General features: G+C 40.8%; 3 protein-coding genes across 4 annotated transcripts; 1 reads left to right on the top strand and 2 right to left on the bottom strand.

Moving 5' to 3' along the window:
* The first annotated feature begins 22714 nt into the window (after positions 1 to 22714).
* LOC131892031 (uncharacterized) lies at positions 22715 to 27594 on the top strand. Its single transcript, XM_059241757.1, has 5 exons — positions 22715 to 22901; positions 24236 to 24280; positions 24351 to 24428; positions 25249 to 25344; positions 27365 to 27594. Exons 1-5 carry the CDS (start codon positions 22835 to 22837, stop codon positions 27451 to 27453), a joined length of 375 nt encoding a protein of 124 aa, XP_059097740.1. The 5' UTR covers positions 22715 to 22834; the 3' UTR covers positions 27454 to 27594.
* Positions 27595 to 32338: 4744 nt separating this feature from the next.
* Positions 32339 to 44855, bottom strand: LOC131891634 (uncharacterized). Of its 2 annotated transcripts, none has more exons than XR_009374440.1 (4): positions 44630 to 44855; positions 43257 to 43456; positions 40666 to 43027; positions 32339 to 33058 (listed from the first exon to the last, which is right to left on the bottom strand). XR_009374440.1 is itself a non-coding variant. In XM_059241264.1 (4 exons), exons 1-4 carry the CDS (start codon positions 44779 to 44781, stop codon positions 32367 to 32369), a joined length of 1212 nt encoding a protein of 403 aa, XP_059097247.1. In that variant the 5' UTR covers positions 44782 to 44850; the 3' UTR covers positions 32339 to 32366. The 2 variants fall into 2 exon arrangements, 1 of the variants encoding a protein (XP_059097247.1); XM_059241264.1 differs by having other exon boundaries at positions 40666 to 40833; positions 44630 to 44850.
* A 6758-nt stretch (positions 44856 to 51613) lies between these two features.
* LOC131891851 (uncharacterized) lies at positions 51614 to 53017 on the bottom strand. The gene is made up of 2 exons (XM_059241525.1): positions 52643 to 53017; positions 51614 to 52432 (listed from the first exon to the last, which is right to left on the bottom strand). The coding sequence occupies exons 1-2, from the start codon at positions 52869 to 52871 to the stop codon at positions 51747 to 51749; spliced, it is 915 nt and encodes a 304-aa protein (XP_059097508.1). The 5' UTR covers positions 52872 to 53017; the 3' UTR covers positions 51614 to 51746.
* Between the last annotated feature and the right edge of the window lie 14442 nt (positions 53018 to 67459).

Here is a 67459-nt window from a genome sequence, read left to right as displayed (position 1 = left end):
TGCCTACTGTTAGGAACCATAAATCGCTTCACCGATCCGGCTCGAAGGACCAAATGTTTTTGGCATTTTACCGTGATGAATATCCTGTCAAAAAACTCAATGATTTCACCAATAATGGACTGTATTCTCTTAATCCTCAGAAAACACGTTGTACATTTTTATCAGTTGCCGGATGTTGTCGCTTTTCAAAAGTAGCAACAGCAACATTCAGCTTACATCATTCAGGTTCATGTTTTCGTCTTCTTCAAACCTCATTTATGTTTGTACCATGACGTGAATTGCGAAGTGGACATTTTGAGTGTCTTTTTCGTTTTTTTGGCCGTTTCCACAGTTTTCAGAAATAAGTTGTCACCTTTGATTCAACAAGTGGCTCTCTGAATGTGGTGATTAGGGTTCTTTGTTTGACGTTTGTGTGAATGAGTTATGAAAGAAATAGAGAACAGATTCCATAGAGTGAAAACTCTCTAAAGAAACACAGTATCAGCCTTTTCTATTGTCTTGTTCAAATTTACTCAAGAAGATGACTTTTTTGAAAGGCTCAAGGAAAGAACACAGATGACTCGCGATCCAACCACTCAAGTTCACAGATTAAATATTCACCCCAACATTAGCGTCTTCCTCTCAAGTCAAACACCGGTATCGAGCTAAAATTGATCCCTGAGTGGAATCCCATGGCCACTTTTGTCCAGGTGAGATCAACCCAGCGGACTTGGGAAGCCATGCCAGTCCAGTGCTTAATGAAACTTATGCCTAGTGATCTATGGTGGCATGGACCTCCATTTCTTCTCAAGACAACAGGGCATGGCCACATGTCTACAAACACTAACTCCCTGAAAACACAATCGAAAACATTGCGAACTTGACATGTTGAAACACATGTGACTTACCACATGGTTTTTTTTCAAGTAGAGACTTCCATTCTAGACACTTTCGAAGAGTGGAGAGGTTTTGGATTCAAGGATCCAGACAAGAGGGCATAGAATAGTGCACATGTGTAATACTTGCCATTGCCAAAAGATGGATACCATCACACAAGCAGATGGGTCTACTCCCTTGGAATGTGTGGATGGATAATCCTCTATCGTTTTAGGCAAATAGCCACACATCTTTTTGGACCACTTTTCCCCAAAAGAAGGAGAGGAAAAGCTTATGGTTGCCTGCTCACAAAGGAAAAACGAGAATGAATGGGATAAAGGAGGAAATTCGATGCAAAAAAGCGGAAACGTAAATTGTATCAAACATGTCAAATATGTGGGAGGCATAACCATTGGAATAACAATCAGTGCCCTGCTAGAAGACCAAGAATGCAGCAGATGCAACAAAAAAGGTCATTTGGGCCGGTATGCGTTATCCTAACATCAAGATGAGTAGCACTCGAATTTCATCCATGAAGAACCGAGTGACATCGGGGAAGTAACTTCCCAACACCATGCTGTGTTGTACGATCCGTCCTCTACTGAGAAGCGCAAATGGCTAAGCCAGAATCGAGGCCCTACCCGGACACCGGAGCTGAATTTTGTGGGGCAGGCATACATTTACTCACTTGATTAGGGGAGAGCGATCAAAATTCATTCAAAACCAGCTGAAAGCAGAAGTGTTCGATGGTCAAATGGTGCAATCGATTAAAAAAATTCCAATCCGTGTCATAATGGAGGAAAGTGCAGAGATTGAGCTCATGGTATTCATTTTTCCTGGAGTTAAAAACTTCATTCTCTCTTGATTCGCCACAAAGGCATTGGGTCTTCTGTCAATGTTATGTTATGGACGCACGGAGAACAGACGACATGCTCTGGTTGAAGCTCTATTGCAAACTGTTTATTGAACGGTAGTTGGAGCATGGATACAAAAGATCGTATATACACAGAGAGCATATATGAGGAACGAGAGAGCATAATGCATAAGCATGGCATAAGCCGTGATAACCTAAATAAGGAATAACACATACTCCTACACCTTTGGCTTCCCAACTCCGCCCAATCCGCCCTCAAATCCGCCGATGCCACCTACACCAATTTCCAGGGTCCTCTTGCTCTTCTACACGGCTTCCCGGGTTTCCTACTCCCATATGATGACGATCTCTGTCCTTCAAAACAGTTCCCACTTCTTAGCACCACAACAATGGCGAAGTCCCAGCACTTATTAATGGCAGGTGGTTCTTCCTTGGAGAGGTTAAAAAACCGACCTCTCTCCTCAAGCACCAAATCGAGGCTTCTGTCCTCGATGAAGGGTGATGCGAGACTCTGCTCTCCTCAAGCGCGAAAATGTGACTGTTCTTGTTGAAGACTTTCCCCATACTACGTTGGTTTCCGCCTCTTCCTCATGGAGGCTAAAACGGATTGTCCCAGGGCCCTTTGTGGACGGCGACGGTTTCTTCTGTCAAACTGTTGCACACAAAACATTGGGCCGGAACTACGTCCCAACGGGGCATTCAGGAAGGATTGGTCATCATTTGCCGTCAGGGGCCGACATTTTGGTAACAGCGATCCTTGGAATGAGATTGCTTATCTCGATTCTCTTCCCCTTCTCAAAATGATCACGAGAATATCGTTTTTTGATGACCGATGATTTCCTGTTTCTCCTCCCTTCCAACTTGTAGCCTACATTCCTCACCCATGGTTGTAGCTGGGCAGACCAGCCCCTCGGGTACTGGCGCTTTTCCTTGGTGATAGGAACGATGTAGAGATTGATACACACTGAATGAGAAAGCTCTTTGATACAACCCGGTTCCAGTGACATTGTACATCTATTGATCATGGGCTGGAGGAGCTGGTTATGATGGATCACGACGTCGCTACGAGCATTAGGGTGGCATTTGGTCGACATCTGACCAACAAACGGACTACACGATGGGCAATCCAACAACTTGTGATTTTCCCAAGATAATAACATACATTATCTAAACATTTGATAAAACCCGTTCCGGAGCAATCATTCATCCTGTACATCATTTATCCATATCATATTAGGATGATGTACTCGATTGTGGACGGAACATGCGCCTATCCAGACACGTCCCTATTTTACCCCATTGAACATGCGCCTTTCCGGATACGGCCTTAAACAGGCGCATCCATGTTCCAACATGCCGCGTTTCACAAAGCCGCCATCTCAACCAGCCTCATCCTATCACGGCCCTGTCCGCCGCGTCTGAAGTAGAGGTGCGCATCAAATCCAACAGTATCTACCAATCCCATCTGCGCTCAGACTGTCCAACTGGATGGAAATGAATATCAAAATAGTCGTTTAACTTCAACAAAAGCAGTCTTATCACATGCAAACAACGTCAACTATTAGGCACTTGGTACTGCAATGTGTTTGTTTCATTTGAAAATCACTTGCAATGAATCATATTTGTGACTTAATCATAAATAGAGACATATCCAGGTCGGATCCAATTACGTTATGTTATTCAGAAACTTTGTTTTGGCTTTCAAACCTCATTTTTCAGGCAAAAAACAAGTTTGAACAAAATGGCCAACCCAATTCGAAGCAGGAAAGCCTCAAGTTTTCTTTCAATCCAAACCGAATCCTATAAGCCGGATCCAATGGACAGCTCTAGCCCTCTTAACCTTTTCATACCTACAGTGCGGAAGCAGGTTGTGTGATTCAAGTTTTGAAATTCCATAGATTATAGCATTCATGTTGCGGAACTATATTTTGAAGCGGGAAAATATTGTTCAAAGCAAATGCGTTTCTTATTTCTTCATTTTTCACTTCAAGCTTCTGATCATGAACCAATGGGAAAAAGAGTTTTCTTTGCTGGAAGAGGCCTAGGCGTGGCAAATCAGTCAATAATTTGACCAAAACTTTTGTATTCGCCTAAGCCAAAAGAAATAAAAGATGGCACTTCATTGTGCTCAAAACCACAAAGGAAAGAGGCAAGACCAAGTCAAAACTCCCCAAGAGCCCATGCTGTCAAAACCAAGTGCATATGTTTAGCTGTGTTATTATTTTTAAGCCTTTCCCTTACATTCTTGAATTGATCTAATCAACTGAAAGATGTAGATTCACATTCAGCCCAAGGTGCTTCTATTGTCTTTGTGACCGATCGTCAAACAGCCGGCCAAGAGAGATGCTCTGATTATCAGGTGGACCATGGTTTTGGCTCGCGTTGGGCTTGACCACTCTCACCCCTTGGAACGACGAAACATTCATATCTCAAAAAAGATTCAAAAGAAAGAGATTCACAACGCCGTTGAAGGATTGCACGGAACAGGAGTGTCGAAATTACAGTACGACCATGATGCTAATCATAACAATGATATTGGAAACTACTTGGCCAAACCCACCAAAGACGGCGGTTTCTGTTTTCACAATCCAAACCACCCCAACAATTGACGAAAGTCCCCAAATCTACAACTAATTCCCAACCAATATTCATGCAGATCGTATTAAAGTTCCGCAACCTGAATTCTTTAAGCTACGGAACTTCAAGATTTGCAGTTAATCAACCTGCTGCCCGACTGTAGGTACGGAAAAGGCATGGACGACGTTCAGTGGACATATTTGACGCCGCCAAATGTACCCCAATAGTATAACGGAAATTTTAGAAACCATTGAACTCAACCTCCCGACCAGAAATTGAAAAAAATAATGGTCACGCTCTCCAAGCCAAGCAAATTCTCTCGCCATAGGCATTGGAAATTATAGGGAGGAATATGGCCAGTTTTAAGCTGTAGCTGGAGGAATTCCTGTCTACCAGGATTTTTTTGAAGTTTGACTTGTTCGAATAAAAATTACAAGTGACAAGAATTCGTGAAAAGTTCTAAAATATTTTTGATGTGAGTGGTTGCCAGAAACATCCAAGCACTCCTTGAAAGTGAATCAGATGTGTTTTATTAACTACAGAGCGAAAAATGGACCAACTACTACACAATCCGGGAATTCCAATGTCAATCATCTTGAATTATAAACAAGAATTTACGTGAAAATTGGACTATATTGACTGGAAATGATCACCAGTAACCTCTTAAACAGGATGGCGGATGAAAGCCGATCCAATGTAAGGCCTAACTCATCGTATTAGCCCCGTTTCCTAATGAGATCAAAGCCTACCAGGGTATACTGCGACAATTTGATAGACCTCTAGTTAAATTGCGACCTCCATGGAAAAGGTTAACAATCTAGCCCGGGCACGTCGGGATGAGGCAGGACAGAGGCGTGCCTTGACCGATGTTGTTTGGTTGGGATGGTTGGGATGTCCACAATTGTAAGAGGCTGAATAAAGGCCTATGGGGCACGCCAGGTGAATGAAATTCAAGGAAAAATGTGCTCCGGCCCCTTGATTTTGGGCATTTTTGGGTGGGAGAACTAAGACAAACATCACAGTCAACTCGCACCATCCGCCCATTGAATTTTCAATGATCAAGTGATTTTGAGTGAGCTGTGTTACAAAACCCAACAAAATGAACATGTTTGGTATAATTCGGTGAACGCACTATTAAATTGCCTCAATACCATAATACTAATTGCTTAGACATGCAGGAAAAAATGGAAAATATGTTTACTCCATGGAATAACGTACGTTGTTCATGAACGCGTTCACTTGACAAGCCCTATTCAGTCAATTCTTGCAGTTCGTTCGCCGTATATATTTTTAGAAGCTTGTGATTTAACTTATTGACATGACCAAAAGCGCAATAAAGGTTCTCATTAGCAATTCGGACATTCAGGCAGATTTTGCAACTGATTCGGTTAAGCAAACAAATGTTTGTTTGCTGGTACCCGGTTAGTGTATCGTGGGTGTAATTTGAACATTTTGATAAACCCTAAAGAATATGCCTAAGGAATCAGCAAGTCACATGAAGAGAAAAATGGGACGTATTGTTGCGTTGTCGATTGCCGAAAGAGTCAGCGAGTGGATGGTTCTCGTGGGATCAAATTTCACTCTTTTCGCACAGATGAAAAGCGTTACTATCAGTGGGTTTGAGCCGTCAGACTTGAAAACGTCCATGGTTCGCTATGGTCACCAAGTTATGGTATACTTTTGTTCTAGTGTATAAAAAGCGTTAGTTGCCATCTCGGATGCGAAACAGCTGAAAAAGAAGCTGCCGTAGACGTTGCGCAATTTGTAGTTTCTTTGTGCATGATTAGCCTTATTTTATACCCATCTATGGTTTGGGAATCTGAAGCAAGATTGATAAAACATACAGAATTTCTCTATTGTCTACTTCCGTTTCAGTGAACTTCTTTTAACCAATGACATTGCAACATTAAGTCTTTGGGATGTAGGAGGCTCCTGAGTTGTCAATAGCGGCATCTTTGAAGATCATTTTAGGGTTTTGAAATAGCTTTCTTGCTTTGATTTCTTTTGAAGGCATATTGAAACTATGGTTTACTTGAAACTTTAATTTAATAGTTTATTGTTGGAAGGGTAAAAAAGAAGTGATAAAAATTTGGTAGAGTCAATGACCATGAGAATTTATTAAAATGCGCAGGATATTTCACATTAAAGCATGACTAGAACTGCACCACTGGGCAACATCTAACAATAATATAACGTTTTATGAAGAAAATTAGTAAGCAAGATGATCAGATTTTATTTTTGTTTTGTTTCTGTTTTCAAGATTGAATTGACAAGACTAAAAAATATTTTTCAATAGTACAATAAACAAGCTTATTTGGTTGAAGTGTGTTATCATATTTGAAAGTTTGGAATGGAACCAATTGATGTAAAACACTGTAAGAATGAGAATCCAGCCTAATTTGATCAATGAAGTCCAATCTCTTCTTTCTTGGGCTCCTTCATTGTTCAATTTGCTGCCCTCAAATGTTCATAGGGAGTATGTAGGTGTTGTTCCACTAGCAGGATTTAAGTCAGACTTGGACAAGTTTTTGATAAAATTTCCTGATCAACCAATATTCACTGTTTAGCCAGCTCTGCCAACGCTAATTCGTTGGTCAATCAAATAATGTATCAAAATAAAAGTTAAGTAAGTTCAATTGTGTGGCATGGAAGTCTGCAAAAAAATAAATAAATTGGGACTTTGAGGTAACAACAATATAAGGGAATTGGCGTTTTTAGCGTAGGTGATATATGCTGGCTGCACTGTACCAAATTTTTATTGACCATTACTTGTCAACCAATGCTAGTCCCAATTGTTCTTAAACTTACGATGCATGTTCCTCTTACTGATGATTTATTGATTTTATATAGAAAAATCAGCAATTGACCATTTAAGCTGAGGTCTTCATGTATTTGGTCCTTCTTGGTTATTTCATATGGTTCTCTTCATGAAGTCATATATTTTTAACGTATTGCATAATTAGGGACAAAATAAGACTGATCACGCACAAAGAAGCTTAAAATCGTGCAAGCTCTAGGGCAGCTTCTTTTTCAGCTGTTTCGCATCCGAGATGGCAACTAACGTCTACATTCGTTGAGGGGTCCAAAAATATTTTGTTTCAGTGTCCCGGATCTGCTCATCTCACTTTGTTGGAGGTGTGAAAAGCGATGATCCTGAGAGTCCAGCCTACTATCCGACGATATTTCCAGCCAAACATGTCAAACCCAAGACCATGTCAGATCTTAAAAGGTTTGAGAGAAGACGGTCAAGGGAAAATGCGAAGTTGATAGACGAAAGTGCTCAGACTAGTGAAAAGGCTCCCCAGATCGCCGATGAGGATCGATCTCTTTCCCTTGATACGAATAGAATCCAATATAACCATGTCTTCCCTGACATTGTCCATCTAGTTGTGTGGATGTGTCCACTTCAACGGAAGAATCAAACGCTCCTTGTGAATTTCGTTGGAGTTGTGATACAGAAATTACTGGCAACGTTATGTCATTCTTTACTATGGCATCTATTCCACCTGAAATTTGCCCCCAAAATCACAACATCGACCGTGGCAATCTAGATCCAAACGAATCCAAGCCGGCACTCTTTCCGATTCTGCGCTTGAGCGAGCAACAATTTCAATCTTTTTGCGGAATATCGATCTCAGCTTTCCAATATCTTTTGTGCAAAGGGGGAGACGACTTAAAAGACGCCAGATTGCTCTCAAGGGAACAGAAGCTTGCCCTTTTCTTCGTCAAACTGAAACTAAACTGTTCATTTCTTGTACTTGGGGGTATGTTCCGTCCACAATCGAGTACATCATCCTAATATGATATGGATAAATGATGTACAGGATGAATGATTGCTCCCGGAACGGGTTTTATCAAAATGTTTAGATAATGTATGTTATTATCTTGGGAAAATCACAAAGTTGTTGGATTGCCCATCGTGTAGTCCGTTTGTTGGTCAGATGTCGACCAAATGCCACCCTAATGCTCGTAGCGACGTCGTGATCCATCATAACCAGCTCCTCCAGCCCATGATCATAGATGTACAATGTCACTGGAACCGGTTGTATCAAAGAGCTTTCTCATTCAGTGTGTATCAATCTCTACATCGTTCCTATCACCAAGGAAAAGCGCCAGTACCCGAGGGGCTGGTCTGCCCAGCTACAACCATGGGTGAGGAATGTAGGCTACAAGTTGGAAGGGAGGAGAAACAGGAAATCATCGGTCATCAAAAAACGATATTCTCGTGATCATTTTGAGAAGGGGGAAGAGAATCGGAATAAGCAATCTCATTCCCAAGGATCGCTGTTACCAAAATGTCGGCCCCCTGACGGCAAATGATGACCAATCCTTCCTGAATGCCCCGTTGGGACGTAGTTCCGGCCCAATGTTTTGTGTGCAACAGTTTGACAGAAGAAACCGTCGCCGTCCACAAAGGGCCCTGGGACAATCCGTTTAGCCTCCATGAGGAAGAGGCGTAAACCAACGTAGTATGGGGAAAGTCTTCAACAAGAACAGTCACATTTTCGCGCTTGAGGAGAGCAGAGTCTCGCATCACCCTTCATCGAGGACAGAAGCCTCGATTTGGTGCTTGAGGAGAGAGGTCGGTTTTTTAACCTCTCCAAGGAAGAACCACCTGCCATTAATAAGTGCTGGGACTTCGCCATTGTTGTGGTGCTAAGAAGTGGGAACTGTTTTGAAGGACAGAGATCGTCATCATATGGGAGTAGGAAACCCGGGANTAAGCCCTTGTACTAGGTGCTCTTCATCTTTGAGAGCTATCAAGGTATTTTTACCTAGTGCTTGGGTCAGGAGTTCCATGTTTCCGTTCACCACGGGAATTCATTAAGTCAGGACCTTTCATCCCTGGCTGGTGGAAACAGGGGTATGTTTAATGTGTCACAACAATTTGCGAGCTCAACCTTTCGTCAAGTATTAGAGGTCATGTCAATCATTTGTAAGCAATTGATAATTTGGTACGACAAACCGACTATTCAGGCCCGAATGCCAGATCAATTCAGAGCCCTATTCCCTGAGATGCGTGTCCTCATCGATGCGTCTGAAATAGATTGCAATCGCTTGGATACCAACAAGAAAGGAGTACAAACGCATTCAAATTAAAAAAGACATGAACATTTCATTACTTCAAAAGACGAGTTTAACCCATTTGCTTCTCAATTCCAGGTTGCAGAATCGGGATCAGAAATGGCTGGTAGAATTTCTTTACAAAAAATGTTTTGCAACTTGGAGACAAGAACCTAAAGAAATTCGTCATCCCTGTTTACCTCAATAAGCTTATGATCCATTTCTGAAAAAACGAAAAGGTCGCACAATTCGGTATTACTAACAAACATTTGGATTTGTATTTGATAGTAATACACATGAGTCTTTGACAGAGACTCTTCTTTGCTATAATCAACAAATATTGGGCCATTTTTGCAAGAGATGGGACATTAAATTTCTAAAACTTTTACTATGCCATTTTGAACGACTAACCCTTGAGGAGAAGCGCAAATCCAAGGATATAAAGGATGGACAATAACCCCAACCTCTTGAACACGTTGTTGGGTTACTTCCTCATATTGCCTTTTTGCTTTCACTTCGTTTTCACGGCCGTATTGGAAGTTTGCATTATCAGATGGTGTTTGAAAGAAGTACTTTCGGACCGTTTCCGGCTTGCGATCGCAAGCAATTTGTTTGGAACGAGAAGCTGAAATTCTGAATTTTCTCGACTGGTGCCAAAGTTTTTGGGTGAATTGGCCTATGGTCAACTTGCACAATGCGATGGCGGAAACTGGATCACATTCCACATTCTTCTGATAAAATGACTGATGACTTGAGGACAAGAAGTTCAAGTTGATGTCGGCTATATTAGGGATTGTCATCGGGTGGAAAAATTGAGCTTTAACCTCTGATGCCAGCTCACCATCTTGAACAACTACTTCTGGGGGCCTTGCTTCCGCAGTAAAACATTTAAACACGGACGAGCTTGCCAAGCCAAAAAAATTGTAACTCATTAGCCATGATCTGAAATTGATGCGCCGTGTCGTTGCCTTGCATCAGGACTTTCGATTTTGCCGTATTCGTTGATCTCAGTAACTGTTCAATGCTTTCGCCCTTTGGAAACTTCTTTTGCAAAAGTTTGCTGTAGGCGTGCCACAGTTGCCTTTGATCAGTTTGAGTGTCGGATCGCTCTTGATTGACAAATTGGAACAAGGCTGCACCATGCTTGCACTGAGCCACGCAGCCTGCCTGACCCGAACATCTGGAACCAATGATTCTGTGTGCTCTTGGCTCCAGCTCAAACTCAAGATTGTAAGGAGTTTCTCGAATACTGGTGGTACGAAAGCACTTACTACGTATATAAACCTGGCTTTCATGGCGGTTTTCTGTCACATTGAAGAGATTATCAATGATACTCTTCCCATTCTCCAACATGATGTAATCCCCTGTATCTCTTCAAATCCTCCACCTACGAGGGTGATCGGTTGATTCCAGGGAGACGCCATGCAAACCACGAAACGATGATTTTCGAAAATGCTTTGATAACGGTTGGTTCTTGTGGTAATTATTGATAACTCCTTCCTGACTTGACGTTCTCTCACTTTGCGGTACCAGCAAACAAACATTTGTTTACGTCAAAAGCATCTGCCTAAACGTCCGAATAACGCCATCACGCATTTCTTAGTTGGTGTTCCGTGCACAATCGAGTACATCATCCCGTTATGATGTGGATAAATAATGTACAGCATGAACGATAGTTCACGGAACGATGTTTATCAAAATGTCAGTAAGAAGTGTATATGGACGTGATGTGAAAACCACGGAAATCGTTGAACTGCCCATCGTGTAGTTCGTTTGGCGGTCAGATGTGGACCAAATGACAGCCCAATGCTCGCAGCGACGTCGTAATCCATCCTAAGTCTCGGAAAGCTGTGAGGTTTAAAGACACTCTCGAGGAATCGATTCTCAGAAATTGATCGGATGTAAGCGCGAAAATCCTCGGTCACCAAAAACGATATTCCCATGATTATTTTGAGAGGGGGAAGAGAATCTGAACAAGCAATCTCATCCTCAAGAATCGATGTTACTAAAATGTTGGCTCCCCCTGACGACATAAGACGACCGAATCCTTCCTGTATGTCCCGCTGGGACGTAGTTCCAGCCCAATGTCAACCCTTTGCCGTTCAGACCCAGTGGTGGTCAGATGTGGCCCACTTGCCACACCTTACAGAAGAGGCAGAGGTAATCCATTGTCATCAATCCGAGAAACCCCTTGATGGCCAATGTGATTGGCCTGACGAAAGGAGGTCAACCCTGGACATTAGTATGTGGAAATCCCTGTTGCGGTCAGATGCCGTTCAGGTGCAACGGTTTACAGAAGAAGCCGTCACCGTCCACCAGGGGCCCTGAGATAACCCGTTTAGTCTCCATGAGGAAGAGGCGGAAGTCAACCTGGTACGGGAAATTTGGCACCCATGGGGCTCGATTTACCATGGGTTTCGGATCGAACATTTCAGGCCAACTATCCAAGTCTGTATAAACTGGCCAATCCAATCCAAAGCCACGGGAGTCAAACTATTTCGCCATTCCTAATCCAAAACGTCGGATCTGAAGCACAACTCTACTTCAGATGAGGCGAACAGGGGCGTGTCGGGATGAGGCGGGTTGAGATGGAGACTTGTCAAATCGTGGCATGTTGGAACGTCAATGCGCCTGTATATGACCGTATCCGGATAAGCACAGGTCCGGATGAGGCGGGACAGAGGCGTGCCTTGACCGTTGTTTGTTGGGATGTACATGATTGTAACAAGCTGAAAAAAGGCCTTTTCTGTAAATTCTTGGAATCGGGCCGAAGCCTTGGATGGGATGACGGTGGGATCTCTCTATGAGGGTTGTACCCTCATCACACTATATTGGACAGAAATTTGTCTTCGAATTAGGCACGCCCCTTCATAGAATATGACGACCTCACTTTGACATTACCTGATCTGAACGAATAGTTTTCTAATCAAACTGACTTGACAACTGGTTCAATGCATTCACCAGAGACTTGGCTGGAAACCAATTGATAAATGGTGATGATTCTTGACCCCGAAGGGAACTGGGAGCGTTTTAAGTTGCAATTTCACAATTTATAGTTCTTCTGTTGACACAACTTTCCAATCAATGACGTCATGTGCTTGTGTTGATGATGTCATTTGAGTTGGTGATGGAGCTTATGTCATTATTGGGGCTTGTGTTGGTGAAGAAGGTATTTGTGTTGGAGTAAATACTTCTGCTTGCATCAGTGTTGTTGTTGTTGTTGTTGTTGACAAAATAGTAGAGATTGGCATTTGCATTCCTGTTCACGTTGCTGGAGGTTTGGATTTGGGTGTTGACTTCTTCGGTCATAATCACGGTTCCAGCAGGAACAACTTGAGTTCCATGCTCGTCAGAAATCACATCATTGACATTGATATCAGAACAATCCTCCATTCGAACACCTGGATTACGTACTATTAAGTTAGCATGCTTTCTGTATGATTGCCGGATGGTGGCTGTTGACTAGATGTTTATTGCTTATTTGTGGAGGAGTTTATAAACAGGGAAATCTGAGCTATGGCGATGAAGTGGTGGGAGCATGAGAAAGGAATAAATGTAAATGATGACGGATGAATAGAATATAACACTTTCCAATCTGTAGTATTCGAACCCTTGCGATTGCAGTCTTTTCACCTTTGTGTTTAACTGCGATTCCTTCAACCTTTCTCGCCTCAACTCCTTCTTCACTTGCATTAGCTGGCTCATCAGATGGCTGTGGTCTGTTGGGCTGAGGACATCGCATTGGGTAAAGGTAGACCTCGATTTAGGTTCCACAATATTCACCTGAGAACACAAAACTTTGACTATTTCTTTTACCTGAGTTTTGTCATATCGCATAACTCGGGACGAGTTTTTGATTGGAGCAAGGCTGTCTGATTGATCACTAGCATCACGTCGAGGTTCCTGATCACTTGGCCATAGAGCAAGTGTTGGCACCGCATCTATTTTCAAGCGTTTCCTTAAAGGGAGGCCAAGAAGCTTGTTCTTTAGGTCGCGTTGGTAGCTCTCTAAATCGAAGTGATGCTCACAAACCATGGCTGTCTTTGCGCTGCCGATTCCAATCAGTTGTGAAGCGGTGATATCGCACATTGTTGGGATTAGAGAAAGCGGCTACAGCGCATACCTTGGGTTAACCACTGAATTTGGTCACATTGAGATTAGTCCAGATTTTAGGCGCTTGAGCCCGATATAATATGGTCTAGAGGTATATTTGAGCAAGCTCCTCAGCATGTCACTTGCTTGGGGAAGGATGGCACAAGCCTGACGGTTTTCGTTCTTCCCAATCACGAAAAGGGGTTTAAATTTGAAGTCGAAAGTCATAGCTCTCTATTGACATATGGAAACAATGTTGCAAGGCTGCATGATACCAAAACCCGCGTCAGAAAGATCGGGCCGATGTTTTTGGCTTTTTTTGTTTTGGTTAGGTGCAAAACGATTGAGATCTGGAGTACTTTGACGCATGGAGAGGTCAAATGGTCACAAAATTGAAAATTGGTTCACGTCTGGATTGTTTAAGTAGCCACGTTTGTTTTTGTTTTTGTTGTGGTCGGCCCCTTCCGTGTTCCCGCATTTGACGTCACCCAGCTGGCAGCTCAAGACTTCCAATTGCGCACCTGTTGGTTCAACCCCAGCACATTTCCTCATGAGTAGAGATCGGATTTGAAAGTGATTTGTACATTGAGCAGAAATCAAAGAGGGTTACAATGAGTAATAGGTTTGCGTCAGTGTGGATGGCTTGAACTCTAGTCTGAACTATCCAAAGAAGAAAACCAGTTACGAAAACCCTTTTGAATTGCTGCTCTACGAGCAAATCACTTTCAAGTCCGATGTCTACTCATGAGCTATGTTTGGCGTTGGTTCAATTCTCCCATAGAATTAGCCATGAAACTTGGACGAAAAATCAATGAACATTTGCAACTCTTTAGGGGTTTGAATTGACTTACAAGCTATCTTACGAGTTTAAGAAAATGTACCAATTGTTGCAAAGCTCGGTTTTGACAATTTAGTTAGTGCCACCAGGCTTGTGTTTTGGATACCAAATGTTGTAAAACGTCATCAATATGTGATAAAATAGTTTTTCGTTTACATTGCATATTTGATGTTTTCAAGCATGTTTCATGCAAATCTATGGTTTTGAGTTAGGGCTGCCTTTAATCTTATTTTTTCAGATTTTAAGATACATATTTTGGATCGTAAATGGAAAGGAAAGTGCTTAGTTTGGGTTTAAAAGCATATTTTGGTGAAATAACATATTTAAGTACATATTTTGATGAGTTTTTATGCAAATTCATTGGCATAAAACAGATTTTTTTAATGCTTATCTTGGTTGCCTCAGTTATCATGATATAATCTTGACACAACTTCCCTGGTATTCATTGCCTCTTTCAAATAAAAAAAGATTCATCCTAGACAACCATGCTCAAAGCCATGTCAAAACATATTTACGCCCTTCAATTATTTGTCATGTCATGTTGTTATGAGTATTATATTCTAATGAGTTAAATAATTACATACTTTTCCACACAAAAAGCATTTGATCACTTTTAAAAAAGACTGTTTGCATTCTTCTACTTGAAATTGACGTTGGGAATAAGGAGGATGGGATGGATAAAATTAGAAGATGCTTTTGAAAATATGAAGATATACATCCTGAAAGCATGTTGTTCGAATTTACTACAAAATCCCTCTGAAAAGTAATATATTTGCAATGGATGTCACGTTACCTTGCCAAGGCTTCTTCAAAACTGTTCTCCATGGTGATGGTATCAACCAACCTCTGTCATATGTTTTGAAAATTGGTAAACCATACATTGGGTTTGTATGTAGAAAAATATTCATTCCCAAACACAGACACTCTTAAGTGGCGTGACCAAATTGATTTCATTAATGGCTGTTATCAAGGGCGTGGCTTTGGCCGCGGACGAATGTATTAGCAGAAGTAGTCCGTTGGCTAGGAAAGTTGCTTTACCGCATTCTAGATACTAAAGCTTCAGTCTTTTCCCAACACAAGGCCAAGAGGACGACGCACCATTCAACTGAATTCAGACCATCAGTCATGAGTTGTGAGGTTTCGGAATGTTTTTGTTAGGTTTTCTATCGGAAAATTATTCTTATATATGTGCCGAACCTCTTAATTTGCTCGAGAAGTGCATATTTTTGCTTGAATTTGATTTCTTACAATGTATCTCAACAATACGGAACATGCAATGTTTCATTTGAGTACTGGTGTTCGTTAAGAACGGCCCAATTCTGCTCAAAGACGCCTTTATCCAAGATAGGGATTAAAGTGTTTGCACAAAACAGGGTTGGACAAGCGTTCATCAGAGGGGTGAGAACCGTTGTCTCCAACTTACATTGCCGGGAAAAACATCATTATCGCTAACTTGGATCGCTTGACATACAAGAGGGGATCAATGGACAAGAAATCACCGGTCAAACTGGAAATTCAACGCCATCCTCAACACACTGGGAAGTAACAGTGCTGCATCCAACAATGCAACAAAGAGGTATCAAGCCATGGCAAGTAAAGCGATGAGGAGAACCCAACCATTGCAATGCAAGGAAAAGCGACACCAAGGAAGCCCACTTTGTGAACCCCAAGACAGGGGATTGGAGAGTCATACATCACGCTTCAAGGAGGACGGAAGTCTTAATTTGGAGCTCGAGGAGAGAAGTCAGAGTTTGAACCTTTCCAAGGAGGAACCACCTCCCATTGCTAAATGGTGGGATTTAGCCATTGCTGTGGTGCCAAGAAGTGGGAACTGTTTTGAAGGACAGATATCGTCATCGTATGGGAGTAGGAAACCCAGGAAGCCGTGCAGAAGAGCAAGAGGACCTGGGAAGTGCCGAGTCTGAGTACAACACTTCGTCACTCTGTTAGTGGACCTTCAATCCCGTCGAGTGGACGTCATCCGAGGATCTCCATTGAACCATCTCAACACGAATCGAACAGCAATATAAAGCCATTGTTTCATGTGTGAATATGCCCTTTTCCATTGGCCCAACAATTCCTGCACTTTTCCTACCGGAGCAAGACAGCGGATAGGCGGTGTGTTTGTGATGAATAAAGTAGATTGAACTGTACAGTTTGCCTTGAAGAGTAGCCTAGATTTTCCAGACGACCGAGATCGTGTTGGCATCGTAGGGAGTAAAGGTAGCAAGTAATTTGTATTCAACTGTATCTGAAGTTCATCACTCTTATAGCAGAAATCAGTAGTTAGACTCTAGAGTAGAGGTCGACTTTGATAGACGCATTTAGACTAGGATAGTGACCACATTTTGCAGAATAGTTAAGTTAGCCTTGATGATAGGCCCAGATATGCCAGACAACCGAGATTGATCTGGGACCGTGGGGAGTAAAGGTAGCTAGCGATTTGTATCCTTAGTCAATTAATGATTGTTTGAGGCCCTGATAAAGGAAGCTCGAACTATTGATTGTATGCCCTGATTAGGGTTATAACCGGAGGCCTTAAGATAGGTCCAAGAAATTGAGGCCTATGTATTTGGTGTTCTCTATCTCAGCTAGTTATCACTGTTTTTTCACCTAGTGCTTGGGTCAAAATTATCTACGTAAATCCCGTCCAGGGTGGGAATCAATGTTTGGACGGAACACAAGTTGACATGTTTTTTAACACGCTGCTACTTTTAGCTCTGGTTGATGGACTAGATATTGGTTTAATTTATTGGTGAAGTAGCAGGAGGATACGGGCCCTTATTTGCAACGTCACACGGCCCCAAGAAACGGGAAGAGGCACGGTAGATTGCGAAATAACCTGCTATTGCCTTGGCTTTAACGCATTTTCTCTTCCGGACATTATGTGACTCCGGATAATAATTATAAGTAAGATTTTGATAGAATTGGTCAAAAACACACTCAACAGCATTGCAATGCAATAAAAAGGAATTGGCCCAATCGGCCCTCTATTTGGTAGAGGCCGAATGCCAAAGTGCCCTCTGAAGTGCCGAACGTAAAACATATTTCGGGCAATGTAAGGGGTCTATTGGTTCTCAACAGAACGAATGGAGCATCTGAGTCTTGCATACACGTCAAATGCTATGGAGAAATTAACTCTGCATACACTCTCCTCTTATTGCTGATGTTCGAGGGCACAATTTCAGAGAGGAGAGTAGCTGCCATGGTGGCAGAGTGGCTTCTCCGGAAACCGAATTGGAGCTCCGGAAGGAGATCCCTATCCTTAGACAATCTGGAGAAGCGGACAGCTAAGAGGGCGGACATCATCTTCAAGAAGGGGTTTTCCAGGGCGATGGTTTGATGGTTGTCTGGATTGTCCTTGGGCCCCTTGTCATAGATGAAATTAATGCCTGCCCCCATCCGCTCTAAAGGAAAGAAGGAAGAATGGAGGACGAGGCGGAATAAATGTTGGAGGAGAGGCTGAGCATGAGTCCGGAGCAGGGAATGTTGGAAAGGAGAAACTGTTGAAGGGCTCCTTTCACCCTTTTGAAGGCCAGGTCCATCTCGGATTCCCTGAAGGGCTGCAAAAAGGGATGGTATTGCTCTGGGCAGCCCTCGACCTCCCCACTTCTGTTTCCGATGTTGATGAAAGCAGTTCTAGACAGTGGTGGAATTTACTCACGGGAATCTCTGAGTTGGTGGTGGGCTTTTTGGCATGTTTGTACAAGCCCGCCATCCGGGACGCCGCCGTTGAAGAGAGCAGGTTCTCCTCTTCCAAAATTTGGAGGGATGACTCAACACTCCTCAGAGACTTATTATATGCAATTCTTGGTTTAGTATACATTGCACTATAAAATGGTTGATGGTGGGGCCTTGGTGTGTGAGGGCTTCGGGCATATGGAATACGTACAGGTTGAATATAATTCGTAATAGTGGACCCACTTACGGAAAGCCAATTGAATTGAAGTAACCGGGGGCTAAGTCCTCGTCAGAACAATTAAAGCATCTGAGCCTGAATAGATACCAGCCAGCAGGACATAGATTGAACACCCCACAACTCCCATCAAGACACATTGATTTGTTACCAATGTTATGGTATGCAATTGATTTGCTTTATGAGCCCATTGCTATTGCTGAGGACGGATTTGTTCTTTGTTATTATCGTCTTTTGCGGACTTTGTTTCTTTGTCTTGAAGATGGTCTCAGAACGCACATTAAGCCTCTTCGGTTATTGCAATTGACCCTAAAATCTTACGTTCGCAAAATAATTTTTTTTTGAAGGATCAAACCGACGATGGCATGTACAATCGAGCCCAACTGCAGCCCTTTCTTTTGTTGACTTTCCATCAGAAAAGGGGGATTTGAATTTGATGTTCAGATTCTTTGGTAAACCAACCCCTGTAAAAAGTGCAGGAGTTAAGAATTGGACAAATCATAATCTTTCTTTTGATAGCACCAAACATTATATTGCTTGAAGTAGTTAGTAAAACCTGTGAAAATCAAACCAAACCACAAGATAAAATTGTTGAAAACTTCAGGACGCCGCTCACAAGTAAATGAAGAAAATCCCAACAAAGAAAAACAAGTAATGAACGAATTTTCATATACAAAATGGCAAAGCTCCGGATTGGCCGCCCTTGTCAGATTGGTACGGACATCAGCCACTCGTCATCGGGTTGAAACCCATCCTCGGACCAGATTGGGCGATGTCCATCACCCAACCCTTTGGAACCAAGATCTTGATCGGATGATGAGGAAAATTGCTTAGCATCCATATAATGTCCTTTAAAATGTACTCTCGCAAAAAAACATTTAATTATGGATGATTGCAATGAAACTGATGAGAGGTGATTGATATCAATCTGGTGACTGGTACTCAATGTCAATCCGATGACTGACGGTTGGTTGATAAAGACGGCCAATGCGGAGCTTTGCCATTATGTATTCAAACGGCTTGCATTTTCTCTCCTAGCATTTGTGCTATAAATTATTGATGTATTTCGATCCGGAAGGGCAGCTTTTTAGCTTAAGGACCTCGGTTAGGGCTTCCATCACAAGCTAAAGAGAGTACAGTATCAAAATAAAAACTCCTGAAATCAGTGGCAAAACGCGACCCTGCCGTTCTAGGTCTCGGAACCAGGGCTGCTTTAAAACTCGTTCCTGATCTTGGGTCTTCATTTCAGAGGTTCTCTAAGCTAAATTGCTGATTTTTCGGATCTTAACTCATCACTACAATGAATGACGTAGGATGGGGCCGTTGCGCAACCTAATTACAAAAATCACGCAACCTTAGTTTGTTGTTCATTTTGGGTTAACAAAAGGACCGGATTACGAATGAAGAAATAAAACATTGGCGATTTTTCTGGCGGGCACGTTTGGACGGTGGATTTGTCGCCTTCTGGCCACCATCGGCGTCATGGACAACCTCAAAGAGGCTTGAACCAAGAGTTAAATTTCTTCTATTTCTATTTATCAAAAGCCGTAGTCTCAGACTCGTCTTGGATTAATGAACGGTTTCTATTTCAGAAGTAACAGAATACATAAATTAGAGAACAGGAAATGATAAAATAATACATAAAAGAATCACCCACCGACGTTAAACGCGGCGCTAGACAACATAAAATCAAAGTCCAACTAGAGACCCTGGTCCGAGACGCGCGAGGTTTGACAGGTGGCTCCACTTCGAAAAAGTAAGCGATCAGATGAACTAAAAAGTTTCCAAACAGATTTTGAACCGATGCGCTTTGTAAGAATAAGTACTGTCATGACAAGCACCAGTGAATATTTTTTTCAAGGACACTGCGAAATTTTACTCAAAGACAAGCTGATGCATGTATATGGCATGTTAGATTATTAAAAATAGTTTTGTTATTTCTAAATAATTTCTGAACCCATTTTTAACGAAGATTAGATTGCAAACATATTTCATTCTATTATTCAAATTCACGTTATGGCTTGTGAACTTTCTGAGTCTCTCAAGAAACAAGTCCCTTATACTTTACAATTTAATTTGTTTAATATGGTTGTACTTTCTTTTTTGAAGTGCTTTAGTCCAAATTGATCTTGTCAGCATGCGAGAAATCAGCGTGACAACTATATTTTATGAAGAAATACCATACTGATGCAATTCTAATGGCAAAAGACACTTTAATACTGTAGAATATGTTGGTTGAACCCAAGATTAATCAAATTTGTCATAAATCATTCAAAGCTTTGCCTTCTTATGCAATACAAACATGTTAGGTCTTTTTGGAAATGACTGACTCCCTGTTGGAAAGGTTGCCAAACAAAGCCCATGTTCATTGACATTTGGCAGCCAATCAGATCGCTCGAATTTGATGACGTATACTCAACCTCGCGGGTCTCTGCATCCAGGGTCTCTAAGTCCAACGAACAAATATCCAACACCTCACTACAACTCAGGTACAAACACGAAAAATGGCCGAAAACTTGCTCGAGCTCGGAAATCTTCGCAAGGTGCTTTCGCGGGTGACGAACAAATCCAACACCAAGCCTTGTATCAGAGTGTATCAGGCTGATCAGGCTTGAAAAGGCTCGCATTGTCCCAACAGTACTCTCCAGTAGGTACTCATGACTTTGACTAACTAAGGGAAAATTTGGACGCAATAGCTGTATAGTAGGTGAACAGCCGCTCAGCAGATGAAGAAATAAGTAACCAGTAGACCGAAAAGGAGTAGTGTTGCCATTCTAGCTCATAGGATTGTCAGAGTATGAGCGGTATGAGGTTCTTTATTGAAAAAGAAAGAAATATGGCATCAATTTGGTTATATGGCGTCAATTTGGTTATAGGATTGAATAATCCTATAGCAAAAATTTGGTAACAATATGACCTGGCAACAAAACAACTTCAAATATAATGGAAAAATGATATGTACCAATGAAAGCACTTGGTATACATCACTATATAATAACACAATACAAGAAAAACTATTTTTGGTTGAATAACAACGTAACAATAATTAGGTAACAAAACAAGAACAGGTGAACATTTGGTAATATGATGGCTTAGGGAGTAGGATACCACAATCCTTTATGTGTTAGAAGATATCTAAAAGCAATTGATCCCTTCTGACCACGTAACTCACGCCACAGAAACTCATCAAGATCCCACCGAAGAAGCTTTTGCAACTCATGAGGCTTTGAGAATCGTTATTGTTGCTTTTATCACTTCAGAAGATGTCCTTCTCTATGAAGTCCGCACATTTGGAGCAAAAAACGAGGAACACCAAACTTTACTCCAAGCAGTCCACTCAGGCACACTAATACTATCTATATTTTGCGGCTCTCGGCCATGACAACAAAGGTAAACAAAGACTGATCAGTTTGGCGATATCACAGGTGGTATTAGGGAAGAATGACTATATGTACCTCAGTGCACATGGAAGAAATGAAAAGGGTAGTAGCAGACATTCCAGATGCAGGAGGGTAGAGGGAGGTGATGAAAGACTTGGTTATTGCAGTAGAGAGGGTGGGCTAGGTTGAACAACTCCTTTGTCAGCTCCCGTTGATGATGGAATTTGGCGGGGAGCCGGGCAAAGATACGTGACCTCCAATATTCCGAGGGGATGTCGGGCCACGGACAGTAGGGTTCTGTCCTGTCCGTGGCGGCGCACGCGAGCTGATGCCCGGACATCATCCTCGGAAAGGTCAGTCTCCCAATACTATTGGATACCGACCTTGCCAGCCTTGAGGCCCTCCTACATCTTAGAAACACACCAAGACCTAATGGAATTTCTTCTAGTTTTCGTTCGCTTCAACGCATATTTAGAACGAAAATCCCAACATCTAACCTTCATCCTGCAATGAATTTTGATATCGCAAGGAACAAAAGCTCTGCCCCAACTTCTACATGGATCCAATGTGTTGGTCCAGCATCCCTATTTCAAGGCCTGGTAGGACAACGGAATAATTCTGTCCGTAAAAGAAAGTGGTCAATCCTACTTAGTGTCATTTAAAGGAAAAGAAAAAGTTCGAAATCGTCGCTTCTTAAAACTATCTGATCAATCACATTATGGGACCGCTTCTCCTCATTCTTCCATAGCAAATCACCCAAATCCTCCAACATCTCCACGCCGTTCTTTCCGTACCAAGAATCCTCCAACCCGTTTCCAACCTTCTTGAGATCCCAAGAGAACAGGGGGGGTAATGATGTGATCTCTCCCCCATCATTATCTATGATTGTGGTCTGAAATTGGAAGCCGTTTTGGAGCGTTGTGTTTTTTTTTTTCGTGAGTTACGAAATTTACATTCTCATCCATGAAAATGCCAATAATTGGCTTAATTGGCCACTTTAGCTTTCACCTAGATGGATTACAAGTAGAATCCATTAAAACAGTCATTTGAAACGTTTCATGAGCTAAATTCCAACGTCATTAAGTTAAAACAAGTGTTTATTCTTCGCAATAAAATCTGCAATGAAATTACTTCGAGAGGCCAATTGAATTTTGAACCAGAGCTGGACCTTTGAAAAACTAGGTACTAAAAAGTTCCTACTTGTCAATTGCTCCATTGCTTTTCTTGAAGCATCAGCAATGAAATTGCTTATGGGCATTGCTTTGCTATACCTCACGGTTTTCATCAGTGAGGGCGTTGCTAACGGTGAGTTTCCAAGACGGTACTGTTTTACTTGATTTCTACATTTGTAGGGTCTAGATAAGTTAGTGATTTCAAGGCATTATTACATTTCAAATATGTAACAGTTTTCCATGTCAGGCATCTTGAAAACTTCAGGACTTTGTTCAACTCCTTGAATCAAGAATCTGGTCAGGTGGAAATGCGTTTTACCATATGGATAATGTCCTTGTGACTAGTTTCATTACTAACAGTAGTTAAAATGAGTCGTTATATTTTGATGGAAATGCACAATACATCCTCGGATTTTTCTACCTCACAAAATGATGCGGAACAATTTCGGCGCTATTGCTATTGCGATATCTGCCTTAGATTAAGAACTTACGTTGACAAAAAAAAGATAAAAAAAGCTAGTTTGAAAGAGCCTGGTGCAAACCTAAACAAAAGGAGCACCCTTCGTTAGCACCTGACTGATGTTGAATTAGCACTTGGCCTGATCATATGCAAGCTCAAATTATCAGACTATTAACATACATGTTGAACATCAAGAAAATAAGTAAGCAGTTTTCGTTTTTGGTAACAATTTGCGGTTTGAGAGCACCTTTAAGCCCTCGAGAATCCACGCTAGTTAAAACAATTTTCAATCAAATCATATTTTGACGAAAGTGCCCTCTCCAAAAAGCAGTGCTTTGTGTGATATTTATTGACACACTCCTTTCCATTTGACGCACTGACATGATGAAGAGTCGCATCAAAAGTTAGTAATGCTACTTCCGCCCAAGAAAACTATTTTTGTTGTGCTTTAATCGTTTGCGCTTAGTTCTACAATTCAGTGTCCCCCTTTACATAATCGTTTTATAGCTTGGTACGCCGTTTTGCTTTTTGATGTTCTCATCTAAAACTTTGTTGTGCCTTCCCCTGCTTTTGCTTGACTTATATGTATGAAACCCAATCATCAAACACGCCTTACATTTTGCACAAAGTCATGTCAAATGTTTATTATGAGAACAACTTTCAGTCATTTTGATGCCTAATACTTAATTTTCGATCATAGTGAAGGCAAACTAAGCAACTTAAAAGCAAAGAAATTCCCACCAAATAATAATTCAAGTGAAAGCCAATTACCAACAAATCAATCTCATACTCTGATACCTTTTGTGACAAATCACAATATAATTGTACGAGAACACAAATTGAAATTCAAACTATGATGCAAAAGCGTACAATCAGTTTTACCAACACTTAAAGGTGGAATACTCATTTTGATTTATTTCAAGTCGGCCAAAATTTCCGTATACTTTTAGTCGTGATTTTACAACACTTTTTGACTTTAATGACAAATCATTTGGTTCAATTTTCAGATGCCAAACGAAACCGAGCAAGGCCAACTCCGCCTTGTCCTGAAGGTAATCTTTGATATCATCTGTACACTCTAAGAAGTGTTTGATGGGTTCTTTATTTGTGCCCCAATTACAGGATGGAAGGTACGGAAGGCCAACCCTGAGAAATGTGTCCGCCGAAAAAAACCTGCCATCCTTCTACCATGTCCTAAAGGTATTTCTTTATTTGCTCAAAAGCTACTCTTTCTTTTTAATGCCTTTGTTCTTTGCTAGCTAGTATGCCCATTTTTATTAATTGTGCAGGCAATCTCTCAAAAACCTAGTTTTATTTTTTGATTTCAATAATTCACGAGATAGTTAATGAGTGCAACACACTTCTTTAACTGATCAAACCAACCGATTCTGGCCTTGTTAGCCTGATATTGTTTTAAATGATTAGTCGCCAAGTGTCCTTGTTGAGCCTAGTGGTAAAATCATCCTCTTGTCCAAAAATGAAGAGCAATTGTTTAAGCCGATCGAATTAATTTCGAATGAAATTGTTCATGAAGAAAATTTGACTAGAGCAAAAAGCCAGCCTGAACAAAAAGAGGATAAAATGGTATTTAGTTCAATAACATAACAAGACTTTAGGTGATACAGATGTAACATGTTACATTTAGCATGCGTTTAAAACATCCTGAAATCACAAAAAGACACATGCCTTTTTTTGCAATGGGTGGTTGGAATATCGATCGTTTTCATATAAGCAATTAAACTGTCAGCGCTTACATTGACACTATTCAAGTTCACCTTAGCCCCAAGCTGTTGCTCATCTCTAGCCGTAAAATTTAAAAGCTCAGCCTCCCCTTTAGATCAAATTTTGTGGTAAATATGCCTCAATATTCGGTCAAAGATTAACACTACCATGCTTGATGGCTTCCTTTTTTTCCGGAAAATGTCTACCATTTTGAGGGAGATCAAAGCAGTGAATTGGCATCTAAATCATATCCATGAAACAAGCACCAAAGCTGATTCCGTTCCTATTCTTGGCACAGGTTGGCAAGAGAGTGAGTTGAATGCTGGAACTTGTGAAAGGACTCCAAAAACGGACGAAACCAGATCGGCTGATCCGACTCCACCCTGCCCTAAAGGTAAAGTGAACCATATCAAACTCAAAGATTTCATTTCAATACATTGGCATTGCCATTTCCAATTCAATTCTTATTCACCCGCCGGTAGATGACCTTTAAGAAAGTCCACAATCTTAGCATTAAAGAGTGGATATAACGGGCCTTACTTGCCCAAACAAATCGGGAAGAGGCACGCTAGATTGCCACATAAACTATTAGTGCCTTGCCTTGAAAGCGATTTCTTTTCCGGACATTTTGTGATATTTCAATAGAAAGAGCCGAAAACAACACAAACACATAATAATTCAATACATAGAAATCGGCCCAATCGGCCCTTTATTTGGCAGAGGCTGACTCACAAAGCGATCTCTGAAGTGCAGAACGTAAACCATATTTCGTGCAGCATAAGGTGTCTATTGGCAAGAAAAACATTAGGTTAATAGAGTAAACCCAGGCGTAGCTGGACGTCCATTTAGTATTCACTTCTTTTGTTATTGTTAGTGCTCTTTGATTAACGCCTTAAGAGAAACAAATAATTGGATAATTGCACCTTGTTGAAAAAGGTTTGCTAGTTTTACTTTACAGTTGTTTTTGTCTGTTTTGTCCAAATACTCTAGTTTTTGTCTTCCTAAAGGTATTAGTAACTTTATATGAACCCAGTCAATGTCAAATAACTCTGGAAATTATCGAACGGCATACCTTATATTCATTTCAATTCGGACATTTAGGCAAGTTGGTACCAGCAAACAAACTTGCCTGCCAATGCCAGTGATGCAAAATTGGCGTTTCAAACTGGTTTTAACGAAGCTGACCTTTCCTTATATAGCAATGCGAAAGAAGGGTCAGCTTCTCAAAAACGTGTTTGAAGCCCCAAACTTGCATCCCTGACTCTGGTACCAGCAAACAAACGAACCTGCCAGAGCTTGCCTAAACGTCCCCATTGTCTTTTCATACCGTATTGGAATATCAATTTTGGGGCAGCATTATTTGAAATATATTAATCAGTCTAGTTTATAGTCGGCAATTGTCAGGTCCAATCCTCTTGTTGAAGACATCAAAGAATTAGTATAGGATTGTAATTCTGAAAAAGCTTTCAAAGAACGGTCCGAAATTCCCTATGACTCAATCCTTCTACCATTGTACTTTTAGTGTTTTATCTTGTTTTGGATTGCTTTGTTTTCAGGAAAATCTCAGTAAAACTGTGGCTTTTTACGTTGCAAGGCAGGCTTTATGTCACTGAATCAGTATTAGTAGAAAGCAATTCATGAAACAAAAATCCCATCTTTTGATTAAAATGTCATCTGTCGTATATTAGAGTTGCCAATCAAAAACGATATTGCTTGCGTCAGATAATTAGTGCCCTGATTATCAATTTCAACCAAACTTGATACATTAGGGGACCAAAGTTGTAGTGCAGTCTTGTGTCTTTGGCCCTCAAGTTGCAGTAAGTGACAGAAAATGATCACAAATCAATAGTTTCCGAACAGCTTGCTTTGATGTAAGTAACTTATTTAGTAATTAAATTAACCTGGTTAGGGTAAGATGATACATTGAGTTTCGATACTATCAGTGAATCAAGAAGCTTTCACTATCATGAAAATGGATTGGTCGGGTGCAATTAAATTGATTGTGGACAGAAAATAGCCAAAAAAGTAATGTATGTTGTTCAAAAAATGTGTCCCAAAATATTGCAAAACAGAAGTGATTTTATCACCTGTTGTACACCGTGCCTACCTACAATTCTATCATTTTTTTCGTCTTAATAAGCATTTAAAAGTCAAAATAGCCAGAGGCTCCAAAACCATTTCCTTGGAAACAAGCAAAAAAGAAAAATCTGTTATTGACATGGTATTCCCATTCGAACTCTCCATTTATGTTGTTTTGGTTGTCAGTTGGCATTGACTTTTAAAATGCAACACCGTTTCTTCAGACAAGATCCAATGCCTTTTTCAATAATTCCAAGCAAAAGTTGTCAATCCTTTATTATGTTTTCAGGCTTACTCTTTTTTATCCAAATAATCAAATGCAACTTTAATTTCAGGATGGAGGGTGAGCAAAAAGAACCCGGATAAATGCGTAGCAAAGCGCCCTAAGAAGAATCAAGATGATGAAGAAAAACAAAAGAAATAAGGCACAAGCAACCCAATGTTGAACTTTGGCCAATTGATGAAACATGTGATGAATAGTCTGAGTGAAGCAAATGCGAATATTGGGCACAATTTCTTCATTTGTGACTATTAAAATACAACAAAGTACTTTCACGAAAGCAAACGTTAACTAGGTTTGGAAAACGTGGCTGCAAAATACCTATTGTCTCTCCTTAACCTTGAAAATTGTATTATTTGCACCAAATCAACAGATAGGTAGATTTGACTGATTGATTTGATTTAAAGCTTTAGGTTTGATCATATATATTTTTCAGGTTCTGGATAAGCAAGAGATTGGTTTGCCAGAAACTGGACAGGAGGTTTTTAAAAAATAGTTCACAGTTTTCAGACGTTTTTGTGAGGTTGAATGACCTTTGTCGGAATAAAAAAGACAAGAAAAGACAAGACAAGGGGTTGGGAAAAGAACAAAAACAAAATGATCAATAAATGTAGTTCTTCATTTTTTATTTCGAACAAAAAGTCGCACAATGTCGGCCAATTTGCACATTCAGCATTTTCTTTCGGATGAAAGCAGGTCGAGATAATTTTACTTTTTATGAGAGGTTTACAGGATGCGAGGAGATGACTTTTTCACCCATTTGACTTTTAAAGAACTCATTTAACTTTAACTAAATGTGCGTTTATGCCACTTCAACGTTTTGAAATGTTGAATGGAGTCGCTTAAGTCAAAATATAATCTTTGGGTTACATTAATGTCAATTTTTGTAACAATAATAGAATAGTATACCTTGCCTTTATGTCATTTGATTCAATTGTAGTAATATTGAATATAGTTATTTCTGTTATCAAAATGGTGCAAAAATTGTTCATTAACAGGTTTGATTGGTTGAGGTATTACAATTTCCTTACTCCTAATGTTGACTGCATGGACTGAAAATACGTTGATCCTTTTCTTATTTTCTAAAATTTTGGGTTCCTTTATTTGCATTCACAGATTTTAACTTTTGTGTAATTTGATTTCCCTCACATTGTGAGCATTGTGAAAGAAACCATTATCAAAACAAATTTACATTCATCCAGTTTATCTTGCAACTTTAGACTTGGATCGGATCCGAACCCAATCCGAATCCAAATCCGAATCCGAACGCAATGTTGAATCCGACCGAATCTGAATTCAATTTTTTCTCAATCCGAAACCGAAAACAAAAATTGGTGGTCAATCCGATCCAGAACCGAATCTAATCGGATTCGGATCCAATGATTGTCCGAGACGTGGGTCAACAAGGAGAACTCCAGAGTTGCTCTTCTGGCAAACAGGGATTTGTGGTCTATGCCACTACGTTACCAAATGCTTTGGGCTCACCCTTCTCTCATCCTCTCCTCATCGCATAGCTGTGGATTTCTAAGGCTTTACCATAATTGGCGTCTACTATCAGCCAACCGCGGGCTATGATGATCTCGTTTCGGATCTCACATCCATCCTTCAGTAGGTGAGGAATCCGGAGAAAGTCATTCAACATCCCGCCTGACTTGAGTGAATTCTCCAAGCTCGCCCAGATCCTGAACCAATGGAATATCACTCTGCGCTCCAACCCAGGAGTCCCAAACGAGGCCTATTCCCAGGGCGCTTCTGTACTTGACCACATTTTCATACCAGAAAATATTCCATCTCCGGCCAGTCTCGTCCATCCACTGGCCGTTTCTGATCACCTCCCGATGTCAGTCACCTTCAACTTGAGACCCTGCAGCTATCCATCAACACCGGGGATGTGATGATTCCAGCTGCAGTGGCCCCAGGGTATTTCGCAAGCATTCAAAGAGCCCTCTTTGGTGCAGAGGAGGAGAGGAGATTCTAGACCCCGTGGTTCAGCCCCTACCATTGAGAGCTGTCAATTCCTCCAGATTGCGACGTGCCAAATCAGGCCAAACACCAGAGACTTGGAAGCAATGCGCGAAATTCACCGCAATTTCATCGGCCTCGTCCAATATGGCGGGCTTGTAAAAACGTGTCAAAAAGCCCTCCACCAACTCAGAGATTCCTGAGAGTAAATTCTTCCTCCACTGTTAAGTACTGTTTCATCAACTTCGGAAACAGTAGTGCAGGCTCAGATGCTCCGTTTGTTCTGGTGAGGACCAATCCCCCTGCTGTTTTACTTCCATTGGCCTTCCGCAGGGGTATTGTCAATTGTATTCAATCCGTATGTATCCGACCTGCCCAAAACCCTCATATACCAGGGCCCATGATCAACCAATTTTCGGTTCTAGTTAAGCAATGTGCAGACGACATGGTTCTCTTGCCTGATTCGGTTGTGGAATTGCAAAATACCCTCAATGTGCTCCACGGCTATTGCCAAGAGAACTTCCTTCAAGTCAATAACATCAAGACGAAGGCCATGGTTTTCCATAGAGGTTGTATACCTCCCACCTCCTTCCAGATCAACAATAGTCCGACATTTCAGTACTTCAACTAAGTCGGTTTCGTATTTTCCACACAACTCTCCTTCTCCAATCACCTCAAATCCACAATAACCAAGGCCAGGGCCAGGATCGGATACATGTGCAATAGACTTATCATCAAGAATCTTCCCCTCATAATAGTCCTTTAACTCTTCCGGATCTATATCTGTAAGCGGCGTCATGTATGGTGGAAGTCCCACGCCTACTGAGATTGAAGAAGTAGATCCATAATTGATACAATCTGATCCATTCCTAACCTAATAATTAGCTTGCCATTTGAATAAAGGATTTTGAGAAAAAAACCCTATTGTGACCCAGAACTCGGACCCGATCACATCATCATAGTCTCCAGAGCGTGGCCCTACGCATGCACAGCCACCGGGATGTCATACGATACCAATGACATTTGTATCTAGTACTTTATTGCTACGATTGAGCCCTTCATTTTTCAGCTGATTTGTGTCACTCTTACTGATGATGGAAAATTCAATATTGACCTCAGCGAAATGGTAACTAAAGGTGCTCGGATGGCCTGCTGGGCCCTGCGTACCTTCAAGGGCAGGGATAGGTTAGTCATGGCTACCATCCATCCCTCCATTGTGCAACCCCGGAATAATTGTAACACCGAGTAAAAACTTAAATATAATTCGGATGATTTGGGAATGGGTCTACCGAACATGACAAGCAAGATAGGAATAACGAGGAGACATGGAAAACGAGAATGAAGGTAAAGGTAAGGAAAGAAAGAGTCCAAACAAACGGAACCTATGTTCCGTCCACAATCGAGTACATCATCTTAATATGATATGGATAAGTGATGTACAGGATGAATGATTGCTCCCGGAACGGGTTTTATCAAAATGTTAAGATAATGTATGTTATTATCTTGGGAAAATCACTAAGTTGTGGGATTGCCCACCATGTAGTCCGGTTGTCGGTCAAATATCGACCAAATGCCAGCCTAATGCTCGTAGTGACGTCGTGATCCATCATAACCAGCTCCTCCAGCCCTTGATCATAGATGTACAATGTCACAGGAACCGGTTGTATCAAAAAGCTTTGGGATTCTGTGTGAATCAAACTCTACGTCGTTCCTATCACCAAGGAAAAGCTCCAGTACCCGAGGGGCTGGTTATAACCTAAGAAATTTAAGTCCATATACTAGGTGCTCTCCATCTTTGAGAACTATCAAGGTATTTTACCTAGTGCTTGGGTCAGGAGTTCCATGCTTCCGTTCACCACGGGAAATCATTAAGTCAGGACCTTTCACCCTGGCTGGTGGACGGAACAACCTACACATCACCACAAACCCCATCTTGACTATGCCTCTTTGATTTGGAGTCCATATCTTATTGGCTAAATGTATTGGAATTCAATACGATGGGGCTTTTCACAAGGGTTTATTTCGGGTAGGATAAAAGAAAAATTTGACTTGTTCGTCCCGTATTCACATAAAGGATTGTTCTCGAATCAAGTTATAACAAGCGTGGTTACAGGCTCACACAAAAAGGCGGGAACGGACGGAACAAATAGGTCGAGTTTTCATTCAGCCTAATATTAGAGGAGGATCGAGGACACACCTTCCAACAAATTGAACAAAATGGATAGTATATTTAGGCACTTCACTCGGCGGATCACAGGAATGTCTAAACTTTCCTACTGGGATCGACTTCAACATCTGCACGTGTATAGTGTGCGCAGGAGACACGAATGGCATGCCATATTACATACTGTTAAATGTATCCATGAACTGTCCCATAGCACGGACATCAATTTCGTCCAACGAGACAATGAACGTGTTACCTGTATCCAACCTCATTGGAACAATAACAAGAAAGCGACTGCTGAATCAATCATGTGCCACTCATTTCTTGAGAGAGGACCAAGACTCTACATCAAACTGCCCTCCTCCCTTCAGGTCATCTATGTTGAAAAACATCCTCTCCGAAAAATTAAAAGAAGGCCTAGATAACTTCCTCCCTACCATTCCTGACCAACCCCTGATAGGTGATTGTGTTCTTAAGTTCCTTTTGCCTTGAATCCTTTCAAGACATCTGTCTGTGAATAGTAAATGGATTATAATTTTAATTGCAAAAACTTCATAGAAATGAAGTTATTAAAAACTCTGCTCTTTACTTTGCCAAAAAAACATCATCATTCTTTCTGGAGAATGGGATGAATGTGTACTCAATATGTATATCCTTGAACTTTTCTAGCCAAGTGAAAGAAAACACTCGACATAATGACCATAAGAAGGAAGAAAACTCTGAATAAAATCTTTAAAAGTGACCTATATCGCAAAACAAAGATAATCTCTGCCGAAACAAAAGAAAATTGATCAGTATCTAAACGAGGATTTACCTCATTGGTGTTGCCGATAAATGGCCTTTCCAGGGAAGAAATGTTCATTGAATAATCTATGTCTGTGACCATTTTGCTCAAAAAAAAGATTTGTGTTTTTTCTATTTCTCATTACGTTCAAAATTGAAATTGATAACCATCAACAACAAAGGCTGCAGACCAGGAGAGTGATGTGCTTGGATACACTTTTATGATCTCCCAGACAGGATTTGCGTCTGCCAAGTTTATTCGTCTCAATGTCTTGGCCTTCGTGTACTCGGTGGACTGGAGAAGCGTCATTGAAAAGAGCTGATCTCTTAAAGTGTAAATCAATCCATACAGAACTGCGTCTTCGAAATCTAAAGATATTTCCCTTGTCCATTTGGGGACCGAGAGGGACATGTCCAGACTGTAAGCCTTCTTCGAGGCCCCAACAGGATCTCTTCCTCCAATGCATATGACTTTAGACACATTGATCAAACCACAAGCAGATCCGTAAGTGGTTCCAGGAAGATCGTCCATTCTTGTCCATTGATTGTTTTCAATATGTAGGATGTTCACTTCCGCCCGCCGGATCTTGTCATATCCACCAACTGCAAGTAACGATGTCTCATTGAGCACCACCAACCCAATGGCATGTCGAACGGGCTCCAGAGTTGGTCCCAGGATCCATTGCTGAGAGGCCTTGTCAAATATCTCCACAGCCCCATGATTGATTTTTTCAGCAGTGGGGTGTCCTCCAATCACAATGGGCTTGTCTCCAAGCACAGTCATTGATCCGAAGCGATGAATTTTGTTTAAGGAGGGAAATATACTCCAGGCGTTTGTATCTGAAAGAATTTGAAACTAAGTGTGCATTATTTTGTGCAATTTCATGACCTCTAGGCAATCAAAAGCAAAAATACGTAAATAGGACTAATGATTTCTATCCCTCACTTCGTTTTCTATCTCATTAAGATACGCTCTCAAGCTAGATCTTGAATGGAGGGGACGTACACTTTCCTCCCCTTGCCTATTTAATTGGATCAGATTCTGGGTGCACCCTTCGGGGCACTCTTTTACTGGACTAGGTTATACAGAGCACCAACATAAACACTTGAAAAAACTGGTGTCCATGTTAATACATGTATAGGCGGTTAGTTAACAACTACTACTTGTTTTACTGTAATTCAGATTCGAGTTTGATGACTTCAAGATTATGTACCCAAAGATACAAAAAGTTAAATATTTTTGTGGCTCGAATATGAACAGGCGTTTTATAATTGGTTCAAACTGTGTGTCACTCCCTATGAAAGTGTGGCTTTTCTTTTGACCCGTTATTCTGGGTCCTTCAAATCGCCATCGGAACAACCTCAATGACCGACATGGTACTTTCAACGCAAATGGATACACGCTTGCAAAGGCATAAACAAAGCACACCTCAGCATGGTTAATTTACAGACAAAGGCGTTCTATCCAAATTGGATTTGACCTTTGGGTTGAAGTCTTTGAGTACTTCACTCGTAGATCATGGAGCTTAAGATATTGAGCCGGTCTCTTTTATGAAAGATAAAGGTGTAGTCGTCCAAGATAATGGAAAATTCGATGAGCATATCCAGTTGAAGGTGGGTAAAGCTTTTCAAATGTGTGGTTGGATATATCGCACGTTTAAGTCAAGAGATAATATCACGATGCAAACTCTGTACAAGTCTATTGTTCAACCACATCTTGAATATGCTTCATCCATTTGGGCTCCAATTAGTTCAGCAGGTTTGCAAAAGCTCGAGCAGGTCCAAAGATATTTTACTAGGAACATTGAGGATATGAGAGAGCTCTCGTTTTTGGAGAGATTAGAAAGGTTGTGATTGTACAGCATTCAGAGAAGGTACGAAAGGTATCTGATATTGTACGTCTTCAAAAGTATCCATGAGATTTGTCCCAACCTAGGATTTAGGGTCAATTCTAGTGACCATAGAGACTTAATGTGCATTTTGAGAGCACCTTCAAGCCCTCAAGAATCTAGACTAGTTGAACAAAAAAGTCCACCTCTCTTCTTTCTCGGGCTCCCTCATTGCTTAATTTGCTTCACTCTAATATTCGTAAGGCATACGTAGGCCTTGTTGATCCGGTAGCATCTCTAAAGTCAGACTTGGACAAATTCTTATGAAGCATTCCAGACCAATCCTACATTCAAGGACTTGCTCGGTGGGCCAACTCAAATTCGTTGGTAGACGTAGACCAAATATCATCTAAAGAATAAAAGGTAATGTTTAAACGAATAACAAGTTTCATGTTAGTAGTGCTGAGGATATCATTCACTGTAGCGGAGAGAAAAGCCTGTTAATAAATAAAGATAAAAAATCCTAGTGAAGTAGAAAAGCACCCGTTCCTACAAACAGAAATCAGCCGCATCTTGAATTTGCCTCTCCCATTTGGGCTCCAATTAGTTCAGCAGGTTTTCAAAATCTCTAGCAGGTCCAAAGATGTTTTACTAGGAACATTGAAGATATGAGAGAGCTCTCGTTTTGGGAGAGGTTAGAACGGTTGGGATTGTACAGTACTCAGAGAAGGTACGAAAGGTATCTGATATTGAACGTTTTCAAAAGCATTCATGAGCTTTGTCCCAACCCAAGATTTAGGGTCAATTGTAGTGACCGTAGAGGCTTAATGTGCGTTTTGAGAGCACCTTCAGGCCCTCGAGAATCCAGGCTAGTTCAAACAATGAAGTCCAACTCTCTTCTTTCTCGGGCTCCTTCATTGTTCAATTTGCTGCCCTCAAATATTCGTAGGGTTTATGTAGGGGTTGATCCAGTAGCAAGATTTAAGTCAGACTTGGACAAGTTTTTGACTAAAATTCCGGATCAACCTTATATTCAAGGATTAGCCAGATCAGCCAACTCCAATTCGTTGGTCGATCAAATAATATATATAAATAAAAGTCAAGTATAATAAATGATCTTCTCGTCTTGAACTGCTGGGATTCCAATCCCGGTAGCGGTAAGGAAGTCCGCACCAAAAGAAAAAAAAAAGATGTCGTTACAGAAAGGCCATGGAAGATGGAGGCGAAGTAGCAATAGTTGAAACTAATTTTGTACCTATTTGAAATAATTTGACTCGACTTCTTTTATACTGGGGCGTTTTTTGGAAACTAGACAAAATGCAAACTTTCATTTCAATAAAACTGGGGATTGCATTCCTTGTAGCAATTAGAAATGCACGTGAAAAAATAAACCATAAAAAAAGAAGATGATCATTGAGAATGACTTTATTCATTTTTAAATGATTATGTTAAACAAAGATTAACAAAATGATTATCGAGCAAATTGAATTGGCGCGATCAATCGCAAGGGTGTCGTTTTCGTTTGTAAATGTCACTGCCTTTTGGGCGAGTTGCTCAGCTGCTTGATCACATTAGTGCTCTTCCAACTGCAACATTTGCAATGGTTAGACGATGTATCAAAATGGCTTGTCTGATCCCATCAAATGTCTTCCATATTGTTTGATGCTTGGAGGAAAACGCCCCTTGTAAAACGTTGTGAAAACCCTCTGTCGCGTTTGTTCTTTTGCAAGAGCTTGATAAGGCACCCGTCGTGTGGTTCTACAGTTCTGATGGATACCGAGGATTCCTTGGCCTATACCCAATCTGTACGCCGAAGAAAGCGATAATCTCGTTGCAGTTGGGATTGTTGGGGAATAGGTCGAGAAGTTGTGGAAACACCTCTTCCACGTGAGATATGGGAACAAGTGCCAATGCGGGTAAACGCTTTACGAGCAGATTGAAGTCTAGATTCGCGTCACATTTTACTTTTTTCAGGCCAACCGAATTTATACTAGCAAGAACTAGTGCAATATGATTTCGTGTTAGAATCAAGTAATGATTTCAATTAGCCACAATGATTTTAATCAACAGTAGTATATTTCATTCGTTGTCGCCTTAAGGATTTCAATTGTACCGACTAGATGAGTTGAATGGGCCTTGGATTGGTGGAAACAATGATCTAATACAAATTACCATTGAAGAGGGTGGGAATCTAATTCAAAATCGATCCTAGTCGAAAAAGATACCATTCATGAGACGTTGGATCAATTCAGACGAGTTCAATTCAGACCTCCCTTTTTTAAACGGTTCAATTTGACATAAATAGTGGAAAAAAGGATCTCGTATCTATGTGGACTTACTGTTTTCGCTCCTCGCCTATGTGGGCCACTGAATTTGGCATGGAGCCCGAGAAAGAAGAGATGCGGACTTCATTGTTTAACTAGCCTGGATTCTCGAGGGCTTGAAGGTGCTCTCAAAACGCACATCAAGCCTCTACGGTCACTAGAATTGACCCTAAACCCTGGGTTGAGACAAAGCTCATGGATACTTTTGAAGACGTACAGTATTTCGATTTTTCTTTTCATTTTGATGCTAAAATCCCCATTTTAGTTTTCTCATCGAATTCTTCTACGTATGTTCTTAAGCTGTGGATTGATAAATTTTACCCTCCAAAAAGAGATCCAACTTGCTCTGTTACTCATTGAAATCAAGGCCAATGAGATACAAATATCACTGAACACCTTTAACATATTATTTGGTTCAGGACCTCTCAACTTATTAAAAATATGTGTGAGCATAATATTTGTAACATCTAAATGACTGTCGGTCACAGGGAAAAGTCCAGGTTTGATGAAAAGTCAGTTTTCAGATAGAAAGTTTACATGTTCATTCATCCNTATTTGTAACATCTAAATGACTGTCGGTCACAGGGAAAAGTCCAGGTTTGATGAAAAGTCAGTTTTCAGATAGAAAGTTTACATGTTCATTCATCCTTAGTATATTTGTGCTTAGATTTCCGTGCTTTAATTGCTAGCTTGAGAATTGATTTGCAAGACAGTAGTTCGAAATTATGGTGACTCTTTGCCTTTTTTAGAAAAGGGAATTTTAATCCCATCACAGTTGAAAACGTTGTAATTACGGTATATCAACCCGAAAGTCCAAAAATAAAAAGTAAAATTAGAGTTGAAACTATATAATTCTACGATCGGAGAGAGAAGTACGACACCAGAGAAGTTCCAAGCGTAGACTCATCTAGTATCGGGAAAACGTAAAATACGTGAACTATGCCAAATGAGCATAATCAATCGAGTTAAAATCATCGGCTGCCTCGGAAATATTGAAGAGTGATCGCACTGAACCTAGTGACAAGCGATATTTAATAAAAAGTGGATTTTACTTCATCCTTTACTCCTTGATGACGGGAAGAAACTTTAAGCTTTTAGAGCAACTATCCTTTCAACATAAGAAAAACCACCACTTATGTTCTACCTTAACCCGCAAATAATTGTGCTTGTTAGGTAGTTTTTGTCGTTTTGTCAAATTTGTCAGATGGGTTGCCTTTCCCTTGAATACATTTGGCATGTTTTGGGTGAAATAGCAGTTTCATTTATCAAGTGTGTAAAAGTATGGCCATAATTGGGAATTTGTCTCACAGAATTGGCCATTTCGAAATTAAGGAAAAGCAACTATTACAAGACACTCCATCCAACTTTAACAAGTCACTCCATCCAATTTTTGTAAGGAATGGTTAAGTAATTAATTCCTCAATTTAGTCAAAGTAACTGGAACTGTAATCCGTTCCTTTGTTTGAGGAACAAGTAATGACGTGTTAATATGTCATTTTTGGTGGCCATACCATGGATGGATGATTGAAACTAAATATGCCATCTCCAATTTAAGACTAAGTTATAGTCTACAGGGTGAGCCACTACAATTGATCACTATGTTTCGTGACTGATTTTCGGCATGAAGGGTTACGAATATCAAAAAACATCTTATATCGAAAAAGCAACTGAATGTTAGCTTTCATTTGCATTTAAAAAATTGAAAATCGGTCAAGTAATCTAAAAGTTTCGACATGTCTACAGTTCAAAAACGTGAACTCATTTTGAAGCTTCTATGTGCAGGGCGTGTTCCAAGTGAGAACAAGGACATCACTGGAGCTTCTTACTCCACAATGTCACAATAATTACAAGGTAATATTGCGCCAAGGTGAACAAGGTGATGCGCCAGACGACCTTTGTAATACGGCTCAAAAACAACGCGCCGCTGGCGCAATGCTTCTGGGTATTGTGGCTTCAGATGAAAAAGTTGACCCATCAATTTGGGTTCGTCCTGGCGTAAAGATCAATGGGGAGGCGTATTTGGCGCTTTTTGGGTCAGAAGTGAAGCCGTGGATTGATGCCAATTGTCAGCCTGGCACTTGTGTATGGTAACAAGATGGCGCACCGGCGCATGCATCAAATTTGGTGCAAGAAGCATTGCGCCAAGACAACTGGTGCTTCTGGGAAAAGGACTTTTGGCCACCTTCATCACCTGACCTGAACCCTCTTGATTACTCCACATGGAATAAAATCAAAAGCGTAGCTTGCCAAGAGTCTGCGCCAAACATTGAAACCTTACGCCGGCGCATTGACGCCGCCTGGCGCAGTTTGTAGGCCTAATATGTGCGCCGTGTATGTTCAAGATTCCGTCCAAGGTTGGATATGGTCGTCGCGGCAAACAGAGGTCATATCGAGACCTAATTATACTCATATGAAAGGTAAGAAAATTCTCTACAACATTTTGTTGTGGCGCAAATGCGCCGTTGTGGCGCAATATTTAAGTTAAGTGTGAATAATGCGAGTGATCGATTGAAGTGGCTCACCCTGTATAGTGATGAAGCACATGTTTCCGTATTCTCTTCCCTTTGGATTACCCTAATGTTTTTTTATGTATCACCATCTTTTTACATCTTACTTTAACCTTACACCTGCTAACTTATGAAATGATATTTATTGATTTCTGGTAAGCTATGACAATAACACAATTCTGATGATCACAAGGATAATCATCTGGCCTCCAAGTCTTAATTTGGCCTCCACGGGGCTGCTTTTAAAACTCAATGATAATTTTTGACTATTGTTGGTCATTAGTTCAAACTTATTGCGTCACTCTTTAACTAAACTTTAAAAAGACATGTTTGACAGACTTGATAAAATGTTTGGAGCAAGACTGGGGTTGCATTGGGAACAAGAGCTGTGTATCGGATCCAACTTTTTCGGATCCGCTCGGATTGATCAATATTTTTCGGACTTGGATTCGGATTTTGTCGGGTTGAACATTTTATTCGGGTTCGGATTCGAATTGGGGAATGGAAAGTCGGATTGGGTTCGGATCCGATCGAAGTCCAAAATTGCAAGATAATTAAATGAATGTTAATTTGTTTTGAGAATGGTTTGCTTCACAATTCTCAAAATGTGAGGGAAATCAAAGAACATCAGAATTAAAATGTGTGAATAGACCTACTTTATCAAAAGTCTTCACAACTGGATGGCAATCCCATGCGCATAAAAAACAAAATTTCAGACAAAAAGGAAAGGATCAAAGTATTTTCAGTTCAAACAATCAATATTAGGAAAAAGGAAACTAGAATACCTCAGCATATCAAGCCTGTAAGTTTACAACTGTTGCACCATTTTGATAACAGAATGATATTCAATAGAATTAAATTGAAGCATGTGACATAAAGACAAGAAATGCTATTCTATCAGTGTCACAAAAAATGACATTATTGCAACAGGAAAAATTTGAGTACATCAACTCCACTCAATCTCATCATTTAAAACGTTTAAGTGGCAAAAGAGCACATTAATTCAAATTGATATGAGTTCTTTTAAAGTCTATTGGGTGAACAAATCAGATTTTGCAAAATACTTCGGATTATAGCCGGATTAAGCAAATATGTCTCGGATTCGGATTCAGATTCGGGTCCGCAAAAAATTTTGCATTCGGATTCGTTCGGTTGGGCAGAGCTCTCGGATTTGGATTCAGATTGAGCAAAAAAATTCGGATTCGGGTTCCAGTTACAAAAAATCACTTCGGATCGGATTCGGACACCTTGCCGGATCCGATGCACATTATTACATTTTCATAATGACGCAACTAAAATACCAAAACGGACCCCAAAAGTCCGTTAGAGTTTTTTTCGTTAGAACTTGAAAAGACAAGAGCAGAATAATATACGCCGAGCTTTAAAACAGGAACGATCGTTCCCTTACGCCTTTATTCAAAGCGCTTTCATACATTATAGGGCTTTACTTTTCAGTTTCTTATACTTGTTAGATTATCTATTTCCTTATATTACCAACGTAATCAAAAGATTAACAAAACTTGGCCAAAAGCAAATACCCTCTTGGAATAGCTCTGCCGATGTGGCATCTACAATGAGAAGATTTAAGGCTGTTGTCATAGCAGAAGGGGAATATGGATGAAAGTAAAGAAAACTGCTCTAATGATTGTTGAAAAGCGCTTTCATCATACTCATATTTTCAATCACTTTATATATGGAAAAAAACATGAGTCCAAATTTCGAGAAAAGAGATGATCTGTGAAGAGGTTGAAGGAAGGCTGACACAAGTTATTTGTGTACTGACTTACCTGAACTCCAATAATGGCAATCCGTTGCATTTTCAGTACAATGCAAAATGCCCTTTCTCCATTGAACTTGTAGAGGGGTTCCATGTATGGGAGGAATCGAAGTGGGAGGAATCCCGCTTACTGATGAAGACTCGATTTCGCCATCTTCCAACTCTATAAACGCGAGCTCTTGAGGCGTTTGGAAAATTTGAAAAAAATGATAGAGAGTTGTGGCAAGTTACGATTTGAAGACCGATTGCAATATAATATTCAAATGCTTTAGGCTGCAACATCTTTATTGGTATAACATTTTTTTGCGAATCCCTAAAGCTCAATTTGTGGAAAAGATTTAGATATTTTCCCCTTCCCTGGGCAATTAGGGCGAGGATGTCGTCCTTGATCTGAGTGAGTCTTAAAATTCCCTAACTAATGATTGTCATTTTAAAGTATTTTTTGCGGACTTCTTTACCGCCAGTTCAAGTTCAAGACGTAAAATTTATTAATTTATATGTTGTTATATATATTGTTTTATTGACCAACGAATTAGTGTTGGCTGATCTGGCTAACCCTTGAATATAAGGTTGATCAGGATTTTTCGTCAAAAACTTGTCCAAGTCTGATTTAAAGATAATATGAACTTCTTAAAGTTTTCTAGTGTGTTTTCAACTCCAAAGAGTTTAGGAGCGACAGCCCATTGCTCTTTTGATGACTTTGTTGAGATTGGCAAGGCTGGTCAAGTTGGGCGTTTAGATGATATTATAGTCACAGATCAAGATGCTTTGGAGGCCATCAGGGACTTGAGACTCTCGTACTCCCCTGGCCCTGAAAGAGTGACATTTCAGTTTCTGATGAGATGCTCACAGGTTCTTGCTTCTGTTTTCTCGCACTTGATGCGTTGCATCTTGGATCAGGGCAAGTTCCCCTCTTCTTTTAAGGTAGCTCATGTTGTTCCAATTTTCAAAGGGGGAGATACGTCACTCCCCAGTAACTAAAGGCCGATTTCTCTCACTTCGAATATTCCGAAGGTGTTTGAGAAGATCATGACGTTCAAACTTGTTGAATTTCTTGATATCCATGAAGTCCTTCCTCCTCGCCAGCATGGGTTTCGAGCACATTTTAGCACGGTTACCCAACTGATTGAACATGTAGAGCAGGTTATTGAGGGACTAGAAAGACATGAATCAGTTGATGTAGTTTATCTCGACTTTGCCAAGGCCTTTGACAAGGTAGATCATGGTCTTTTAGTTAACAGGCTCCATGAGATTGGGATGCAAGGCAAGGTTCTCAATTGGTTAAGAAGTTTCATTTCTGGTCGGAAGCATACATGATGTCAAGTCGGGTGTTCCTCAGGGTTCCATTATGGGTCCTCTCCTTTTAATAATCTTCATTGCTCTGCTTCAGAAGCTTGGTAGTAGTAATGTCAGTATCTCTTCCTTTGCTGATGATACAAAATTGGTAGTTGGAAGGAATGGTCAGCATTCCGGTTGTCTGGTAGAGGCCCTATACCAAATCTACTCTTGGGTTGTTGCGAGTAATTTGACACTGAATGGAATGAAATTCAGCTTAATGACCTTTGGGTCGACGCCATTAGACACTCCACTATTAGATGATGAAGGTAAGGACATTGAGCAGGTCTCATCCATGAAGGATTTAGGTGTAGTCCTCCAAAATGACGAAAAGTTCGATGAGCATATCCAGCTGAAGGTGGGTAAGGCTTTTCAAATGTGTGGTTGGATATATCGCACGTTTAAGTCCAGAGTTAGCATCCTGATGCTAACTCTGTACAAGTCGATTGTCCAACCACATCTTGAATATGCCTCTCCCATTAGGGCTCCAATGAGTTCAGCAGGTTTGCAAAAGCTCGAGCAGGTCCAAAGATGTTTTACTAGGAACATTGAGGATATGAGAGAGCTCTCGTACTGGGAGAGGTTAGAATGGTTGGGATTGTACAGTACTCAGAGAAGGTACGAAAGGTATCTGATATTGTACGTTTTCAAAAGCATTCATGAGCTTTGTCCTAACCCAAGATTTAGGGTTAATTGTATTGACCGTAGGGGCTTAATGTGCGTTTTGAGAGCATCCTCAAGCCCTCGAGAATCCAGGCTGGTTAAAACAATGAAGTCCAACTCTCTTCTTTCTCGGGCTCCTTCATTGTTCAATTTGCTCCCTTCAAATTTGCGTAGGTCGGATGTAGAGGTTGATCTAGTAGCAGGATTTAACCAAGTCAGACAAGTTCTTGAGAAACATTCCATATCCACCTTATATTCAAGGGTTAGCCAGATCAGCCAAGAGTAATTCGTTGGTCGATCAAATGATATATAAAAATAAATAAATATCTCGTCTTGAATTGCTGGGATTCCAATCCAGCAACGGTAAGGATGTCCTGAAAAAAAATCCTACTACTGGATCAACGCTTACATACGACCTACGCATATTTGAAGGGAGCAAATTGCAATACATTTAGAACACATCCACAGTAAACAAATATGTATGTATTTTGGTAGAAACTGACCACTCCTAAGTCCAAAAGCATTGAATATTCAACTCTTATCCCATATAATTAAACCCATTCTTTTATCAAATTGTGGATTGACATATGTAAAAATTCTCACCTGGTTGCCGTTTCACCGTTTTGGCATTCAAAGAGACTTGAATTTCCAGTTTGACAGGGTTTTCAATGCAATTCACGAAGGTATTAGGCGGCCTTTTGAGCAATTCGCAATTTGAGGTGGATGAGTTGCATTTGACGCCAATACATTCAGCAGAGTGTTTAGTCGATAAACACAAAGGTGAGATGGTCGAAAGTGGCAATCTGGAAAACGTTGTTCACTCTCTACGTAATTTTGTTCGTTTTTTGTCAAAAAAGGAATTATTTTGATTTCATTCCATTACCATAGCAAATCATACTGTGCTAACGCAATAACCAATTGACAATTCATAAGTTGAGAGAGCGCAGAGGAACTAGTTTATATTTGGGAAATATTTGGGAGTAAATGGAAATGAAAGTTCGTTTTTGGACAAATTTTTGCGAGAGAACATCTGAGGCCGTTTCATTTTGAAGAAGACTCTATTTCCGCATACTTGAACTCAAAACATCCAATACTCTATCATCTTATGGATTATGCAACCATTTGATCATTGTCTTAACACGGTCATGTATTAAACTATTATTTTAGTTATCCCAGACCTGGACTCAATTAAGGAGCTGGTGTAGCCAAATGGTTTAAGAGGCAGCTTTCTCAAGTTAATAATCCTCCCCCTAGGCGTTTATGTTTACAATGGGGGCAAAGATATTGAGCAAGTCTCAATTGTGAAAGATTTAGGTGCAGTCATCCAAAATAATGAGAAGTTAAATGAGCATATCCAGATAACGGTGGGTAAAGCTTTATAAACTTGTGGTTGGATATATGTGACATTTAAGTCCAGAGATAGTATCACGATGCTAACTCTGTACAAGTCGATTTTTCAGCCTTATCTTGAATATGTTTCTTCTATATGGGCTCCAATGAGTTTAGCAGGTTTGCAAAAGGTCAAACAAGTCCAAAGATGTTTCACTAGGAACATCACAGGACTGAGAGAGCTCTCGTATTGGGAGAGGCTAAAAAAGTTGGAACTGTACAGTGTTCAGAGAAGGTATGAAAGGTTCCTGATATTGTACGTCTTCAGAAGTATCCATGAGCTTTGTCCAAACCCAGGTTTTAGGGTCAATTCTAGTGACTGTAGAGGCTAAATGTGGGTTTTAAGAGCACCCTCAAGCCCTCAAGAATCCAGGCTTGTTCAAACCATGAAGTCTGTTCTTTCTCGGGCTCCATCTTTGTTCAATTTGCTGCCCTCAAAAAGAATTAATTGATATCCATCAAACCCTGAGAAAATCTAAAATAGCACCGGAATATCTCAACGAGGTGAGATTAAAGAACTTATTCTGAATTAGGGTTTGAACCATGGATATTTCAAGTACCCTCCCCCTGGAGGATTTAAATCTTACCCACTCATTAGATCTTGTATTATTGGCCAGGTCACATCGCACTTGACGGCATAGCTTTCAATAAGGAATGAATTTGATCTAGAAGATGCAAGATCCGATAAAAACGTAAGAACTGAAATGCTGAGCACTCCCAAAGTAACCTTATTGATCATGGTAGTAACTAATAAAGGCTGTCGTCAATGTTGAGTGCGTTAACGAACATATGGGAAGGATTCAGCCCACCTCTTTATATAGCCTCACTCAAAGTACTGTCGTGAAAGTGAATCAAAATAAACACCAATCCAGGCAAATGGGGGGGGGTCATCCGCCAGTAAATCGTTGGGCATCATCATGACTGGTTAATTAGGTTTTAGATTGGTTGTTTGTCTTTTGGTGTGGGTTTTAGCGTCCAAATTAGGTCTCAAGAAATGACTGCACATTGACTCCTTTCAAATTAGAATCTATGTGTGTCATATCTTAACCAATTTTTTACAACTCTTGGCAATGTCATGGCATAAAAGCAAATGTAAAATAGTGGAATGATAAGAAAAAAAAATAATTTTGAAAAGTTTGTACCAATTGCACTCTTTTCAACCACACTTTTCTTTCATAGATTTATTGTCAGTTCGCACCACTCAAATTGGGCCTGAGCATTTCTTCCGGAATGAAAGCCCAGCTACGCCCCCTTCTCATCTCTGTTTTCCTATTTCAAGGTGTAAGTAATTTGATGATTTTGCTCCTCTTTACTAATGTCAATGCGATTCCGATATGTTTCGCTTCAATTTGAAACAAGATTAGAAAAATGATTTGAATGAGGATCTGTTACAGAGTTTACTTGTAGAAAAATTGCCTCAAATATCTATAGGTAAGAATTTGGAAGTGACAATGAAAGGCTTTGGACAATATTTCTAAGAACGAGGGCGTTTCTTTGCATTTAGAGCTCCTTGATTATCAAGCTACTTTAGGCTCCTATCAAATTGGATTGAGACCTAAGTTTGGATTATCACGCTATTTTTCATATTGTATTGCTTATAACACCGAGAAGTTGTAAAGAGTTGTCCGACAAGCAAGCAATTGTAGGGGAAAGTCATCTCACTCAATCATTCAGGGTGATTAAAAACATGATGTATGACGTAAGCCTGACCTCATTTTGTTCGAAAGAACAGATTATTATCGTACTTGGAGTCGAGTATGAGCTAATGATTGAATCCAATGTTTGAAAGGTTCATTCGTTTTTTGGGGTATAAAAGTCAACCTTCGAAACATGTTTGAGGAAATGAGTGTTGATCCCACTTCAGTTGCACTATTGAGCAATGGAAGTGGGTCAGTTCGTCTCGTTTGTCTTTATGAGAGTATTACTTATGCTTCTACGTATTTGTGAACCAGAGAAGCATGCACCAGCTTTAGGCGATACCTTTTGCCAATGTTTGGAGTTTTTAATAAGGAAACTAGAATGTCCTCAGACATTAATTGAATCTGCCGCAGAGCCGTCTTCTACAAAATGACCAGATAATCTAATGGAGAGTCGTCCTTGCAAAAGCCCATGTCACTCTTGACTAATGAATAATATAAGCCCCATCAAAGTAGTTTTATTGATATGGTTTTTTGAGCCATAAAAAGGGCAAATAAAGCATTTTGGAATAGCCACATTTCCTTCTTAAAATTAACGCTTTCATGAAGATGAAGTCACAAATTTGGCCACTTTTTCATTTCTTGTGCATTCTTCTTAGTGGAGAGATTGCTCACTTAAGGGAAACAAAAGTATGCCATTTTTTTCGCGGATTAGATCATGTTGATATAGAGGGTCCAAGAATCAAAGTGCAATAAAAACATCTAACTTGTCGAAATGCTTGAGAAATGCTAAAAAAACAGGCTGATAAAACTTGAAGATCGCCAAATGTAACTACCAGCTGAGGATGCTTTCAGGGTTATTAAAATGTTCGGTGAATTCGGTCATTATCAGCACTCAACAAAGAACAAAGCCTCCTGCCTTTCTTCCTCGGTATAGCCATTTCGTTTGTCCTTGATGGCTTTCAAAAGGAGATGGTGGAAGCTTTTTGGCCGCTAGATCAGACTTTTGTCAGGATCCTATGAACTGATTCTTGTGATCTTGGGCCGATTGTTTTGAAATCAAACCTGGGGGTTACGCCTCCCTCGCTCACGCACGATCTTAATCAATCGCAGAGATTGAGTTGGCTTTGAGTTGAGTGCTGATAATGACCGAATTCACCGTACATTTTAATAACCCTGAAAGCATCCTCAGCCGGTAGTTACATTTGGCGATCTTTAAGTTTTATCAGCCTGGTTTCTTGAACGCCATGATGGCCTCACAAGTCGTTTTGCTAAGTTTTGTTGACTTTTTCAGGCTCGAGCTTTTCTTTGGAATCAGACGCATTGTTTATACGGAGACACAAAAAAGCTGGGCGTAACCTTTCTTGTTTTCAGAACCGTTACAGCTTTCAACTTTGTCAATTGCAAGCATGTCGCCTCAATATTGATGACGTTATTACAAAAAAGAAAAAAAAGAAAATCAATGAAGCAGGCTTAGATTGTAAAGCTTTTGCAACATCAAGTAACTCGTGACTCTTTACAGGGTTGGGCGTAAAAATGGTTACCTAAATTCGTTGTGGCATATCTTGAAAAATAATTGATTGATTTGAAAACATTAAGCTTTTGAATCTACCGCCATAAAAGCAGTATACATTATTGTAAGCAAAGTTTCTTGCAGTACGGAACCCATGTTGTTGAGGAGTGACGAGATCATGCTCATCTAAATAAGATGTCAATATTCTTTTAATGAGCCTTTCCAACAGCTTTCCATAGGCGGATGTCATGGAAATGGGACGACAGTTCTCTGGCAGTCTGGAATCATGCCCCCTTGGTATTATACAGACATTTGCCATTTTCCAATCCAACGGGACCTGCCCATCCAACATTGATTTGTTAAAAATAAGAGACAATGGTCATGCCACAGAATTTCCAAGCGGCTTCATCACATATGGGGAGATGCCATCAGGTCCACAGCTGGAGGAACTTTTCAGATGTCGTATCGCCTCCCCAGCTTCAGATACGTGAAGTGTAATAAGCTCAGAGAAGCACCACCCGTCCTCTTCTTTGGTCTCCGTGTGGGTTTTTTTTAAAGGGGCGAACACAGAAGGGAACTGATCATTCAAAAGTTCAACCATTTTAAGTGGCTCCTCCGTTACCGCCCCTTGGGGAGAGATGAGAGGGCCCACGCAAGGTTTTGTAGCCTTCCTGTTGTTGATATATCCGTAGAATCTTCGGATGTCTCGACATTGGCCAGCTCATCCTCATAATTACATTTTGAAGCCTCCAACCCCGTTTAAGTTTCACTGTCATCTTTTTGCAGGCCTGTAGGCAGCTCCAATCCTTTGTGGCCTTTTAACGTTTCATTTTAGCTCTCAATGTCTTGGTAAGCTTTGGGAGTGGAAAGAAAATGCTCCTCACACCATCTTAAGTTCCCTCTTCACACATGATTTCATTCTCACATCTATTAATTCATAGGCAGTAAATGCAAGGTTGGTTGCTGGCATGATTTTTCAAGCCACAAATAAGATTGAAGCTCTGAGTATCTTGCGAATAAAATTCTTCAAGATCCTCACCAACAAACGAGTGAAGCACTTCTTTCGAAATTGGCAATTGGATTATTATGCTAGTAAGCTTTGCTACGTCCGGTCAAAATAAAGTTGAGCCTAAGGCAAGGTCCACGACCAACCTTAAGTAATTTTGGCTCAATTCATATAGTACATGAATTTCAAACCAATGTTCTCAGATGTCTTAAATACTGTACACTTGATGACTACCAAAATATGAAAAACTTCCAATTGACCCCACGATGGATTTGATAGGTGGTCGTTGGTTCTTTCTTTTCATGATCATTAAGCAAACAAAAGTGAGTTTTTGAATTGAAAAGCAACGAACTATGATAAATTTTCGAAGTTACCGAGCCCCTATACCAAAAAAACATAATGGAGAGATAATTGTTGTATTTGAGCACATCCAGTTGAGAAACGGGTTCGGTCCAATGGATGATGTATTTAATGACACTTCGCTCCCAAAATTTTGTTCCTGACCCACGCAGGAATATGGACTTTGGGGGGTAATGCTCATCCCAGTTGCTTTCCACATGTCACGGAAGATCCCAATCAAGCATCGCAAGCTTGGGAGATTGACGATAGGTTCATGAACTGCAACGACAATGTCATTGAAGGCACAGAACGCATCTACAAAAGGCTTTCCTTTTTCTTCTTCACCAAGGTTCACAAGAATTCTTTGAAGACAATCGACGTTTTTACACAATAATCGGCATTCATTTCCTTCAAAAACATTGAAAACAATCAAAAACAAGAGAAAGATGCAGCATTAGTACTGCACATGTTTGAATCAAAGGCAGGTGTCGGGGAATGGGCAGAATAGGTGGGTTGTTGACGCTGTTGAAGGCTTTGGCTAAGCTTTTGTGGCCACCACTTTGTTGGAAACGATTATAGCTATCCCAAATAGTATCAAGAGTGCGATAAGGACTATTTTCAAGCTAAGTATCCTTTTCCTAAAGGCAATAAATGCATGCAACAATGCTTGTTACAGTGATTGCCCAATCCCAATGTCCAATTAAGGCATTTCAAGTCTTGGGCAAAGAATATCTCCAATTGCTCCGGTAACAGGGAAAGTTTTAACAGATCCAGAATGGAGCGAATGGACTCATAGCTCTCTTTGGCTGGGGACAAAGCCAAAACTTGCATTTTCTAACACTTGATGAGAGTGACCTTTTCCTTTACAACTCAGAGTTCTTTAGAATCAAACTCCCGCTCACTTTCAAATGATTCCGTTCCTCGTCAATTGACAGCCTATATATTACATCACTGTACTTCATATTCCTCTCTCTGATGATGGTGTCTATGAAGCCTTTCACGTCTTCACAAAATACTACAACTGGATATTGACTAGTNGAATAGGTGGGTTGTTGACGCTGTTGAAGGCTTTGGCTAAGCTTTTGTGGCCACCACTTTGTTGGAAACGATTATAGCTATCCCAAATAGTATCAAGAGTGCGATAAGGACTATTTTCAAGCTAAGTATCCTTTTCCTAAAGGCAATAAATGCATGCAACAATGCTTGGTACAGTGATTGCCCAATCCCAATGTCCAATTAAGGCATTTCAAGTCTTGGGCAAAGAATATCTCCAATTGCTCCGGTAACAGGGAAAGTTTTAACAGATCCAGAATGGAGCGAATGGACTCATAGCTCTCTTTGGCTGGGGACAAAGCCAAAACTTGCATTTTCTAACACTTGATGAGAGTGACCTTTTCCTTTACAACTCAGAGTTCTTTAGAATCAAACTCCCGCTCACTTTCAAATGATTCCGTTCCTCGTCAATTGACAGCCTATATATTACATCACTGTACTTCATATTCCTCTCTCTGATGATGGTGTCTATGAAGCCTTTCACGTCTTCACAAAATACTACAACTGGATATTGACTAGTGCTGGCGAAATTCATCATTGGCTTTGTAGCCATCTATGACAAACTCATTTACCCACGCCTCATACATCGAGTTTGGGACGATGACATGCTTTGCCTTTTGAGCGCAAAGGAGGCAAGGGCCCTTGAGGGACTTCTCGGGTCGATCCACTGGCACCATTTTAAAGTCTAAATCATCCAGATTAGATTACTATTAGATTAGGCACGCTTGGCACATAAATGGAATGAACCGCTCGTGAATTCTAACCTATTTTTTACAGACAACCAATTCTGTTTAAGAGGTTGCTCGAGTAATTTCTGTTATCGTTCCGAAGTATCCTTGTCTCGTTGGGATTAGGGTCCTGTATTCTAAACGCAGGGGACTAGTTGGGACCAAATACAACAAGTCCCCCAAGACGATGTCAGTTCATAGAAACATGATTAAAAAGAAAGGATCAAGATCAATTGTGGAAGAAGTAAATACTTTGGTCAATTGTATTACCAAAGAAGGTGAAAAATACTCGAAGGCTGAATAACATACGTTAAAATCTTGTCAAAAAGCGTTAACAATATACATCAGAAGGATAGGGTGTGACGCAAAACCACCAGAAGCATCCAAAATAACGAAGAAAATATTGAACCAAAGGAAACTTCGCATGAAAGAACATTTAGAGAGTTTTAAGTGACGTGTGATCTCGCTTGGGTTTCTTGGTGGGGGAAAAATGATCTGTTTTGGGGCTGATGGACTCTTTTTCGATCCAATCAGACAAAGCAAGATGGATTTGGATTGACGTATGATAGGTTAATTAGATAAAGGCTTCGCTACAAATTTTAAATCTATTTCCGTTTTTTCCAACCAAAGATTTATTATTTCCAGGAACAAAATATTACTAATGGAGCAAATTTCCCTAAGTATCTCAACTTTGAGAGCACCGCTCCAAAGATGGAATATCCATCTATTGAGTATGAACGGATAAGAGTTTTCTAATGATATATGGGCGTTTTGAGCTCCTTCTTCACAAACAACTTGGGACAATAATTACTACTTCACCCTCAGGAATGATCTCACTTTCGCCCGTTTAAGCTCTTCAGGCAGCAACTTATGCTGTAAATTAAATGCTGCAAAGAAACTTGGACTCAGCAAGTCTGGGTTCGAACCAGGATTTGCTAATTGATATAATCTTTATTGCGAGATTGCCACTTATTGGATCACAACATTTAGGTTACAAAATTTTCAATGTATAATTTTTTAATACTTGATCTTGTCCCACTTTGGGTTCCAGGTCCCCAACAGTGAATATATTCTTCCAAACCATCCACTCACCACCCATCACTTAACAAAAACAGATTTTCAAGAGATGAATTCATATTAAAACGATGAAGGGCCAAAGTTTTCCCTATAACTTGGTAATCACTTAATGACAAGAATTTTACCTTTCAGTTGCTTATAAGCAGAGAGACGTGAAAAAAAAGATTACAACAATGGCATTCCTTCTTGTTCGTTTTCGTACTTTTCGGGGCATTGAGAAGACAAAATACACAAGCAATGTAGATATAGAAACCTTAGGACTATCAATTCAAGAAAGAAATCCTATTTTTTCATAACCACAAAGTAGTGCGCCGGAAGAAAACCTTCAGTAAGACGTTCAAAAGTCGCAATTCATGGTTTAATCTGAAAGCCGTTTAATACATAAGGCGAAACAATGTTGCCCACAAAGTTTGTAAATACTTCCAGGTTTTCCCATGTTAGAGTTGCGTGGTTTAAGTTCATTCTTCTCAATGTCATTGATGGCTTGTATGACGAAGTAAAAATAGTCATGCAATAAAGGTCATCTCTGATTTGATAGATGAACCCTCCTAGTGCTGGGTCCTCAAGGTCAAACGATGGTTTTCTTTCCCATTCAGGGTTACTAATAGACAAATCCAAAACATACGCCTCATTCACAAGTTGACCGGGCACTTCACCTCCAATACACAAGAGATAGGTTATATTGACCAAACCACAAAGCATTCTATAGGTTGGCTGTGGTAGGCTATTCAAATCACTCCATGACAGCTCATCCAGGTTGAAAATATTCACAGCATCTAGGTGGAAATTGTCATAACCCCCAATCACCAGCAAGGTCGTCTCATTGAGCACCACTGTGGTATGAGCGGTTCGAATTGGCATTAAAGAAGGTCCACGGATCCATTTTTGAGTCGTTACGTTAAAGATGTTCACAATGCCGTGTACGTTATTATTCTCATCTCTCCCCGCAATTACAACAGGAGTTCCTCCAACCACACTCATGCTTCCCCCCGTATGAACTGAGTTCAAGGCCGGAAATGTCGTCCATTGGTTCGTGTCTGTAGAGATTAGGTTTTACATTATGCATTTGCAAGAAAATGTACCAAACTGCAATGATTTCGTGCATCAATAAGATACAAGTGACTATCTACTACAAAAAATTCATACCAAAAAGAATTTCTCCCGTCGACATACAATGGTAAACAAATACACTAAACTAATAAAAATGGGGAGCAAAATGTTCAAAATTATAAGTGGAGGCACCTCACCTTTACTCCAATAATGGCATTCCTTTGAATTATTTGAACAAGCCAAAATGTCCATTCCCCATTGAGCCTGTAAGTTGTGAAAAGTGATGGAAGGGATGGTAATGGGGGGAATCTCCTCAAATGATGCTGAAATGATTTTTCCAGTTTCCAATTCCATCAATGCAAGCTCTGGGGACATATAAAATGTTATTTTTTCTCTGGTGGGTGCTAGGGTCGGACGGTTTATCATATATGTCACAAAGAACTGTGATTGTTTACCTCTTTTTTTCGAAACAATTAAAATTTGCAGCTCTTAACGTAATTATTCAGATCGTGTTATTGTTGCAGGAATGATTTTCTCCTCTTGACACGTTGTCCAGTTATTCTAGCATTTTACCAGTCAGTGATGGACGCCTTTTTGAGCTCTAGAAGAGCGGAGGCCAAGCGTTGCTTGAAACTCAGCATCCAGGGAAAGGACTTGAGCTCAATAAACAAATCATACCGGGCCGACGAAAAGTATTTATACAAATTTATACCAATCCGAATCTGTTCTTCAAAAGCTTTTATTGAGCTAATTAGACATTAATTATTCATATGAAAGCTGTAGATAATTATCAATTGAGTAATTAATTATGGGTGTGACCCCCATTGGCGGCAATGACGGTCTCAAGACGGCCGTGGAAGGCCTTGCAGGTGTTGGAGATGTACTCCTTCCTCATGGACCTCCAGTACTTGTCGACAGAGGCCTTCAGGTCGTCCACGCTGCTGTGGCGAGTCCTACAGGCCTTTCTCTCCACATGCCACCACACGCTGTAGTCCAATGGGTTGAGGTCCGGGCTCTGAGGGGGCCAGAAGTCCTTGGGCCAGAAGAACATGTTGGCGGCCATCCAGTTTTGAACAATTTTGGTTGTGTGAGCGGGTGCCCCATCTTGTTGAAACACCCACGTCGACTTGTTTGACTTCTTGACAGTCTTCAATACCTATGGCATCACCTTGGTGTTCAAGACCTCCAAGTAGTCCGCTGCTGTGAGCCTGTAGCCTGTGGGGAACCAAACTGGCGGCATTTTGTCCCCCGTGGAGGCAATGACGCCCAACATCATCACTGAGGCCGGGTGCTTGGTCTTGGAGACGTGGCCTCAGGAGTGTCCTTGAAGGCCACGACCCTGTCATTTTGCTTGTTGTAGACGGGGTCGACCGTGAACGTTTTCTCATCCGAAATGTCACCATTGTGCTTAAGATCGTTCAGGAGCCTACCACAACGCTCAACACGAAGTTCTTGATGCCGTTGAGTGAGTAGAGGTCGTTCAATGAGCCTCTGGGACTTCCCTCCCGCGGTCTTGGAGCCATCGCCATGGCGGCCTTCAACTTGGTCGGTCTGCCACTTCGAGGGCCATTATTGAGGTCTTTCCCGGCTTCTATGCGCTTGTGGATGTTGTAGACCGTCATCCTGGTGACCTTGGTGACCTTGACAATGTCGGAGATGGTGGTGCCGGCGCGGATGAGGGCGGCCACTTCGATTCTTTTCGTCTCCATCTCGGTGCTCGGTTGTCTCACGCTGTCAATAAGCAGTTCAACGGAAACAGGAAGTTGTCAGCTATTGACTGATTATCGCAAAAAATGGTTTTTAATCACACAACCAATCAAAAAATGCAGATTAAAAATGTATAAATTCTTTTCGCCGGCCTTGTACATCATCGAGGCTTTTCAGGCGTAGATAACCAAGACAAAGTCTTTCATTCTAACGGAAGCCGTAGACACATTGACTCAGAATGATTCGAAAAGTTCACCAGTGCTGGGCTCCAAACATGCCAGAATAGCTCTTAAAATATGCCAAAACATGCCAATGGAAATCGGAATATGCCAGAAAGAAAAGAAAAAATACCATCCAATGTTTGCAACTTTCTGCCACATGTGGAGGTCGAGATTAAAATTCAGTTTAAATCACCATAATTGTTGATCTTCTGATGTAGAAATGTGATGATTTAGAGCGTGCTTTTACTCACTATTTAAGTGTTTAGGGGCTTCAGGGGAGCGGTGAAAGATATCGCTCAAAATCTCAAGAAGGCTAGTAAAGTATAGGCACTCCATAATCATTAATTTTTTGTAGCAACACTATCAAATTTAGAAAAAAATACTTTTGCTGATCAGGAGGGTTGTTACATTATTGTTGATCAATTAAGCCAATTGAAATTTTAATTTCTTGAGCTTTAATGTACAGCAGTAATTCCCTGACTAGCATTTTAACATTATAATCCAAATGTCTAGATTTCTTTCTTTTTTGGTTTGATTTTTCATGGACTTTTTCTAACCTCTACAGGTTATTCAATTAATGCGATCCCAATTGAAATAAAACTTTATAGTTCATCTTTGTATTAGCTTTCAGTCTTCATTTGATATTTGGTCTACCAATGAGTTAGTCCTTGAATGTAGGGTTGATCTTGAATGCTTCCTATAAATTTGCCCAATTCTGACTTGAAAGATGCAACCGGATCAACAAGCCCCAAGTACTCCCTACAAATATTAGAAGGCAGCAAATAAAACAGTAAAGGAGACCAAGAAAGAAGAGAAGTGGATTTCATTGTTTGTACTAACCTGGATTCACAAGTGCTTGAAGGTGCTCTCAAAATGCACCTTGAGCCTTTACAGTTTTGACCCTAAATCCCGGGTTGGGACAAAGCTTGTGAATGCTTTTGTGAACATACTGTATCAGATACCTTTGGTACCTTTTCTGAGCATTGTGCAGTCTCAAATGTTTTAGTACTTAGTCTAACCATGCCTTAATAAATAGATTTCCCCTAATTTGTGAAAACAGATAAACACATTTTCATCCCCAAATTAATTATCTTAAACAACAGAGGTATTTATACATTGCTCCACAATCTAAAGTCTTCTATATGAATAGGTGCTCGTAGAGCTTATCCGCTTCACCCACTTATCCGCTTTAACCCTTCCAAGAACCAATTAAATTCTGCGTCGACACGAAATTCTCACTCAGATTGGTTGAGGCATAAAGGCAAAGCGGTCAAGCGGTCAAGGGATAAGCCACGAAAATATCTGCTAATGATAGCCTGCAGCTTCATATTAGATAAAAAATCTTCCACAACAGAAGGGTCTTCCAACGCCCGATTTATTGTTGGGTAAAGCACTCCTTACAAGATAGTGGTCTAACGGGAGGGTGTAAATGCTTTGAAAATGGTCCATTACAGGGGTGTAAAGAAATTAAGGGCCTCCATGGCTGTTTTTCGCAAAAAAATTCTCTACTCCAAAGATTTTTTTTGACATTAAACCACAAGCATTCATTAAGAGGAATAGTCAAGAACCTAATGACATATTCCAAATGGTTTAACGATATCGGAGGTGATGGGTAGCCTCTGATAAAGTGCCGTCAAAACATTGTCTGAAAATTCAAGTAGCGCAGTCTGAAGGTCAAGAACGCAAGGCTAAGGCATCCTGAAGGCCGGCAAAGACAAAGGAACGTTGGTGAGCCTTTCAGTGTTCATCCTCAAACCATTGGAAAGTGGAGACCCTTATGGAAATGAATAAATCCTTTTAGAAAGACGCCGAAATCTGGATTTTCAAGACTCAACTTCAGGTGGCTAAACATCAGTAGGTTACCATTTCCTTTGGAGTAAAATCCGATCATTCGTGAAGGTGTTAGGTTTTTGTCTTTGCGTTAGGGGTAGAATTTTCAGAAGCGACAAAGAGCGGCCCTTAATTTCATTCCACCCTGTAGATGAGTTGGGCAGGTCTTTGATGTTTTTATCTTTTTTTCTCTTTCGGACTTCTTACTGCTACTGGGATTGGAATCCCGCAGTTCAAAACGAGATATTATGCATTTTACCTAACTTTTCTTTTTATATATTATTTTATCGACCAACAAATTAGAGTTAGCAGATTTGGCTAACCTTAAATGTAAGGTTGATCGGGGAATTTTAGTCAAAAACTTGTCCAAGTCTGACTTAAATCCTGCTACTAGATCAACACCTATATACTCCCTACGCAAATTTGAGGGCAGCAAATTACAACAGCAAAAGGAAGCTCGAGAAAGAAAGAGAAGTGGACTTCATTGTTTGAACTAGTCTGGATACCCGAAGGCTTAAAAGGTGCTCTCAAAGTGCAAGTTCAGACTACGTAGGCACTGCAATTGACCCTAAAATCGGTGTAGGGGACAAACCTCATGTAATGCTTTTGAAAATGTACAATTCCAGATACCTTTCGTACCTTCTCTGAATATTGTACAATCTCAACCTTTCTAATCTCTCCCAATACGAGAGCTTCTCAACGTCCTTTATGTTTCTGGTAAAACATCTTTGGACGTGCTCGAGGTTTTGCAAACCTGCTGATTGGACACAAATGGGCGAGGCATATTCAAGATGCGGCTGACAATGACTTGTATAGAGTTAGCATCGTGATACTATATCTGGACTTAAACGTGCGATATATCCAACCACATATCCAAATCTCAACTGAATATGCTCATCGAACTTTCACATTATCTTGAGGAATTACTCCTAGATCCTCAAGGATCAGACCTGCTGAATGCCCTTACCATCGTCATCTAATAGCGGAGTGTCTAATTACCTTGACCCACAGTCATTGAGTGGAATTTCATTCCATTCAGTGCCATGTTACTCCCAGCAACCCAAGAGTAGATTTGGTCGAGACCTTTCCAGACTACCGTATTCTGACCATTCCTAGCAAATACCAATTTTGTATCATCAATATCAGAAAAATACTGACATTACTACTAATAAGCTTCAGAAAGTGAAAAAAAAGATGATGAAAAGGAGAGGACCCATGATGGAACCTTGAGGGACATGAATGATGGATTGGATGGAGGATGGATGGATGGATGGATGGATGGATGGATGGATGGATGAATGGATGGATGGATGATGGATGGATGGATGGATGGATGGATTGGATGGATGAATGATGGATGGATGGATTGGATGGATGGATGGATGGATGGATGGATGGATGGATGATGGATGGATGGATGGAATGATGGATGGATGGATGGATGGATGGATGATGGATGGATGGATGGAGGATGGATTGAGGATGGATGGATGGATGGATGGATGATGGATGGATGGATGATGGATGGATTGGATGGATGGATGGATGAATGGATGGATGGAATGGATGGATGGATGTGATGGATGGATGGATGGATGAATGGATGGAGGATGGATGGATGAGGATGGATTGGATGAATGGATGGATGGATGGATGGATGGATGGATGGATGGATGGATGGATGGATGGATGGATGGATGGATGGATGGATGGATGGATGGATGGATGGATGGATGGAGATGGATGGATGGATGGATGGATGGATGGATGGATGGATGGATGATATGGATGGATGGAATGGATGGATGGATGGAATGGATGGATGGATGGATGGATGGATGGATGATGGATGGATGGATGGATGGATGGATGGATGGATGATGATGGATGGATGGATGGATGGATGTATATAATGTATATTTTTCTTAAGTGTTAATACACTTTTTAGTTACAAAAATTGTCGTTAGAATTCATTTGGCAAAGTTTTTAAAAAGCATTCATTTTTTTCTTGAACATGGCTAGGTCGGGTTCCCTCCTTGCCTCTTCTGGCATGGAGTTCCAATTGAGGTTGCTTTTAACTCAAACGCGTTGTTGGTCGTTTTCGTTGGGTGAGTCGAGTAAGGACGGTAGCTCCTGCTTGTTGCTTTTCTGAGCAGTGTGCAGTCTCAAATGTTTTAGTACTTAGTCATACCATGCCTTAATAAATAGATTTCCCCTAATTTGTGAAAACAGATAAACACATTTTCATCCCCAAATTAATTATCTTAAATGCTTCAATTTCTATAACTTTTTGGTTTGGGTTGTTACGGTTGGCTGTAGGGGTGAGGCTAGCAAAAACCAGTCATCATTTTGTCCATTTGCACATTTTGTTAGACAGATCCATGACTGGTATCAGTCCAGTTCACTGTCAGTGGGTTTGGTTGGTGTTTGAAAGTTTCCTTTTGAGGTTAGGTTGGGGAGGAGATTCAAACCAGGGACCTCTCTCACTCAAAAAAAACTGCACTGACTTCTACACCACGTCTCCTCCCCTGTCTCAACAAATTTGTGAGGAATGTAACAATTAATGGCATAATAGCCTCAATATCTACAAAATCAAAATTGAATGATCAATGCCAGAGGTGTCTAAATTATATCCAACACCAATTTTTCAGGAATCAAAAAAATATCGCCTGGAGAGGATTTAGATAAGACTATATTGCAATAAAAAATCTTGACTTACAATATCCTTGCTGAAGTTAGAGAGCAACAGAGTTCAATGATTTAGAGGAGATTAGAGAATTATTAGGGAAAGAGGTATGATAAGGAGGTAATTGGCCAAGATGGGGTCAAAGGGAGATAGTGTTTTGGTCAAGTTGAAAATCTTGCCAATAAAACTTCCAGAATATGCCCGAAAACATGACAGATTCGAAAAACGTGCCATTTTCAATTTTTCCATGCAGAGGAGTTCCAAATATGCCAAAAGTACACTTTTTTGGCATGCAAATATGCAATCTGGAAGCACTGATCTTCGGAGAAAGCTGTTAAGGATATATGGTAATGAACTATTGTTTAACATGAACTTTATTACGGTAAAAATGGTGGTCGAGGTAAGTGAAGAAAAATGAAGGACGAGCTTCTTTTTATGTGAGTCGGGGAGCTTCTTATTAGTAACAAGTACATTGGAGGAAAAACCGGTTAGGCAGGTACTCTGGTTGTAGATGTTGGAAATGGTGATGAATATACATTGGAGGAAAAGAACGCATAGTGGGAAATTACATGTTCTTACACCTCCCTCTAAGATGAAATTTGTAATTGTAATCTTGATGGAGATTGTCGGACACTTGAACTGTGCCGAGGGTTTTTCTTCTTGCGAATGCACTCTTCTTTTTTCGACATCTATTCTTAGTGAGAATTTTTACATCAGCCAGGATATCGTAGTATCGGCCGTTCGGGGGCATTTCTTTGAAACTGTTCTGAGTTTTGCCATTTTTCCGGGAATGAGGGTTTGAATTCCAAAGTGGTTGGCCGATTGTCAATAAGGAACGAGGTCAAGTTGAAAAATCATGACGAGTCTTTTGTAACATTATCTTGCCACGACGAGTGCTTTTCGCATTAGCGATCTCTCTCCTCCCAGGAGCTTCGTATCCTTCGAAAATTGCGGGTTAGAGAGTCCTTTGCCGACGGTGAAAAATCCAGTGAAAATCCACTGAGCAGGACTCAGTCCATTGTACGAGAGACGTTTCGCCAATGGCCAATTGAAAGCCAGGCAAATTGGTGTGTTTTGATAATGAGGGCTTCATGGCATTCACAACTGTTTCTGCATAGCTTTTAGATTGGGCATGTTATGAGGAGGCTGAGTCGCGCTCAACGCCATACTCCCCGCAGAAGGCGGTAATCTGGCTACGAAATTGGGGCCTCCCGTCTGTTCGAATTTGTGATGGAAAACTCCACATACAAAAAGTCCACCAATAGTTGACAATGGTATAAGTATCCAAAACGGTTAAGAGGTGAACAAATGGCCATCCTGCATATCGATTCCATCATTAACAAAATAGTGTTTTCCACCGTATTCAAATAAATCGGCCGAAACTTGTTGGAAAGGATGAGTGGAAGATGTTTGAATTAGGGGTTCATTTTGGTGGGTTGGTAAATTTTCCAGGTATTGACGACAATGCCTGAATCATTTGACCAATGTCGTGGTGATACCGCGGCCAGAAGTACGTACAGTGATTGGCAATGATTTCGTTCGTCTCTGAACTTGATGAGGACGATGAAATTCCTTTAGAATCGAAGGACGACAGGAGAGAGGAACGACAATTCTGTTGCCCATGAATTACACGAAACCTGTGGAACTATCAATCGACATGAAGTCCCACATCTTGGAGAATAGTTTTGACCGGGTGTGATTGGGGCAAAGAGCCAGGCAAATTCCTGATTGAATGGACCACCTGATAGACTGGTATACGGGATCGGTGTTGGCGGACCTCAATGAGTTTGTTTATGCTTTGATCATGTTTCACATATATTGTTGAAATTTGAAATTTCAATATCTTCGGACTTCGAAACGGACGGATCGAACACTGGCGATCAGCATAACGCGTCGGCTATTTGGTGTTTTGACAGCTAGCCAATCCACCCGATAATGTATAATCCGAAAGTTTGATAAGGATCTGTGAATACGAGGGTTCTCAACGGCGTCGAAGTTCGTTCCTCGAAAAATGCCTAAGAGGCTTGTGATCAGTATCATGTGTGAATTGATTTCCATGTAGATAGAGGCGACATCGAATATCGTACAACGTTAGGGCAAGAGGCTTCCAATTCAATGGACGCGTAGCGGTCTCGGTCAGTCAAAAATCTTGACCCACATTGGACAAGCCGAGATGTTCCCTCATGGTGTATTTGAGTAAGGGCAAACACTAATTGTCTCAGCCTTGAAAGCAACCATAAGCAATGTCGTTGGAGACTGGATCGAAATGGCAAGAATGCGGCCCGTTGGGATTACACAAGAACCAGTTTGATGCCTTGAAACTCTTCGTGTTCTGTAAACCATTGATCAGCAATATCCTTTTGAGAAGGGGGCGTAATGGGCTGAGGGCGTGTGCAAGACGGGTACGTTTATGCTTAAACTGATTTGCTAATCCCAAAAAAGAACGATGTTCTGTAATATGTGAGGGTGAAGGAAATTTGGAAATAGCTGCAATTTTTCGGGGTCAGGCTGAATTCTTTATAGAAACAAACGACGAATCCCTCAAACTTGACAGATTGACCAATTTGGGGCCTTCTTCTTGGACAGAGTTTAATCCCAGCTTCATCGCATGTGAAGAACCCGTCTCCGCAGGTTTGATTAAGTTCACCCGAGGAGATATTCTCTGTTTGTATTCCCAGTTCCCGACGTACGGGCACTAATTTATCGGATATATGTCACTAAGGGATCCCTTGACATTACCAATTGCTTTCTACCAGAAATGACACTTTTGAACCAACTGAGAACCTTGCCTTGGATCCCAAATTTTACTGGGGAGCGACTTATCTCCCGCTTTGAAAATTGGAATAACATGAGCTACTTTCAGAGAAGAAGGAAGCTTTCCCTGGTCACAGATGCAACGCATCAAGTACGAGAAAACGAGAAAGTCCCTGATGGCCTCTAAAGCATCTTGATGCAGGTCATCTCAATGCTCAGCTGGACAAGCCTTGCCAACCTCAACAAACTAATCAATACAGCAATGGGCAGTTGCTCCTAAACTTTTTGGAGTTGAAAAGTCAGCAGAGAACTGATCTCCAAGTATGTTGGCCAAAGAGTTTACATTGGCTATGGCTTCCCCATCCACCTCAAAGGGCTCTACATGGTGATTCATCTTTCTCTTAAAAGTTGCATAAGAGAAAAATGGAAAATATATCCAATGGGATAGGATCACAGGATCAGTTTGTTTGGTTTTTTGCACCCCTTTGCACCCAAGCGCCATCTTTTGGATATGTAGGGATGTGTCAAACCTTAAAATGTAACTGCATTTTCAACCAGCAATTAAACTTCTGTGTCAAGGCGAGCTTAAAGTTTTATCCTTATATCGTTTCTAGCTCTATCCTTTGTTTTTTTTTATAACAGCTCTGATTATTTCGACACTATTGTATTTGACTCGTGCCACAACCAAAACCTTGACCCATCCCTAAATAAGTCAAAAGAGGGCGCTCAAGTGCAAAGGGGTAAGCAACGACCCCGTGAGCATGTCCCATTCGAATTACGATGAAGGAAGGTACAAATCTGATTCAAAAATGATTCGAATCGAAAAAAATACCACTCATGCGATGCTAAATCAATTCGGACGGGTCACTACATCCCGTTTTTGAACGGTTCCATTGGATTTATATTGCGCAAAAAATCGGTGTCTTGGAGTCACCGTTTTTGCTCCACATGTCAATTGGCAACCAAATTGGGTGTGTTCAATCGACATGGGTGGTCATGAGACGACGATTTGGATGATACGGCCTGTTGCCGCCACGTATCAGTAAGTATTTCTAAACCACAGTCCTGAAAGGGCCTTGAACATCAATCAAAGCCGTGGGGTTGAAAGTGCAAACACTCGCACTCCTGACTTTGGCATTACATGGACCGAGCACTTTTTAATAGAGTGTTGGTTTACTTCAGCTCCGAATCACCAAGCTCTTTCAATGACACATTGTACGGTAATTGCCTGGTTTGCCCCAATTATGCCACGTCCAAGTGCTTTGCAGGGCAATGCGGTCCAAGTGCTCAGTAAGACCACATTTTATCGCACTGTCTAGACTCAGCCTTGCGGTCCGTCACGATTCTTAATTGGCTTCGACCATGTTGCTGACCTCGCATGTTCAATTGTATGTCGAAGTCCGGTCAATCTGGCTCCGCGGCCTTTGAGAGTTGCAGAAGCTTAGATGCACTTGCTTCCCAGGATTCACATTTTGATCTGACCTTGAAGCAATGTCGGATTGTCAAGCAGAAGAAATCGCGGTGAAGATCTTGATCAGGAGACAGCAACAAATCAACCTCGACGTTAACAGTTCGTGCGTAGTGTGATATTTTGGAGCTCCGCTAATCCACTAACCAATTTCAGCCGACGAAAAAGGTCACAAAGGATTCACCTTCCTTTTGATGAAGAGTGTTAAACTCATGCCTCCTCCTCACAATATTCACGGACTTGGCAAGGGTGCACTTGAAGCTTGTCCTAACAAGTTAGTCACTGGTTCATCGTCAGCCAAATCGAGGTACTGGGACAACGTTTGATTGTTCCAATGTCCATTACAGCCTCTCAACTGGGCACGTTGCTCCTCAATCGAAAAGTCCTGCATTTGGTTGGAGCTGTAAAAAATCTCTTGTGAAACTTTCGTCTCCATACCCAAAAATCTGCCAAAGAGATGTCCACGGTCAATACAGATGGCCTTCAATGCCAAGTTGACCCGAAGTTTTCGCGACTCCCGATCTTCCGGAAATTTCCAATTGTTGTTCCAATACCATGCAACATTGGCCTCACATCGATACTTAAAGGTTTGTGCTTTTGTTTTGATGATGATCAATTCAGATTTGTGCACTATCCTCATCCTCGTGTTCCAGCATCTAACTTCGTCGTGAAACTGGACTCAACGTGAGCCTCAGCAAAGGACTCAACGCGGGTTTGCTGCCAGACCTGGAACTCGTTTTCAAGATCCCACAGTTGCACGAGGAAGGATCGGAACTTCATGTTTATGAACCGTGGCAAGTTTTACCATTCTCATATTTACAGATTTAGAAGTCCCGGAAGGTCAATGAAACCTTGTTAATGTTTCTCGGACACTCGGATAGACCTAAATTGTCAATTAGAAAATAGCTCACCTGTGTTGTTGTTTCACTAAATTGCTCTTCAACAAAGACTTTTTCCTCCATCGGGACGGGGTTTACAAGGCAATTTATAGGTGACATTGGCGATGTTTTCTAGCAATTTTGCAATTTGATGTGGATGAGTTGCATTTTGACGCCGATGCACTCAGGAATTTTGAGGCTCCAACACAAACGGCAAAAGGGCTCTCAGATCTAATCTGCAAATCAATATCAATTTTGATAATGTAAATGGTGAACAGTAAGGCCCCTTTTCTGCCTGCAAGGCTGTGGATAATATCCGAAATGAATATTTTTTCTTTTTTTGGTTTAGTTTTTCACGGGCTTTTCTAACCGCTACAGGGAATGTAATCCCCAGTACTATTAAAATGAAAGGTTATAATTCGTCTATTATTACCTTTCAATTTTTATGTGATATTTGGTCTACCAACGAATTTGAGTTGGCAGACCGAGCTAGTCCTCGAATGTAGGGTTGATCTGGTATGCTATCTAAAATTTTGACCAAGTCTGACTTGAAAGATGCAACGGATCAACAAGCCCCAAGTACTCCTACAAATATTAGAAGGCAGCAAATAAAACAGTAAAGGAGACCAAGAAAGAAGAGATGTGAGCTTCATTGTTCGGCACTAGCCTGGATTCTCGAAGGCTTGAAGGTGCTCTCAAAACGCACATTAAGCCTCTACGGTCACTAAATTGACCCTAAATCCTGGGTTGGGACAAAGCTCATGGATGCTTTTGAAGACGTACAATAATCAGATACCTTTCGTACCTTCTCTGAATGCTGTACAATCACAACCTTTCTAATCTCTCCCAAACGAGAGCTCTCTCATATCCTCAATGTTTCTTAGTAAAAATCTTTGGACCTGCTCGAGCTTTTGCAAACCTGCTGAACTAATTGGAGCCCAAATGGGTGAAGCATATTTCAAGATGTGGTTGAACAATCGACTTGTACAGAGTTGCATCGTGATACTCTCTGGACTTAAATGTGCGATATATCCAACCACACATTTGAAAAGCCTTACCACCTTCAACTGGATATGCTCATCGAACTTTCCAGTATTTTGGAGGACTAGACCTAGATCTTTCACAGATGAGACCTGCTCAATATCTTTACCTCCATTAATACGAGTGGAGTTTTTAAAGGAGTTGACCCAAATGTCATTGAGCGGATTTCACTCCGTTCAGGGCCATATTACTCTCAGTTACCCAAGAGTAGATTCGATCTAAGTCCTTTGCAAGGCTACTGGAATCTTGGCCATTCCTACCAGAAACCAACTTTGTATCTTCAGCATAAGAAGAGAGACTGGCAGAAATACTAGGCTTTTGAAGCGGGGCAAACGAATATTACTGAAAACAAGAGGGTTCCTAAGATCAAACCCAGGGGACCCCTGACTTGACCTCATGTATGTCACTAAGGAATCCCTCAACCTTAACCAATTGTTCCTACCAGAAATGAAATTTTTAACTGATCAAGAACCTTGCCTTGGATCCCAATCTCATGGAGCATGTTAACTAAAAGACCATGATCTACCTTGTCAAAGGCCTTGTCAAAGTCGAGATAGACTACATCAACTGATTCATGGCTCTCTAGTCCCTCAATAACCTGTTCATATGTTCAATCAATTGGTTAACCGTGCTAAAATTTGCTCAGAAACCCATGCTGCCTAGGAGGAAGAACTTCATGAATATCAAGAAATTCAACAAGTTTGGACTTCATGATCTTCTCAAACACCTTCGCAATATTCGAAGTGAGAGAAATCGGTCTATTAATTACTGGGGAGTGACTTATCTCTCCTTTCAAAATTGGAACAACAAGAGCTAACTTTAGTGAAGATGGAAACTTGCCCTGATCCAAGATGCAACGCATCAAGTACGAGAAAACAGGAGCAAGAACCTGTGAGCATCTCATCAGAAACTGAGATGTCACACCATAGGACCAGGAGAACTTGAAAGCCTCAAGTCCCTGATGGCCTCTAAAGCATCTTGATCTGTGACTACAAGATCATCTAAACGCTCAACTTGACTAACCTTGTCAAACTCAACAGACTCATCTTCAGAGCAAGTGGGGTTGAAAACACACTAGTAGAACTGATCTCCAAGCATGTTAGCCATAGTCTCTACATTGCTAATTGCTTCCCCATCAGCCTCAAAAGGCCCAACAGAGTGTTCCATCTTTCTCTTAGAGTTCGCATAATAGAAAAAAAGCCTTCGGATTCGACCTGACCTCCTGAACCACCTTGCTTCTCAGTTTGTAAGTGGTCATATTCGATGGAGGCCTTAATCTTTGCCCTGAACTGCGTCCACCTTTTTTTGGAGACTACCCACAATCACTGGATTCGAAGTGCTCTTCAGCCTTTTTGCTGTTAGCAACTCTTTTTGACAAGTCTTCGTATTTTTGGAATTTTTGTCCGTGTACCACCTTTCGGAACACATTCAGAGATTGCTATGCAAACTTCCTTAAAAACTGAAACTAACTTATCAATGGCTGCATCTATGGACGATTCCTGTTTCAGAATTGAAATCAGGTCAAGTTCTTCTAATCTTTCTATAATCAACGGCCCAATGTTCATCTTTGAACTTGAACTTAGCCAAACCGACCTTTTTGGCGGTCTGGCTCTGGAGCACGCCGGCTTTTGAGTTATGGTCGACCCTATCTCAGAGACATGATGATCTGACAGATTGCTAGGTGTCACATGGACATACTGGATCAGATCAGGGTCATTGGAAAAGACCAAGTCGAGAACGCTAATCTCTCTAGTGGATACACCAACGTGCTGGGAGAAATTGCGCAAGATCGCGAATTCTTTCCAGCTTTTCGAACGACTGAGATGTTCGATTTCGAAATGGGAATATACCCATCAGGACTAACCTCCCACACTGAGTGACTTTATTGTTGATCGTTACGTTGCTCAGTTTTCCATTGTGATCATCACAGTAGACGGTTTCAAGTAAACTTTGTCATCTAGCTGTTGCTCTGGAGAGGGCCGCTTTCCAGCATATGGATCTAATGACATCTAGTGGTCTTTAAAAATACTATTTCAGAGTGGGGTAGCTGAACTGGCAGAGGAAACACACGCGTTCAAAATGTGCCAGTGAGGGAACACTCCAGACACCAACAAATGGTCCAGTTACACGACACATATTTTCACACAAAGTGTAAAAAATTTGAAGTATTCTCACCTCAATTCGAGCCTCACATTCTCACAGTTTGAACTTGGAACCTGCTCCAACTTTCTGCGACCTGTCTGTGACCGTTCCAAGCACGATCGAGCGTGACCAAACCGAGAAAATTTCAATGACTGACAGAGTGATCTTCGAGGCTCAAATTTTTCTATCAACATCTTAAAAAAAATTCGTTATACAATTAGAACACTAAAATGTGGATTTTAGCATCAAAATGTAAAGAATAAATCCTCGAGAAGAGTTGTAACAAG

Source organism: Tigriopus californicus, chromosome 12 (genome assembly GCF_007210705.1).
Source record: "Tigriopus californicus strain San Diego chromosome 12, Tcal_SD_v2.1, whole genome shotgun sequence".
In the NCBI taxonomy this organism is placed as follows: Eukaryota; Metazoa; Arthropoda; class Copepoda; order Harpacticoida; family Harpacticidae; genus Tigriopus; species Tigriopus californicus.
Note: the sequence above shows the minus strand (reverse complement) of the source record. Positions and strands in the feature narration are given on the sequence as shown.

Bases quoted from the DNA above. Each gene is read 5' to 3' on its own strand.
- LOC131892031 (XM_059241757.1), top strand. From the start codon at position 22,835: ATGAAATTGCTTATGGGCATTGCTTTGCTATACCTCACGGTTTTCATC. The intron at 24,281-24,350 runs GTAATCTTTGAT...CCCCAATTACAG, and splicing joins AACTCCGCCTTGTCCTGAAG to GATGGAAGGTACGGAAGGCC. The intron at 24,429-25,248 runs GTATTTCTTTAT...TTCTTGGCACAG, and splicing joins CCTTCTACCATGTCCTAAAG to GTTGGCAAGAGAGTGAGTTG.
- LOC131891634 (XM_059241264.1), bottom strand. From the start codon at position 44,781: ATGATCAATAAGGTTACTTTGGGAGTGCTCAGCATTTCAGTTCTTACG. The intron at 43,457-44,629 runs GTAAGATTTAAA...AACGTTTTCCAG, and splicing joins ATACAAGATCTAATGAGTGG to ATTGCCACTTTCGACCATCT. The intron at 33,059-40,665 runs GTAAGTCAGTAC...AAATTCTTTCAG, and splicing joins TTGCCATTATTGGAGTTCAG to ATACAAACGCCTGGAGTATA.
- LOC131891851 (XM_059241525.1), bottom strand. From the start codon at position 52,871: ATGATAAACCGTCCGACCCTAGCACCCACCAGAGAAAAAATAACATTT. The intron at 52,433-52,642 runs GTGAGGTGCCTC...TAATCTCTACAG, and splicing joins ATGCCATTATTGGAGTAAAG to ACACGAACCAATGGACGACA.